Source organism: Triticum aestivum, chromosome 6B (assembly GCF_018294505.1).
Source record: "Triticum aestivum cultivar Chinese Spring chromosome 6B, IWGSC CS RefSeq v2.1, whole genome shotgun sequence".
NCBI lineage: Eukaryota > Viridiplantae > Streptophyta > Magnoliopsida > Poales > Poaceae > Triticum > Triticum aestivum.
The window spans coordinates 63,006,777-63,078,865 of NC_057810.1; the positions used below are offsets into that span (position 1 = coordinate 63,006,777).

The following is a 72,089-nucleotide window of genomic DNA, read 5'->3' on the forward strand; positions in this document are numbered from 1 at the left end:
CGGTACGTTACTTGCCCGAGACTCGATCGTCGGTATCCCAATACCTTGTTCAGTCTCGTTACCGGCAAGTCACTTTACTCGTACCGTAATGCATGATCCCGTGTCCAACACCTTGGTCACATTGAGCTCATAATGATGATGCATTACCGAGTGGGCCCAGAGATACCTCTCCGTCATACGGAGTGACAAATCCCAGTCTCGATCCGTGTCAACCCAACAGCTACTTTCGGAGATACCTGTAATGCACCTTTATAGTCACCCAGTTACGTTGTGACGTTTGATACACCCAAGGCACTCTTACGGTATCTGGGAGTTACACGATCTCATGGTCTAAGGAAGAGATACTTGACATTGGCAAAGCTCTAGCAAAACGAACTACACGATCTTTTATGCTATGCTTAGAATTGGGTCTTGTCCATCACATCATTCTCCTAATGGTGTGATCCCGTTATCAATGACATCCAATGTCCATAGTCAGGAAACCATGACTATCTGTTGATCACAACGAGCTGGTCAACTAGAGGCTCACCAGGGACATATTGTGGTCTAAGTATTCACACATGTATTACGATTTCCGGATAATACAGTTATAGCATGAATAAAAGACATTTATCATGAACATTGAAATATAATAATACTTTTATTATTGCCTCTAGGGCATATTTCCAACAGTCTCCCACTTGCACTAGAGTCACCAATCTAGTTACATTGTGATGAATCGAACACCCATAGAGTTCTGGTGTTGATCATGTTTTGCACGCGAGAGAGGTTTAGTCAGCGGATCTGCAACATTCAGATCCGTGTGCACTTTGCAAATCTCTATGTCTCCATCTTGAACATTTTCACGGATGGAGTTGAAACGACGCTTGATGTGCCTGGTCTTCTTGTGAAACCTGGGCTCCTTGGCGAGGGCAATAGCTCCAGTGTTGTCACAGAAGAGTTTGATCGTCCCCGACGCATTGGGTATGACTCCTAGGTCGGTGATGAACTCCTTCACCCAAATCGCTTCATGCGCTGCCTCCGAGGCTGCCATGTACTCCGCTTCACACGTAGATCCCGCCACGACGCTCTGCTTGCAGCTGCACCAGCTTACTGCTCCACCATTCAACATATACACGTATCCGGTTTGTGACCTAGAGTCATCCAGATCTGAGTCGAAGCTAGCGTCGACGTAACCCTTTACGACGAGCTCTTCGTCTCTTCCATAAACGAGAAACATGTCCTTCGTCCTTTTCAGGTACTTCAGGATATTCTTGACCGCTGTCCAGTCTTCCTTGCCGGGATTACTTTGGTATCTTGCTACCAAACTTACGGCAAGGTTTACATCGGGTCTGGTACACAGCATGGCATACATAATAGATCCTATGGCTGAAGCATAGGGGATGACACTCATCTCTTCTTTATCTTTTGTCGTGGTCGGTGACTGAGCCGAGCTCAATCTCACACCTTGTAACATAGGCAAGAACCCCTTCTTGGACTGATCCATTTTGAACCTCTTCAAAATCTTATCAAGGTATGTGCTTTGTGAAAGACCTATGAGGCGTCTCGATCTATCTCTATAGATCTTGATGCCTAATATATAAGCAGCTTCTCCAAGGTCCTTCATTGAAAAACACTTATTCAAGTAGGCCTTAATGCTGTCCAGAAATTCTATATTATTTCCCATCAAGAGTATGTCATCTACATATAATATGAGAAATGCTACAGAGCTCCCACTCACTTTCTTGTAAACGCAGGCTTCTCCATAAGTCTGCATAAACCCAAACGCTTTGATCATCTCATCAAAGCGAATATTCCAACTCCGAGATGCTTGCACCAGCCCATAAATGGATCGCTGGAGCTTGCATACTTTGTTAGCGTTCTTAGGATCGACAAAACCTTCCAGCTGCATCATATACAGTTCTTCCTTAAGATGCCCGTTAAGGAATGCCGTTTTGACGTCCATTTGCCATATCTCATAATCATAGTATGCGGCAATTGCTAACATGATTCGGACGGACTTCAGCTTCGCTACGGGAGAGAAAGTCTCGTCGGAGTCAATCCCTTGAACTTGTCGATAACCCTTAGCGACAAGTCGAGCCTTATAAATGGTAACATTACCATCCGCGTCCGTCTTCTTCTTAAAAATCCATTTGTTTTCTATCGCTCGCCGATCATCGGGCAAGTCTGTCAAAGTCCATACTTTGTTTTCATACATGGATTCTATCTCGGATTTCATGGCTTCAAGCCATTTGTTGGAATCCGGGCCCGCCATCGCTTCTTCATAGTTCGAAGGTTCATTGTTGTCTAACAACATGATTTCCAGGACAGGGTTGCCGTACCACTCTGGTGCGGAACGTGTCCTTGTGGACCTACGAAGTTCAGCAGTAACTTGATCCGAAGTACCTTGATCATCATCATTGTTTTCCTCTTCAGTTGGTGTGGGCATCACAGGAACGGTTTCCTGCGCTGCGCCACTTTCCCGCTCAAGAGGTAGTACTTCATCGAGTTCTACTTTCCTCCCACTTACTTCTTTCGAGGGAAACTCTTTTTCCAGAAAGCATCCGTTCTTGGCAACAAAGATCTTGCCTTCGGATCTTAAGTAGAAGGTATACCCGACAGTTTCCTTAGGGTATCCTATGAATACGCATTTTTCCAACTTGGGTTCGAGCTTTTCAGGTTGAAGTTTCTTGACATAAGCATCGCATCCCCAAACTTTTAGAAATGACAGCTTAGGTTTCTTTCCAAACCATAATTCATACGGTGTCGTCTCAACGGATTTAGACGGTGCCCTATTTAAAGTGAATGTAGCTGTCTCTAGAGCGTATCCCCAAAATGATAGCGGTAAATCGGTAAGAGACATCATAGACCGCACCATATCCAATAGGGTGCGATTACGACGTTCGGACACACCGTTTCGCTGAGGTGTTCCAGGCGGCGTGAGCTGTGAAACGATTCCACATTTCCTTAAGTGTGTACCAAATTCGTGACTTAAGTATTCTCCTCCACGATCTGATCGTAAGAATTTTATCTTTCGGTCACGTTGATTCTCTACCTCATTCTGAAATTTCTTGAACTTTTCAAAGGTCTCAGACTTGTGTTTCATTAAGTAGACATACCCATATCTACTCAAGTCATCTGTGAGAGTGAGAACATAACGATATCCTCCGCGAGCCTCAACGCTCATTGGACCGCACACATCGGTATGTATGATTTCCAACAAGTTGGTTGCTCGCTCCATTGTTCCGGAGAACGGAGTCTTGGTCATTTTGCCCAAAAGGCATGGTTCGCACGTGTCAAACGATTCATAATCAAGAGACTCTAAAAGTCCATCGGCATGGAGCTTCTTCATGCGCTTGACACCAATGTGACCAAGGCGGCAGTGCCACAAGTATGTGGGACTATCGTTATCAACTTTAAATCTTTTGGCATCTACACTATGAACATGTGTAATATTACGCTCGAGATTCATTAAGAATAAACCATTGACCATCGGAGCATGACCATAAAACATATCTCTCATATAAATCGAACAACCATTATTCTCAGACTTAAATGAGTAGCCATCTCGTATTAAACGAGATCCAGATACAATGTTCATGCTCAAACTTGGCACTAAATAACAATTATTAAGGTTCAAAACTAATCCCGTAGGTAAATGTAGAGGCAGCGTGCCGACGGCGATCACATCGACTCTGGAACCATTCCCGACGCGCATCGTCACCTCGTCCTTTGCCAGTTTCCGTTTATTCCGCAGCTCCTGCTGTGAGTTACAAATATGAGCAACGGCACCGGTATCAAATACCCAGGAGTTACTACGAGTACTGGTAAGGTACACATCAATCACATGTATATCAAATATACCTTTGGTGTTGCCGGCCTTCTTATCCGCTAAGTATTTGGGGCAGTTCCGCTTCCAGTGACCCTTCCCCTTGCAATAAAAGCACTCAGTCTCAGGCTTGGGTCCATTCTTTGACTTCTTCCCGGTAACTGGCTTACCAGGCGCGGCAAAATCTTTGCCGTCCTTCTTGAAGTTCTTCTTACCCTTGCCCTTCTTGAACTTAGTGGTCTTATTGACCATCAACACTTGATGTTCTTTCTTGATTTCAGCCTCTGCTGACTTCAGCATCGAGAACACTTCAGGAATGGTCTTTTCCATCCCCTGCATGTTGTAGTTCATCACAAAGCTCTTGTAGCTTGGTGGGAGCGACTGGAGGATTCTGTCAATGACCGCCTCATCTGGGAGGTTAATGTTCAACTGGGTCATACGGTTGTGCAACCCAGACATCTTCAGGATGTGCTCACTGACAGAACTGTTTTCCTCCATCTTACAACTGTAGAACTTGTCGGAGACATCATATCTCTCGACCCGGGCATGATCTTGAAAAACTAGTTTCAGCTCTTCGAACATCTCATATGCTCCGTGGTGCTCAAAACGCTTTTGGAGCCCCGGTTCTAAGCTGTAAAGCATGCCGCACTGAACGAGGGAGTAATCATCAGCACGAGACTGCCAAGCATTCATAATGTCTTGGTTCTCTGGGACGGGAGAGTCACCTAGCGGTCCTTCTAGGACATATTGTTTCCTGGCAGCTATGAGGATGATCCTCAGGTTCCGGACCCAGTCCGTATAGTTGCTGCCATCATCTTTCAGCTTGGTTTTCTCTAGGAACGCGTTGAAGTTCATGTTGACATTAGCGTTGGCCATTGATCTACAAGACATATTGCAAAGGTTTTAGACTAAGTTCATGATAATAAAGTGCTAATCAAATTATGAACTCCCACTTAGATTAGACATCCCTCTAGTCATCTAAGTGTTACACGATCCGAGTCGACTAGCCCGTGTCCGATCATCACGTGAGACGGACTAGTCATCGTCGGTGAACATTCTCATGTTGATCGTATCTTCCATACGATTCATGTTCGACCTTTCGGTCTCCGTGTTCCGAGGCCATGTCTGCACATGCTAGGCTCGTCAAGTTAACCCTAAGTGTTTTCGCTGCGTAAATTTGTCTTACACCCGTTGTATGTGAACGTAAGAATCCATCACACCCGATCATCACGTGGTGCTTAGAAGCGACGAACTGTAGCAACGGTGCACAGTTAGGGGAGAACACTTCTTGAAATTTTATAAGGGATCATCTTATTTACTACCGTCGTCTTAAGTAAACAAGATGCATAAACATAATAAACATCACATGCAATTATATAGTTGTGACATGATATGGCCAATATCATATAGCTCCATTGATCTTCATCTTCGGGGCTCCATGATCATCTTGTCACTGGCTTGACACCATGATCTCCATCATCATGATCTCCATCATCGTGTCTTCATGAAGTTGTCACGCCAACGACTACTTCTACTTCTATGACTAACGTTTAGCAATAAAGTAAAGTAGTTTACATGATGTTATTCAATGACACGCAAGTCATACAAAAAATAAAGACAACTCCTATGGCTCCTGCCGGTTGTCATACTCATCGACATGCAAGTCGTGATTCCTATTACAAAGAACATGATCTCATACATCACAATTCATCATTCATCACAACTTCTGGCCATATCACATCACATGATCAATCGCTGCAAAAACAAGTTAGACGTCCTCTAATTGTTGTTGCATCTTTTACGTGGCTGCAATTGGGTTCTAGCAAGAACGTTTTCTTACCTACGAATCACCACAACGTGATTTTGTCAACTTCTATTTACCCTTCATAAGGGCCCTGTTCATCAATTCCGCTCCAACTAAAGTGGGAGAGACAGACACCCGCCAGCCACCTTATGCAACTAGTGCATGGCAGTCGGTGGAACCGGTCTCACGTAAGCGTACGTGTAAGGTTGGTCCGGGCCGCTTCATCCCACAATACCGTTGAGCAAGAAAAGACTAGTAGAGGCAAGTAAGATGACAAAATCCACGCCCACAACAAAATTGTGTTCTACTCGTGCAAAGAGAACTACGCATAGACCTAGCTCATGATGCCACTGTTGGGGAACGTTGCAGAAAATTAAAATTTTTCCTACGGTTTCACCAAGATCCATCTATGAGTTCATCTAAGCAACGAGTCAAGGGAGAGAGTTAGCATCTACATACCACTTGTAGATCGCGTGCGGAAGCTTGCAAGGTGATGATGTAGTCGTACTCGACGTGATTCGAATCACCGATGACCAAGTGCTGAACGGACAGCACCTCCGCGTTCAACACACGTACGGGACGGGAGACGTCTCCTCCTTCTTGATCCAGCAAGGGGGAAGGAGAGGTTGAGGAAGACAGCTCCACCGGCAGCATGATGGCGTGGTGATGGTGGAGAGGCAGTACTCCGACAGGGCTTCGCCAAGCGCACAACGGAGGAGGAGAGGTGTTGGGGAGGGGAGGGCTGCGCCTTGGAGGGTGGTCGGGCTGCCCTCCCCTCACCCCTCTATTTATAGGGGGAAGGGAGAAGGGGCCGGCCCCCTAGAACCCATCTAGGGGGGGTGCGGCGGCCTAGGGGAGAGGGGAGAGGGTGGCTTGCCCCCCAAGCCAAGGGGGGCGCCCCCTCTAGGGTTCCCCCTCAACCCTAGGCGCATGGGCCCAAGGGAGGGGGGTGCGGCCAGCCCACCAGGGGCTGGCTCCCTGCCCCACGCAGCCCATGTGGCCCCCCGGGAGGGGTGGCCCCTCCCGGTGGACCCCCGGAACCCTTCCGGTGGCCCCGGTACAATACCGGTATGACCTCGAAACTTCCCGGTGTCAGTTTGACAACTTCCCATATATAAATCTTTACCTCCGGACCCTTCCGGAGCTCCTCGTGACGTCCAGGATCCCATCCGGGACTCCGAACAACATTCGGTAGTCACATACTAGTCTTCCTAATAACCCTAGCGTCACCGAACCTTAAGTGTGTAGACCCTACGGGTTCGGGAGACATGCAGACATGACCGAGACGCTCTCAGTCAATAACCAACAGCAGGATCTGGATACCCATGATGGCTCCCACATACTCCTCGATGTTGTCATCGGATGAACCACTATGTCGAGGATTCGATCAAACCCTGTATGCAATTCCCTTTGTCAAGCGGTACGTTACTTGCCCGAGACTCGATCGTCGGTATCCCAATACCTTGTTCAGTCTCGTTACCGGCAAGTCACTTTACTCGTACCGTAATGCATGATCCCGTGTCCAACACCTTGGTCACATTGAGCTCATAATGATGATGCATTACCGAGTGGGCCCAGAGATACCTCTCCGTCATACGGAGTGACAAATCCCAGTCTCGATCCGTGTCAACCCAACAGCTACTTTCGGAGATACCTGTAATGCACCTTTATAGTCACCCAGTTACGTTGTGACATTTGATACACCCAAGGCACTCTTACGGTATCTGGGAGTTACACGATCTCATGGTCTAAGGAAGAGATACTTGACATTGGCAAAGCTCTAGCAAAACGAACTACACGATCTTTTATGCTATGCTTTGGATTGGGTCTTGTCCATCACATCATTCTCCTAATGATGTGATCCCGTTATCAATGACATCCAATGTCCATAGTCAGGAAACCATGACTATCTGTTGATCACAACGAGCTGGTCAACTAGAGGCTCATCAGGGACATATTGTGGTCTAAGTATTCACACGTGTATTACGATTTCCAGATAATACAGTTATAGCATGAATAAAAGACATTTATCATGAACATTGAAATATAATAATACTTTTATTATTGCCTCTAGGGCATATTTCCAACAGCTTAACGGCTTAGAATCGGGACTTCAAAGACGTTTTGAACGTCATGGACCATATGAGATGTTCCTGGAGTTGAAGTTAATATTTCAAGCAAATACCCGAGTTGAGAGATATGAAGTCTCCAACAAGTTCTATGGCTAAAAGATGGAGGAGAATCGCTCAACTAGTGAGCATGTGCTCAGATTGTCTGGGTACTACAATCGCTTGAATCAAGTGGGAGTTAATCTTCCAGATAAGATAGTGATTGATAGAGTTCTCTAGTCACCATCACCAAGTTAGTAGAACTTTGTGATGAACTAAAGTATGCAAGGGATGACGAAAACGATTCCCGAGCTCTTCGTGATGTTGAAATCGACGAAGGTAGAAATCAAGAAAGAGCATCAAGTGTTGATGGTTGACAAGATCACTAGTTTCAAGAAAAGGGCAAAGGGAAAGAAAGGGAACTTCAAGTAGAATGACAAGCAAGTTGTCAGTCCCGCGAAGAAGCCCAAAGCTGGACCAAAGCCTGAAACTGAGCGATCATACTGCAAAGGAAATGGTCACTAGAAGTGGAAATGCCCTGAATATTTGGTGGATAAGAAGGATGGCAAAGTGAACAGGGGTATATTTGATATACATGTTATTGATGTGTACTTTACTAGTGTTTATAGTAGCCCCTGAGTATTTGATACTTGTTCGATTTCTAAATATTAGTAACTCGAAAGAAGGAGTTACAGAATAAACAGAGACTAGTTGAAGGTGAAGTGACGATGAGTGTTGGAAGTAGTTCGAAGATTGATATGATCATCATCGCACACTCCCTATACTTTCGGGATTAGTGTTAAACCTAAATAAATGTTATTTGGTGTTTGCGTTGAGCATGAATATGATTTGATCATGTTTATTGCAATACAGTTATTCATTTAAAGTCAGAGAATAATTATTGTTCTGTTTACATGAATAAAACCTTCAATGGTCATACACCCAATGAAAAAGTTTGTTGGATCTCGATCATAGTGATACACATATTCATAATGTTGAAGCCAAAAGATGCAAAGTTAATAATGATAGTGCAACTTATTTGTGGCACTGCCGTTTGGGTCATATCGGTGTAAAGCACATGAAGAAACTCCATAAAGATGGATTTTCGGAATCACTTGGTTATGAATTATTTGATGCTTGCGAACCGTGCCTATTGGGCAAGATGACTAAAACTCCGTTCTCCGGAACAATGGAACGAGCTACTGACTTATTGGAAATAATACATACCGATGTATGCGATCCAATGAGTGTTGATGCTCGTGGCAAGTATCGTTATTTTCTGACCTTCACAGATGATTTGAGCAGATATGGGTATATCTACTTGATGAAACATAAGTCTGAAATAGTTGAAAAGTTCAAAGAATTTCAGAGTGAAGTGGAAAAATCATCGTAACAAGAAAAATAAAGTTTCTACGGTCTGATCGTGGAGACGAATATTTGAGTTATGAGTTTGGTCTTCATTTGAAACAATGTGAAATAGTTTCGCAACTCACGCCATCTGGAACACCACAATGTAATGGTGTGTCCAAATGTCGTAATCGTACTTTACTAGATATGGTGCGATCTATGATGTCTCTTATTGGTTTACCACTATCGTTTTAGGGTTATGCATTAGAGACAGCTGCATTCACGTTTAATAGGGCACCATCTAAATCCGTTGAGACGACACCGTATGAACTATGGTTTAGCAGTAAACCTAAGTTGTCGTTTCTTAAAGCTTGGAGTTGCGATGCTTATATGAAAAAAAAGGTTTTCAACCTGATAAGCTCAAACCCAAATCGGAGAAGTGCGTCTTCATAGAATACCCAAAGGTAACTATTGGGTACACCTTCTATCACAGATCCGAAGGCAAGTTATTCGTTGCTAAGATGGATCCTTTCTAGAGAAGAAGTTTCTCTCGAAAGAAGTGAGTGGGAGGAAAGTAGAACTTGATGAGGTAATTGTACCTTCTCCCTTATTGGAAAGTAGTTCATCACAGAAATCAGTTCCAGTGATTACTACACCAATTAGTGAGGAAGTTAATGATGATGATCATGAAACTTCAGATCAAGTTGCTGCCAAACCTCGTAGGTCTTCCAGAGTAAGATCCGCACCAGAGTGGTACGGTAATCATGTTTTGGAAGTCATGTTACTAGACCATGATGAACCTACGAACTATGAGGAAGCGACAATGAGCCCAGATTCCACGAAATGGCTTGAGGCCATAAAATCTGAGATATGATCCATGTATGTGAACAAAGTATGGACTTTGATTGATTTGCTCTGATCAGTAAGCCATGTTAAATAAATGGATCATCAAGAGGAAGATGGACACTGATAGTAGTGTTACTATCTACTAAGCTCGACTTGTTGCAAAAGGTTTTCGACAAGTTCAAGGGGTTGACTACGATGAGACTTTCTCACCCGTAGCGATGCTTAAGTCTATCTGAATCATGTTAGCAATTGCTGCATTTTATGATTATGAAATTTGGCAAATGGATGTCAAAACTGCATTCTTGAATGGATTTCTGGAAGAAGAGTTGTATATGATGCAGCCAGAAGGTTTTGTTAATCCTAAAGGTGCTAACAAAATGTGCAAGCTCCAGCAATCCATCAATGGACTGGTGCAAGCATCTCGGAGTTGGAACATACGCTTTGATGAGTTGATTAAAGCATATGGTTTTATACAGACTTTTGGAAAGGCTTGTATTTACAAGAAAGTGAGTGGGAGCACTACAACCTTTCTAATAAGTATATGTGAATGACATATTGTTGATCGGAAATGATGTAGAATTTTCTGGAAAGCATAAAGAAGTGTTTGAAGGGAGTTTTTCAAAGAAAGACCTCGATGAAGCTGCTTACACATTGAGCATCAAGATCTATAGAGATAGATCAAGACGCTTGATAAGATTTTTCAATAAGTACATACCTTCACAAGATTTTGAAGTAGTTCAAAATGGAACAGTCAAAGAAAGAGTTCTTGCCTGTGTTGCAAAGGTATGAAATTGAGTAAGACTCAAAACCCGACTATGGCAGAAAACAGAAAGAGAATGAAAAGTCATTCCCTATGCCTCAGTCATAGGTTCTATAAAGTATGCTAGCTGTGAACCAGACCTATTGTATACCTTGCTTTGTGTTTGGCAAAGGAATACAATTTTGATCTAATAGTAGATCACTCGACAGCGGTCAAGAATATCCTTAGTGAGGACTAAGGAGATGTTTCTCGATTATGGAGGTGATAAAAGAGCCCGTCGTAAAAAGTTACAACGATGCAAGCTTTTACACCAATCTAGATGACTCTAAGTCTCAATCTGGATACATATTGAAAGTGGGAGCAATCAGCTAGAGTAGCTCCATGCAGAGCATTGTAGACATAGAATATTTGCAAAATACATATGGCTCTGAATGTGACAGACCCGTTGAAGACATAGAATATTTGCAAAATACATACGGCTCTGAATGTGACAGACCCGTTGACTAAACTTCTCTCACGAGCAAAACATGATCATACCTTAGTACTCTTTGGGTGTTAATCGCATAGCGATGTGAACTAGATTATTGACTCTAGTAAACCCTTTGGGTGTTGATCACATGATGATGTGAACTATGGGTATTAATCACATGTAGATGTGAATATTGATGTTAAATCACATAGCGATGTGAACTAGATTATTGACTCTAGTGCAAGTGGGAGACTGAAGGAAATATGCCCTAGAGGTAATAATAAAGTTATTATTTATTTCCTTATTTCATGATAAATGTTTATTATTCATGCTAGAATTGTATTAACCGGAAACATGATACATGTGTGAATACATAGACAAACATATAGTCACTAGTATGCCTCTACTTGACTAGCTCATTAATCAAAGATGGTTATGTTTCCTAACCATAGACATGTGTTGTCATTTGATTAATGGGATCACATCATTAGGAGAATGATGTGATTGACATGACCCATTCCGTTAGCCTAGCACTTGATCGTTTAGTATGTTGCTATTGCTTTCTTCATGACTTATACATGTTCCTGTAACTATGAGATTATGCAACTCCCATTTACCGGAGGAACACTTTGGGTGCTACCAAACGTCACAACGTAACTGGGTGATTATAAAGGAGTACTACAGGTGTCTCCAAAGGTACATGTTGAGTTGGCGTATTTCGAGATTAGGTTTTGTCACTCCGATTGTCGAAGAGGTATCTCTGGGCCCTCTCGGTAATGCACATCACTATAAGCCTTGCAAGCAATGTAGCTAATGAGTTAGTTACGGAATGATGCATTACGTAACGAGTAAATATACTTTCTGGTAACGAGATTGCACTAGGTATTGGATACCGACGATCAAATCTCGGGCAAGTAACATACCGATGACAAAGGGAACAACGTATGTTGTTATGCGGTTTGACCAATAAAGATCTTCGTAGAATATGTAGGAAACAATATGGGCATCCAGGTTCCGCTATTGGTTATTGACCAAGAATAGTTCTAGGTCATGTCTACATAGTTCTCGAACCCGTAGGGTCCGCACGCTTAAGGTTTCGATGATAGTTATATTATGAGTTTATGAGTTTTGATGTACCGAAGGATTTCGGAGTCCCGGATGAGATCGGGGACATGACGAGGAGTCTCAAAATGGTCGAGACGTAAAGATCGATATATTGGACGACTATATTCGGAGTTCGGAAAGGTTCCGAGTGATTCGGGTGTTTTTCGGAGTACCGGAGAGTTACGGGAATTCGCCGGGGAGTATATGGGCCTTATTGGGCCATACGGGAATAGAGGAGAGAGGCCGAAAGGAAGGAGGCGTGCAGCCCCCCTCTGGTCCGAATTGGACAAGGGGTGCGGCCCCCTTTTCCTTCCTCCTCTCCCCCTCTTTCTCCCTTCTCCTACTCCAACAAGGAAGGAGGGAGTCCTACTCCCGATGGGAGTAGGACTCCCCTTGGCGCGCCCCCTTCTAGGCCGGCCGCCCCCTCCCCCCTTGCTCCTTTATATACGGGGGCAGGGGGGCACCTCTAGGCACAAGAACACAAGTTGATCTACGAATCGTTCTTTAGCCATGTGCGGTGCCCCCCTCCACCATATCCACCTCGGTCATATCGTCGCGGAGTTTAGGCGAAGCCCTGCGCCGGTAGAACATCATCATCGTCACCACGCCGTCGTGCTGACGGAACTCATCCCCGATGCTTTGCTGGATCGGAGCCCGGAGATCGTCATCGAGCTGAACGTGTGCTGAACTCGGAGGTGCCGTACGTTCGGTACTTGGATCGGTCGGATCGTGAAACGTACGACTACATCAACCGCGTTGTCATAACGCTTCCGCTTACGATCTACGAGGGTACGTGGACAACACTCTCCCCTCTCATTGCTATGCCATCACCATGATCTTGCGTGTACGTAGGAAATTTTTTGAAATTACTACGTTCCCCAACATACATGGCCCCCTGGGAGACATACAATGGCGCACTGTTATATATACTAATGGCGCATCTGAGGTGCGCCATTAGTATACCAGATACTAATGGCGCACCTGTGGTGCGCCATTAGTAAAATATACTAATGGCGTGGCACTAATGGCGCACCACTAATGCGCCATTAATGGCCAAATTAGGTGCGCCATTAGTAGGCCTTTTCCTAGTAGTGTTAGGGTTTTCCCCTTTTATCTACTATACTATGATCTGCGTAGGTGCTTTCCGTCGTACTAGCATTACTCCACCCTTCAAGCTAAACAACACGCACTCAGAATTCGAAAGCTTAGTTGTTCAAATATGATTGTGATATGATACTGATATTAGTTAACCGACACATTTAATTGGTTAGCTAAAGGTCCCACTTGAGTTTCCAAATGCATATGGCGACATATAGAGAGACAACATAATTGCATTTCTTTGTCACTTGTTGACCGTACTTTCTTGTCCATACCAAATCTTAGTTGTTATTTCAAAGCAAACATCGGTTGCTAACTACCCTTTGCGCGGTTTGCAGCTTCAAATCTGCCATCCCACTGCCACAGTCAACACTGTACTCATTATGCTTGTGTTTTCCCCATTTTATGATGACCACAATCAGCCTACGTGGTTCGTGTCTTAATAGCACTGCTCCACCCATCGAGCTAAACAAGCTTAGTTGTACAAATTCATATCCTATATTATTGCTGATATTAGTAAAACTGAGAGATGTTTAATTGGTTAGCTAAATGTTCCTACTTTAGTTTCGAAATGCATGTGAGCCACATATGGAGAGACCGGAAAGAATAGTATTTCTCTGTGCGCTCTGGTTCATCATGGGTGGCCAACCGACATTGTATTGAAAGACTTGTAATATCTTCAATCTGCTTGCTCTTCTTCTCTTCTTTAAGATGATACTCTTCTCTTGCGGTCGACTGGTCAGGTCGAGTTGTTCTCCCTTAGTATATTTTGAATCTGTCAGGTCAGGTCGACTTATTCTTCTTTACTATATGTTGAAGTTGTCATCTGCGAAGTGTTATCACTTCTGGAGCTCTCATATTTTGAGTAGTAGGCCATATTATATTAATGCACACAACAAATTACAGCATGCATGGCATCTTTTAGAAGAATTGCAGAGATAGCACAAAGGGGTTTACAGGGAGGCGGTATTGGATTAGAATCACTTCTGCATTACAAAGAAAATCTTATTTGTTTTTATGTTTTCATGCATGTCAGATATTGAACATTATCAAAATGAATATGAGAATGGGCGCACGAGAGGAATATTGCGGAACGATCCACTGGCTAACAAACTTGGCATGGTGGAGGATGGCCTATCTTATTCACCCATCAAGGTGCTTGCTCTAACTTTGCAAAGTTGTATTGGTCGCACATATTTTGCATCTGACCTCTTGCATTACTTCCACTTTGTTAACCATCTGCTTAATTTAAGCATCATATATGAGTATATGCCATACCTATCCATTTTCTGTACCTTTTCCATGTGTCGTCACACTATGTTTTTCTAATCAAATGTTGTTCTTTCGTAATAGATGTCCAAAAGGAAGAGGGTGAGTGCAGATCCTCAAGGAGTACATACTAGGTATTTGGAAAAGGTAGTGATACCTGTTAAATCAGGTAGATCAGCAGCCACAGAAAACACAGGCCCAACTGTACCACACTTTACCCCTATTCCAGTGGACAAACCCCTATTAGAACTACTGGGAGCCCGGCGTCAGGTACTGTCTATGATATCAATTCAAAATTTGAACTCCTAAATTTCTGCTTGTGCCTTACCTTCTCTCTTGTATGAAAACTAATTTCAGATGAATCTCCTTACTCAAAGGATCATACGATCTCAAAACAATAATGGGCTCTGCATTGCTCTTGTTAGTAATTGCTATTTGATTATGTATCATCAGTCTGCACATGAGCTTCATTATCCTCTGTTTCTTCCAATATTATTTGATCTATATTTACTCTTTGCAAAATGTAGAATAATGGCAATGCTTATAAAGAATTTTCTTTGGGGAATTTATTGAATTATCCTTCCGTCAACATGGATAAGGGCTTTGTCCAGCCCGTGTTAACATGTAATGTAAGTTCATCCTTCTCAAGCCTTCAAACTTTGTTCTAGTATAGATTTGGATAGGCATCATTTCCTCCACTGCTGTTTGCTTTGTTGTTTACATCTGATTGGATGTTTGCAACAACTACCAGTTTCAAATTGTAGTTGTAAAAACATGTTCCTTATGCAGAACAGATCCATTTATTTGCTTATATAATTATGAAACCAGTTACGTGTCTCCTTGTTTCTCTTTCAGAGTCGTATCTCTTACACCAGGCAGAACTTTAGGGAAGATAGTGAGCCAAACCATCTCGAGGACAGCGAGATGACCCCAAGGTCCTGTCTTGATGAAGACAGTGAGTTGAAGCTACTCACCAGCAGGTGTAAGACAACCTCTATGCAGTTGATGCCTCAATCAGTTTGACTTCTTTAGTCTCAACTTAAAGCGGAAAGGCTTGCTTCAGCTCAGATCCGACTTGAAGTCAAAGATGCAATGAAGATGTCAGAGGACTGTCGTGCGCGCCATCATGCCTTAAATCTAGTGTTGATGCATCTATCGTTGACACAACTGAGGTCTACTCAGCTTTCAGATGTTTGGGGGGGCCGACCTGGCCAGGCCTAGTGCCTTTGAAGTGCTCTCAGTTTTGTATATTCTTTTGTCGGCGCGTTTATTTGCACTGGTGGCGAACTTTGATGCACAGTGGATGTAATATGTGTGATAGCCATGATAGCCTAGCGTAAGTTGCTTGCTTATTTATTTCCTTGTTGTATTGTTTATTTGTTTGCTTGTAGTCATAGCAGTTCTTTTTCCGCGATTTGCTAGTGGCTGCAATAAGCTATTTTTTAAAACTAGGCCACAATAACCATGGGCTAATATTTACTTCAGTGACACCGGGCCTCCTACGGGCCGTAGAAATAGTGGGCCCTCTACGGGTCGTAGAAATAGTGGGCCTTCTACGGGCCGTAGAAATAGTGGGCCTTCTACGCGCCGTAGAAACAATGGGCCTTCTACGGGCCATATGATCGATTGGCCAAACATGGGCCAATAACAGGCCGCAATATGGCCGTAAACGGGCTAGAGTTGGAATCGTCCGTTCATGGGCCGACCATAACGGTCCATCGTTAATAGGCCGTATTTGATGACGCTATGAAAACGGCCCAGCGTATTAACGGACCACAAATGGGCCGACTGTAACCACGGGCTAAATTTGGCCCACAAGCAGAAAATGACAGTAACGGGTCATAAGTAAAGGAATGCTGGAAATGAGTCCAAGAATAAATAGGCTCTAAGAAGGCCGAAATACAACATGGGCTGGAAACGGCCCAACGGAATAACGGGCCGTTAATGGGTATAAAGTGATACACTGTTCATTACGGGCCAGTTTCACCATGGGCCGTTAATGGGTGCAAAGTGATACACTGTTCATTACGGGCCAGTTTCACCACGGGCCGTTAATAGGCCAAGAGTTACATAGGGCCTCATATGGGCCGAAAGACATCATGGACCATACATGGGCCAGAAGTGAAAACGGGCTGGAATCATATTGGATGGCCCAGATGACGCGACTGGGCCTAATTCGGATAGGGCGTAACGGGCCTTGGGTTAGCGGGCTGTAAATGGGCTATATGCGACAGGCCATTAACAGGCTTTACATGGGCCGGCCCGCCATCTTTTGACCAAGTCAAATGGGCCAGCCTTTTCACAGGAATGGGCCTCTGTTGGGCCGTGCCATGTGTCGACGTATCATAGGCGCCTTCTGTCCAATGAGTGGATGACATCTGTCCCAACGATGAGCCAACACGTGTTTCCTCCAGCCAATGATGATTTTACACGTGGAAAATCTCCATTGGTTGGGGCTGTTAACGGGTTATCGGATCCAAAACCCGACCCGATAGCTTAACAGCGTTTCGTTACGGTGGATGCCACGTGTCGGTCACCTTGACGAAAGCACTTCTGTGACGCGCGATTTATCGTCATGGAAGTGGACACTTCCGTAATGATAATTTTGGTAACGTCATGGAACACTTCTATGATAGCACACGTAGGACTATCTTGATTCTGTCATAAATTTTTCATGGATGTACATGCATGACAGAAAACGCAACCTACTGTGACAAACACGTATCATCACGGAAGTGTATTTTTTTGTAGTGTCCATTGTCACTTGCTCAACTTGCTGAAGCTTGGGCTGCAATCCTACCAGGGTGATAGATGCGCCCCGATGCTAAAACTGTAGCGCATTTTGCTGCCCAATCGACGAGCATAGGTCCGCATTCTTCTAACCAATCCATACCCACCACCATGTCGTAGGAGCCGAGAGGAAGAACTCTGACATCAGTCTCGAACCGCTGCCCTTGTGTCGTCCACTCACAAGCAGGTATGTATCCAGAACAAGTCAAAGTGCCTCCGTCTACAATCTTTACTGACATGGGTTGCATAGACTAAACTTGTGCTTTCAGTTTCTGAGATGTTTCCTCACTGATGAAGCTATGCGAACTACCTGAGTCCACCAAGATCAGCACCTCGTGGCCATTGATCAAGCCCAGCAATCGAACAGTTCGCGGGGTTGTTGCCCCCGTGGTCGCCACCTTGGAGATGGACATGAGTTGTTCCTCATGAGAGTCTGATTCAGCCCCTTGCCTATCTTGCGCTTCGGCCTGCAGCATCTCCAGCAACTCTTCGACAACATAGAGTTGGACGGTGGCCGCGCACTGATGTCCCTACCCCCATCGTTCCCCGCACTTGAAACAGAGACCGCGCACGCGACGGTAATTGCGCAGTGCAGCGACGCGTTCCTCGCATCGCACTGGTTCGGCGCGCCGATCACCTGCCCGAGCCGTGTCCAAGGCCCGACGATCTTCTGCCACTGCTGGAGGCGCGGGCGGCATCGGGCGGGGATGTAATCCACCTGCAGCTGGCAGTGGACGAGCAGGGTGTCTCGCCTGGACTGGGTCCTTCCGGGGCATCAGTCCCATCAGCTCCTCCTGTAACAGAGAAAGAGAAAAGGCGGAGTCCAAGTCTTGCGGGCGATGTAAAGCAACACCAACTTTAATGTCGGTTTTGAGACCATCAAGAAATTGCATAGTGAAGAACAATGGATCGAAAGCAGGGTTATGAGCTAACAACTGGTGCATGAGTTCCTCAAATTGTTCCATGTACTCTGTAACTGATCCTATCTGACGAAGAGTATTAAACTGCCTAAGCTGCACTTGGTACTGTTCGCGGCCAAATTTGGCACACACGACTGAACAGAGTGTCTCCCAGGTGAAGGAGGTGTCGTGTGCTTCCTGCACCTGCAGCCAACGCGCGGCATTACCCTCGAAATGGAGAGTAGATACCCGCACTCACATCTCTTTCTGAACTCCATAAACACTGAAATATTTTTCACTTATGTTTTTCCAGAATTGGGGATTTTTGCCATCGAAGGGTGGAAAATCAAGCCGCGGAAGGGCCCAATTGTTGTGTCCCCCGAACAAAACGTGAGGTGACTGAGGTGGGAGATCAACAGGGTGTGCTAGATCCCAGCCCGATTCACCGGATTTCGAAGGAAAAGGGGGTCGGAGTGACTCACCCATGACCAGAGGCGGCGCCAGGGTAGTGACTACCCCGTGTGCCAAGCCCCCGGAGTCGACGTTCCTGTCGTGACCACTTGGCCCGTGGTGCCCAGGGTCGTCGGTCGGAGGAGACGACGCCGGCTGCACCGCCGCGTCCTCAGGAGATGTCGGAGACGCAGTCAGCATGGGGTGGAGGGTGATCCTGCCGACCTGGGTACGCAGCTCGTCGAGTTGCTGCTGCAGGTTCGTCACCGCCGGCCGCCAGAGCTCGAGCGATTGCTGAATCGCGTCGAGGCGGGCGTCGTTGGCGGCGCGCCCGTCGTGGACCGCCTTCACCAGGGCTGCGATCTGCTCTTCCATGGCTGCCGCCTGCTGTGTTGCTTTGGTGTGGTAGCGGGGCTTCTGGTAGAGTGGATCCAGGATGATTGACCTCTGATACCAAGTTGTAAGGGTCCCGATCTAGATCTGGGGAAGAGATAGGAGGGGAAGGAGGGTGAAGGAGGCCGGTGGAGAAGATCAGCTTCTCTTGGTTAATGTTGGTACAATAATCGATAACCACCCACTCTCATCCACGCCTAGTTATATCCACGGCACGCAGGCCACACTCACGCGACGCGTCCTGACGATGCGGGCCCACTGGTCGCCGCTCTTCCAAGCGCCTTGACTCCGTCAACTCCGTCTGGTCGTGGCTCAGTTGTCTCGCTGCCCAGTGGGGTCGCCGTGGCCGGTGGGGTAGCCGTGACAGTCGTGACACGCCGACGCCGCACAGTTATTCCGTGCCCAGGAGGAGAACTCGACCAAGAAGCTGTTCTGGTCGCAGTTTCTTGCCTCGGAGCACCCGACGCCCCTGAACGACCAGATGAAGCAGCTGATGGAGCTGCATAGGGTGGCCGGTTTGGCCATGAAGGATCTAATAGTCCGGCTTTGGCCAGCTGAATCAATTCCCAGCAGTTACTTTGGTTTGGTGAAGCGGCTCGGCGACGCGTCGCCCCGGATTGACGCTGTTAAACGCTCGGCCTGCATAGAAGGAAGGTGTCTGGATGGCCTTTGCCCGTGTCAAGATGCGTAGGCCCGCCCAAAGGCAAGGACCACCGCTCGTCGACGCCGCCACAGGCATTGTCGTCTCCTACCCGTCCTTCATCGCCTCCGCCCCGGGGACGTCGCCTTGGTCGTCACGCCCTCGCGCCTCGAGGTCCCCGTGCTCCACTTCGCGCTCATGTCCATCGGCATTGTCGTGTCCCCCGCCAACCCGGCCTCAACCCCCGAGGAGTACGCGCACCAGATCGCCCTCTCCAGGCCCGTCGTCGCGTTTGCCGCCCCCGAGGTCGCCGCCAAGCTGCCCGGCCACGTCAGGTGCGTCGTCTTTGGGTCCGCTGCGCAAGAGAGTCTGTCCTCTGCAGGCGTGAAGGCGGCTCCTCCGCCGGCCGTCACGCTGCTCCCACTCCCCCTGTTCAACGTCTTCGGGTTCATGATGGTCCTGTGCACCATATCCATGGGGGACACGGCGGTGCTCATGGAGCGCTTCGACAGTTCGACTTCGGTGTCGCGCTGCGTGTGATCCTGTGGTACCGTGTCACACTGCTGCCCGCGGCGCCGCCCGTCCTGGTGGCCATGATCAAGTCCAAGGAGGCATGCCACCGCGACCTCTCCTCGCTCCACATCTTCGCCGTCGGTGGCACGCCCCTTGGCCGGGACGTCGCTGAGCGCTTCGCCGCTGTCTTCACGAACGTTCAAATTGTTCAGGTTAAGCATGAGACTCCATGCAGGCTGCAGAATACTACTGAATCTTCCATGCATGCCGGGCGGGAGGAGGAGGGGTGATGGGTGGGCGCTGCGGCCGGTGACGGCCAGCTAGGAGGACGGCCATTTGGGCGCAGCCGGTCCTCATGTCTAGGACGGGCATTATGCATCTCTCTAGTCTAAATTTTCAGCCTGCTGTAGTTGTTGATTTTCAGCCTATGCTTCTACTGTATTTGCTTGTTGAAATTTCAGCATTTTTGGATTGGCTTCTCTATCCCTCACCCCTCCACGGGAACAAACATGGATCAGAAACTACATACTCGGTACAAATCAGTTCATGGCGTCAGAGTAAAGGAAATCAACAAAGTGCTCTAGGAAATGCCTATCTCATATGGCTGTTCACACAAAAACACTACAGCTACGAACTCCAAGAGTTAGTGTTCTAACAAGAACAGAGGATAAACATAATTATTTTTACGGAACAATGAGGAACAAACATGGATCAGAGAGTACACAGTCGGCACAAATCAGTTCATCACGTCAAACTTGAGAAGATCAACATATTTGAAAGACCAATCTCACCACTAAAGTAGTTAATCAAGCCAAACTTCAGACAATCAACAAAGTCCATGATCAATTTCACCACTAAATTAGTGCGGCACGCAAAACTTAGGAGATCAACAAGGTTTCACCACCAAATCAGTTCACCATATGCCAAACTTGAGGAAATCAACATAGTTTCATGACCAATTTCACCACCAAAGTAAGTTTCATCATACGCCAAAGTTGAGGAGTTCCCAACCAACTTCACCACCAGACCACGATCCAAGACGATCAACGAAGCAAAACGAAGAAAGAAAGACACCAAATCAACAAGGTGTCTCTCATACTCTCGCACCAGCCATCTTCCATGAGCACTACCACTAAGGACTACTTGACTCGCCTCTCTACTCGACCTTCACGTGGAAGACGCTCTTGCGCTCCTCCTCCTCCACCTTGAGCAGGGTCACCCAGAGGACGCCATTCTTAATCTCGGCCTTGATCTTGTTTATCCAGCAGGCATCTCCATGCGGCGGTTGTACCTCGGCACGTCCCAGGGCTGCTTCTCGCCCTCGCCCTTGATCATCAGGATGTTCCTTGGTGGCGAGGGAAGCGGAGCACTCGGAGCCCATGGTCACGTAGTGCGCCAGCCGCATCTCCTCCACCTCAGGCACCGTCACCTCCACGGTCTTGCAGTGCCATCCAGCAAAATGTTATTGTTTCAGAGAAATGGATCAAATCCCATTTTTCGTTGAGATCACAAGACCAGTGAACAGAATTCGAGCCTTACCTCCCACCCGTAGTGCGCGCACAGGATCTGCAGAGCCTTGTCGCAGCAGCCTCTGATGTCGTCGGAGGCTCGGAGCTGTCGTTGAACCACTGCATTCAAAATGCCAGTTGTTATTACTATGATGCATGTGTTCATCATCAGGCTTGAATCATTTTGTATTTGAAGATGGAGACGCTCGCTCACCTTTCCGTATCTTGCAAGCCTGATGTTAGGCATGGGTGGATGTCAGCAACGGCAGATTCAGCTGGGGCTGCAAATAAATCCGTCAAAAAGACGTCAGTTTCAGTGAACAATTACAATCCAGGTGGTTTATGCCTGCAAATTTAGCTGAATACCTCCCATGCATCCAGCAAAAGTAGCAAAATTACCTGGGAGTGAGCTGGTCTGACTGATCAACAATGGCTGCGTAGCTGAAGGATCAATCAGTCACATGCATGGTAAGATGAGGAGAATGCAGATACAGCAGGAACATCCATTTAATTTGGTTCATGTTTGAAAATTAATAACGAAAGCACTAGCTAGTTTATGCAAGAAGAAGCGTGGAGCCACTGACGCGACAAGTGCGTCCTCGACCGTCAGCCCCGGCGTTGTCGTCATCCTTCGCCACCCACCGTCCGAGCCGCGACGCTACAGCAATGGAGGAGAGGCCGGTCTCCATCAGAGACAGCAGACGGGCCATGCTGGTCGGCGCGCTGTGCGGGTCGAGCACGTCTGCAGAATCAACATCAAGGATAGCAAAAGCTGATCAGAACTAGTATTTGACTTCAGAACGAATGCAAAGAAACAGCGCACCACAGGTGGGGAAGCAAAGCATACCCTGCGAGAACAAGCTGGGGATGACGAGGTCGCGGCCGCTGTAGTCGTCGTTGTCGTAGCGGCCGACCTCTTTGACCTGGGTGTTGTACGGGCGGCGGGCGGCGGTGACGGAAGGGAGGCGGAGGGCGAGGCGGCGGCGGGGGACGGACTAGGTTGGGGCGGTCTGACCAGGTGGGGAGCGGGCAGCTGTTTTATGTGCATAGTTTGCAAAAGACCCCCTGCTTTCCTGCATATTCAAGCGGCTGGAGACGAGGTGGCAGTCAGCACCCGCGTGGCACGAGTTGACCGCTGCCAAATCAGCGAATACGTAGACCAAACAGTATAATGGACCGTACGTGAACCCTATGACAAGTTTAGGGATGGTATTTCGGGTATTTTCAACTACGGAGACTAAAGTGACCGCCTGTGCAAGTTTAAGGACCTACAGTGAATTTTTCTCTTGGAGTTATAGAAATCCCTATCTGCAATGTGTTTGAGGCTTTGAGCTACCTATGATGTCAAACTTGTGCAGTGTGTGCCCGTGTTGGTCTGGTGGAGTAGTACATTTGATGTTGAACTATTTGTTTTGTTGTGACTCGTGTATTACTCGTATCAAGTTATTTGTGTTACTGATGACTGGTGAAGCGTTAAAGATGTGTTTGGTGCTGATTGGTGAAATGTTGTTGCTGTTCATCTTTTTATTGTCAGTGTACCCTGTAATTGATGTTGATTTTGTTGGTGAGTGGTGAATTTGATTTAAGTCTGTTTGCTGATCGATACAACAGAGGCAGGTATGCCTGCGGGCAATTTACCTGTAGGCGCCCGGCATGGCAGAATTTTCTGCCCGGAAAGGCAAAAACTTTACCTCACGGGCACGAGCTCTACCGTGCACCATGGTGCCCCACTGCCATCCATAAAAAAACTGCTCCATAATACCGCGTGGCAATTTCAGATTTCTGAAAGCATTGAGCATTTATACAGATACAGTAGTCGATTAAGCATCTTCAAGATCCAAGACCAGAACAAGAATTCTGAAAGGCATAACAAAGAGGAATTTCGGAACACTACAAATATCAGGTGGACAAGGTACTACAAGATCAGGTCCAATGCGAAAATCCACCAACTCCAAGGCACTTAAAAATCTCCTAAACAGTCCCTACTAAGCTTGCAACAACCAATACGAAAGTAAGCAGAACTTGAGCTTCTTCAGCCCGAATCCACCAAAACACTGAAGCCAACAAAATAAGATTTTGTTTGAGAATCCACCAGACACTGAAGCCAACACAATCAGATTTGGGGGCAGAAATTTACAAAGCGAGACAATTGGGATTGAAGAAGGCACTGGTAATATCTGACCGCACGCACGAACAAACATCAACAGAGCCACAGATTACATGCGAATTCAGGGGTAAAATGCTGCGATTTCCATTCCATCATAGTGCATCCAAGCACACAACACTGAACAACAGCAGCGAGATGCGGCCGTTACACTGAAGACGATGAACACTGAACAACCACAGCTAAGCGACTAATTTGACGGCACGAGGTGAGTTCGAGCGCGGCCTAGCCGCCGAAGCCGTAGAGGGTGCGTCCCTGTCGCTTGAGCGCGTAGACGACGTCCATGGCGGTGACGGTCTTGCGGCGGGCGTGCTCGGTGTAGGTGACGGCGTCGCGGATGACGTTCTCGAGGAAGATCTTGAGCACGCCGCGGGTCTCCTCATAGATGAGCCCCGAGATGCGCTTCACGCCGCCCCTCCGAGCGAGACGCCGGATCGCCGGCTTGGTGATGCCCTGGATGTTGTCCCGCAGCACCTTCCGGTGGCGCTTGGCTCCGCCCTTGCCCAGCCCCTTCCCTCCCTTGCCGCGGCCGGACATGGCTGACGGCTTCCTTCCTTGGAGCGGATGTGTGATTTGGATCGAAATGGAGGAGGAGCGGTGGTGCCGGCGGCTGCTGGTGGTAAAGGGTCGACAGGAATCGAAAGGGGATTTAACAAGGGGGGAGGGTGCAGTCTGCCGTTGGATCTGTACGGGATTGGACGGCTAAGATGGTGATCCGGGAGAGAGAGGGCGCGGATCGGTGACGTGGTTCTAAAATTTCATCTTTGGTGAGGCGGGCTGCAGGTCAAAACGTTTGGACTTTGCCGGTTCCAAACCACCCTATGTATGGATTCCACTAAACTGATACATCAGACAAAACATCGATTATAAACCTAATCATAAGTTTGGAAATTTCTCTATTTGAAAGACACATGAAGTAATTTCCACATACTCAAAACTCGAAACTACTAGAAATCTTCATCTGAAAATAAAAATACCCAAACTCTTGAATTCACGCTCCAATTGGAATGGGTTCGGCTTCTCTGCAGTCGATTACTGCACGGGTGTTGTAGACATCCATACCAGCCGTTAATTTCAGTCCGACCGCTCTTATTTTCCCACTTGATCCTCTAAATAATAAAGCTTTATGTATTCGGATAAGTGCTTCCATTCACACCGCACACTAACTGGACTGGAGAGCAAATAGATTGAGGGGCGAGCAGACGGCCTCGCTGCCGGCGAGGTTCGACTCTCCGGCCCAACCCACTACCTCCCCGAGCGACGGTTGGAACTCCATGCCCGCGTGCTGAGCCGAGGTTGTGTCCCCAACTTCCCAGGATCCGCCGCACGACGCCGTCCCTGGCCTCACCAGCCGATGTTGTCCCCTCAGCTCTCTGGTCGATGTCGTGGACGGGGGTTCAGCTCCTTTGCAGCTACTTGGGTGCCCTTAACCCTCCCAGGTTGCGCCGCCCGATGCCCTCCACCTCGACGGAAGTTGCCCGCTTCCTCCGGCCACTCGTGTCGGGGATCTACTGGACCTCGTGTCGGGGATCTACCGGACCCGTGCCGCTGTCGTCCAACAAGGAGCGGGCTATTCCCCCCAGCTTCTCCGGTGCATGGAGCTCGCAAGAGGCACACGTCAGTACGTGGTTGGATCCTACCTTGTAGTGTGTAGCATGAAATTATGTTCGATCCCCTGTACAAGATCTTGTTCATGCAAATTTCTGAATTATATGTATGTAGCTTGTGTTTCTCAATGTTGTTGAGTTGTGATCTAAATACCGATTCTTATCTCACTGCAACTGCATCTGATTTCATTCTGCTGTTGAGTTGTGGTCATGGTACAAGAATCATAGTAAATTTCCAGGATTCGTATTAGGAATCATAGGGATTTTGGCATGGTTCTGATTAGCAAGTTTCCAAAATACTGTAAATCAGTTTTTGATGATCTTAAATCTTTCTAAGAGTTCATTTCATTTGGAAACTAAGATACTGTGATGTACTCCCTCCGTCTCAAAATTCTTGTCTTAAATTTGTCTAAATACGGATGTATCAAATCATATTTTAGTATCAGATACATCCGTATCTAGACAAATGTAAAACAAGAATTTTGGGACGGAGGGGGTACATAAGCTCAAGCACACCAACTGGACTGGAGAGCAAATAGATTGAGGGGCGAGCAGACGGCCACGCCGCCGGCGAGGGTTCGGCTCTCCGGCCCAACCCACTCCCTCCCTGAGCGACGGTCCGGTGGCTGGAACTCCATGCCCGTGCGTTACACTGAGGCTGTGTCCCCAACTTCCCAGGATCCGTCGCACGGTGTCGTCCCTGGCCTCACCAACCGATGTTGTCCCCTCAGCTCTTACGGTCGATGCCGTGGATGGGGGTTAAGCTCCTTTGCAGCTACTTGGGCGCCCTTAACCCTCCCCAGGTTGCGCCGCCCGACGCCCTCCGCGACGGAAGCTGCCCGCTTCCTCCGGCCGCTCATGTCGGGGATCTACCGGACCTCGTGCCGGGGACCTACCGAACACGTGCCGCTGTTGTCCAAGAAGGAGTGAGCTATTCCCCCACCTTCTCAGGTGCATGGAGCTCGTGAGAGGCACAGATCAGTACATGGTTGGTTCCTACCTTGTAGTGTGTAGCATGAAATTATGTTCAATCCCCTCTACAGGTTCTTGTCCGTGCAAATTTCTGAATTATATGTATGCAGCTTGTGTTTCTCAATGTTGTTGAGTTGTGATATAAATACCGATTCTTATCTCACTACAACTGCATCTGATTTTCATTCTGTCGTTGAGTTGTGGTCATGGTACAAGAATCATAGTAAATTTCCAGGACTCATATTAGGTATCATAGGGATTTTGGCATGGTTCTGATTAGCAAATTTCCAAAATACTGTAAATCAGTTTTTGATGGTCTTAAATCTATCTAAGTTGGAACTCATTTGATTTGGAAACTAGGATAATGTGATGTACATAAGCTCAAGCCCTTGCTGCTTCACACATCAGCAAAACCGAGTGCTACTCTACTTTTATTCTTCCTCACTTTAAAACAGATAAACAGATACAAAGGTAGCTCTTTTCTCTTTGCCTTAAGGAATTTCAAATATCATTTTGTATAGTCTATCATCTCATTTGACTCAAGGAATTAGAAATATCATAACATATGTAGAGATGCTCTCTTTGTCTTTTCCTCAAGTGCTAAACGCATCACAAAAAAGGAAATACTAGTTGTAGTTCATGGATGTAGTTGAGGTTGATATAGCAAGACAACATATCACAATGCATGATTGTCATCTCATTTCTCTATCAAATTATTGGCATATACTTGGAAATCATGAATTATTTTCTAAGTCCCAAATATCATCAGTTTCACTCTACACATTAAAGAGAGAGATAACTAATTACTAGTTGTTTGGAGGGTTCGGCTCCTCTGCAATTTAGCTATTGCTGAATTTATCAAAACTGATGGTACATGTTTGGATCTTCAATGGAGTTGGTCATATTCTCCACTAGACCTTGTAATATGTGATAGTATAGTCTAGGAATTGTCTTGTTGCCTTGAGAACATGAACAGAACCAGACCACATGTTAGATACCCTGAGATTGGTCGACTTCTTTCTTTGTTGCTAGGACAAGGATGGCAAAAGTGAGATCAAAAGGGAGATCATCTACACCACTTACAGATCAGCGTGAGGAGAACGATCAGTAGAGAGATAGGGCAAAAGGGAGATCCATATGCCACCTACAAATCAGCATGAGTAGGACGATCAATGAAAAAACATGGGAAAAGGAGATCTCTATGGATCATACATATTAACATACCCTATCTCTATTCTGGTTACAAGGAGGACGAAGAAGGGCAGGACGAAGGCATGGAGATCGCTATTTGGTGCCAATGTGCGTTTTCGTTTGGCTCCAAGCAGCCATAGGAGATTTTGCACTGATCAGATTAGGTGTTTGTTTTCATTTATGTAGAGAATTAAGTGAAAAAATAGAGCCGTCAGATTGGAATTAATTGCTGATATGGATGTCTACAACACTCATGCAGTAATACTTGGACTACGGAGGAGCCGAACCCAGTTGGAATAGGATATAAGTTCCCTTAAGAAATAGCATGAAAGGAGCCTGCGGGGTGGGATGAAACCAAAAAATGTAGTCTTCGCAAATGGTTTGAGGCATTCTCCCAAAGTTGGCAAGGAGAGGATATGTTATCCCGCTCCCAAAAACTATGATCCATGTTTCCATTTATGTCCAAAGGAAGTGAAGAAAAAGTTTTACCGATGTTGAACGGACCACACGACTAGGAAACCCTAATCAAAATGACAACCTATCAATCCAGGGGTGGGCCTAGGCTCGGGGCTATGAGGTCTCAAGGCCCGGTCCAACCCAAGTGTGCATGGAAGAATTGTACTATGGGCGGTTATATTGATCAATGTCGAAGGCACTGCCACTGTATCAAAAGAGACCGACTTCACAAGTTGTTGTTTTCAATGTTAGGCACAATAATAAATACCGATGCCCCTAAAAAACAACAAAGATTAGCCACTCCCAACCTCGCGACACAAACATCGGGGGTGGGAAAGCGACGATTTTCACTATTGACAAACTTTGGGATCTTGAGAAGTGGTAGTTGGGGTTTTTTGAGAGGGAAGTGGATTGTAGATTTACTTATATTGGTAAACACAACAAAATCAACTAGCTTGCATCCTACGCATTCTGGTAACAACACAGAGATCTCTATTCTTCTAAGAGTAATGGGATTCAAACACATGAGTGATCATGTTGGGGAACGTTGCAGAAAATAAAAAATTTCTACGCTTCACCAAGATCAATCTATGGAGTCATCTAGCAACGAGAGAGAGGAGTGCATCTACATACCCTTGTAGATCATGAGCGGAAGCATTCAAGAGAACGGGGTTGAGGGAGTCGTACTCGTCGTGATCCAAATCACCGGAGATCCTAGCGCCGAACGGACGGCACCTCCGCGTTCAACACACGTACAGTTGGGAAGACGTCTCCTCCTTCTTGATCCAGCAAGGGGGAGGGAGAGGTTGATGGAGATCCAGCATCACAACGGTGTGGTGGTGGAAGTAGCGGTGATCTCGGCAGGGCTTCGCCAATCTTAGCGAGAGGAAGAGGTGGTGCGGAGGGAGAGGGAGGCGCCAGGAGCAGGGGTGCGCAGACCTCCCTCCCCCCCCCCCCTCTTTATATAGGGGACCTGGGGGTTGCCGGCCCCCTAGAGATTAGATCTTAAGGGGGGGGCGGCCAAGGAGATGGCTTGCCCCCCAAGCCAAGTGGGGCGCCCCCCACCCCTAGGGTTTCCAACCCTAGGCGCAGGAGAGGCCCAAGGGGGCCGCACCAGCCCACCAGGGGCTGGTTCCCTTCCCCACTTCAGCCCATGGGGCCCTCCGGGATAGGTGGCCCCACCCGGTGGACCCCCGGAACCCTTTCGGTGGTCCCGGTACAATATCGGTGACCCCCCGAAACTTTCCCGATGGCCGAAACTGGACTTCCTATATACAATTCTTTACCTCTGGACCATTCACAGAACTCCTCGTGATGTCCAGGAACTCATCCGAGACTCCGAACAACTTTCGGGTTACCGCATACATATATCTCTACAACCCTAGCGTCACTGAACCTTAAGTGTGTAGACCCTACGGGTTCGGGAGACATGCAGACATGACCGAGACGACTCTCCGGTTAATAACCAACAGCGGGATCTGGATACCCATGTTGGCTCCCACATGCTCCTCGATGATCTCATCGGATGAACCACGATGTCGAGGATTCAAGTAATCCCGTATACAATTCCCTTTGTCAATCGGTATGTTACTTGCCCGAGATTCGATCGTTGGTATCCCAATACCTCGTTCAATCTCGTTACCGGCAAGTCACTTTACTCGTACCGTAATGCAAGATCCCGTGACCAAACACTTGGTCACATTGAGCTCATTATGATGATGCATTACCGAGTGGGCCCAGAGATACCTCTCCGTCATACGGAGTGACAAATCCCAGTCTCGATCCGTGTCAACCCAACAGATACTTTCGGGGATACCCGTAGTATACCTTTATAGTCACCCAGTTACGTTGTGACGTTTGGTACAACCAAAGCACTCCTACGGTATCCGGGAGTTACACGATCTCATGGTCTAAGGAAATGATACTTGACATTGGAAAAGCTCCAGCAAATGAACTACACGATCTTGTGCTATGCTTAGGATTGGGTCTTGTCCATCACATCATTCTCCTAATGATGTGATCCCGTTATCAACGACATCCAATGTCCATAGTCAGGAAACCATGACTATCAGTTGATCAACGAGCTAGTCAACTAGAGGCTTACTAGGGACATGTTGTGGTCTATGTATTCACACATGTATTACGATTTCCGGATAACACAATTATAGCATGAATAATAGACAATTATCATGAACAAGGAAATATAATAATAATCCTTTTATTATTGCCTCTAGGGCATATTTCCAACAGTCTCCCACTTGCACTAGAGTCAATAATCTAGTTACATTGTGATGAATCGAACACCCATAGAGTTCTGGTGTTGATCATGTTTTGCTCGCGGAAGAGGTTTAGTCAACGGATCTGCGACATTCAGATCCGTATGCACTTTGCAAATATCTATGTCTCCATCTTGAACATTTTCACGAATGGAGTTGAAGCGACGCTTGATGTGCCTGGTCTTCTTGTGAAACCTGGGCTCCTTGGCAAGGGCAATAGCTCCAGTGTTGTCACAGAAGAGAGTGATCGGCCCCGACGCATTGGGTATGACTCCTAGGTCGGTGATGAACTCCTTCATCCAGATTGCTTCATGCGCTGCCTCCGAGGCTGCCATGTACTCCGCTTCACATGTAGATCCCGCCACGACGCTCTGCTTGCAACTGCACCAGCTTACTGCCCCACCATTCAAAATATACACGTATCCGGTTTGTGACTTAGAGTCATCCAGATCTGTGTCGAAGCTAGCGTCGACGTAACCCTTTACGACGAGCTCTTCGTCACCTCCATAAACGAGAAACATGTCCTTAGTCCTTTTCAGGTACTTCAGGATATTCTTGACCGCTGTCCAGTGTTCCATGCCGGGATTACTTTGGTACCTTCCTACCAAACTTACGGCAAGGTTTACATCAGGTCTGGTACACAGCATGGCATACATGATAGACCCTATGGCTGAGGCATAGGGGACGACACTCATCTTTTCTCTATCTTCTGCCGTGGTCGGACATTGAGCCGAGCTCAATTTCACACCTTGCAACACAGGCAAGAACCCCTTCTTGGACTGATCCATATTGAACTTCTTCAATATCTTATCAAGGTATGTGCTTTGTGAAAGACCTATGAGGCGTCTCGATCTATCTCTATAGATCTTGATGCCTAATATGTAAGCAGCTTCTCCAAGGTCCTTCATTGAAAAACACTTATTCAAGTAGGCCTTAATGCTGTCCAAAAGTTCTATATCATTTCCCATCAAAAGTATGTCATCCACATATAATATGAGAAATGCTACAGAGCTCCCACTCACTTTCTTGTAAACGCAGGCTTCTCCATAAGTCTGCATAAACCCAAACGCTTTGATCATCTCATCAAAGCGAATGTTCCAACTCCGAGATGCTTGCACCAGCCCATAAATGGATCGCTGGAGCTTGCATACCTTGTTAGCATTCTCAGGATCGACAAAACCTTCCGGCTGCATCATATACAGTTCTTCCTTAAGATAGCCGTTAAGGAATGCCGTTTTGACGTCCATTTGCCATATCTCATAATCATAGTATGCGGCAATTGCTAACATGATTCGGACGGACTTCAGCTTCGCTACGGGAGAGAAAGTCTCATCGTAGTCAACCCCTTGAATTTGCCGATAACCCTTAGCGACAAGTCGAGCTTTATAGATGGTAACATTACCATCCGCGTCCGTCTTCTTCTTAAAGATCCATTTATTTTCTATCGCTCGCCGATCATCGGGCAAGTCTGTCAAAGTCCATACTTTGTTTTCATACATGGATCCTATCTCGGATTGCATGGCTTCAAGCCATTTGTTGGAATCTGGGCCCGCCATCGCTTCTTCATAGTTCGAAGGTTCACCGTTGTCTAACAACATGATTTCCAGGACAGGGTTGCCATACCACTCTGGTGTGGAACGTGTCCTTGTGGACCTACGAAGTTCAGTAGCAACTTGATCCGAAGTACCTTGATCATCATCATTAATTTCCTCTCCAGTCGGTGTAGGCACCACAGGAACATCTTCCTGAGCTGCACTACTTTCCGGTTCAAGAGGTAGTACTTCATCGAGTTCTACTTTCCTCCCACTTACTTCTTTCGAGAGAAACTCTTTCTCCAGAAAGGACCCGTTCTTGGCAACAAAGATCTTGCCTTCGGATCTAAGGTAGAAGGTATACCCAATGGTTTCCTTAGGGTATCCTATGAAGACGCATTTTTCCGACTTGGGTTCGAGCTTTTCAGGTTGAAGTTTCTTGACATAAGCATCGCATCCCCAAACTTTTAGAAACGACAGCTTAGGTTTCTTCCCAAACCATAATTCATACGGTGTCGTCTCAACGGATTTAGACGGTGCCCTATTTAAAGTGAATGTAGCTGTCTCTAGAGCGTATCCCCAAAATGATAGCGGTAAATCGGTGAGTGACATCATAGATCGCACCATATCCAATAGAGTGCGATTACGACGTTCGGACACACCGTTACGCTGAGGTGTTCCAGGCGGCGTGAGTTGTGAAACGATTCCACATTTCCTTAAGTGCGTACCAAATTCGTGACTTAAATATTCTCCTCCACGATCTGATCGTAAGAACTTTATTTTTCGGTCACGTTGATTCTCTACCTCATTCTGAAATTCCTTGAACTTTTCAAAGGTCTCAGACTTGTGTTTCATCAAGTAGACATACCCATATCTACTTAAGTCATCAGTGAGAGTGAGAACATAACGATAGCCTCCGCGAGCCTCAACGCTCATTGGACCGCACACATCAGTATGTATGATTTCCAATAAGTTGGTTGCTCGCTCCATTGTTCCGGAGAACGGAGTCTTGGTCATTTTGCCCATGAGGCATGGTTCGCATGTGTCAAATGATTCATAATCGAGAGACTCTAAAAGTCCATCAGCATGGAGCTTCTTCATGCGCTTGACACCAATGTGACCAAGGCGGCAGTGCCACAAGTATGTGGGACTATCGTTATCAACCTTACATCTTTTGGTATTCACACTATGAATATGTGTAACATCACGTTCGAGATTCATCAAGAATAAACCATTGACCAGCGGGGCATGACCATAAAACATATCTCTCATATAAATAGAACAACCATTATTCTCGGATTTAAATGAGTAGCCATCTCGTATTAAACGAGATCCAGATACAATGTTCATGCTCAAAGCTGGCACTAAATAACAATTATTGAGGTTTAAAACTAATCCCGTAGGTAAATGTAGAGGTAGCGTGCCGACGGCGATCACATCGACCTTGGAACCATTCCCGACGCGCATCGTCACCTCGTCCTTCGCCAGTCTCCGCTTATTCCGCAGCTCCTGCTTTGAGTTACAAATATGAGCAACCGCACCGGTATCAAATACCCAGGAGCTACTACGAGTACTGGTAAGGTACACATCAATTACATGTATATCACATATACCTTTAGTGTTGCCGGCCTTCTTGTCCGCTAAGTATTTGGGGCAGTTCCGCTTCCAGTGTCCCTTTCCCTTGCAATAAAAGCACTCAGTCTCAGGTTTGGGTCCATTCTTTGGCTTCTTCCCGGCAACTGGTTTACCGGGCGCGGCAACTCCCTTGCCGTCCTTCTTGAAGTTCTTCTTACCCTTGCCTTTCTTGAAACTAGTGGTTTTATTGACCATCAACACTTGATGTTCCTTTTTGATTTCCACCTCCGCTGATTTCAGCATTGAAAATACTTCAGGAATAGTTTTCACCATCCCCTGCATATTGTAGTTCATCACAAAGCTCTTGTAGCTAGGTGGGAGCGACTGAAGGATTCTGTCAATGACCGCCTCGTCCGGGAGGTTAATGTCCAGCTGGGACAAGCGGTTGTGCAACCCAGACATTTTGAGTATGTGCTCACTGACAGAACTATTTTCCTCCATCTTACAACTATAGAACTTGTCGGAGACTTCATATCTCTCGACCCGGGCATGAGCTTGGAAAACCATTTTCAGCTCCTCGAACATCTCATATGCTCCGTGTTGCTCAAAACGCTTTTGGAGCCCCGGTTCTAAGCTGTAAAGCATGCCGCACTGAACGAGGGAGTAATCATCAGCACGTGACTGCCAAGCGTTCATAACGTCTTGGTTCTCTGGGATGGGTGCTTCACCTAGCGGTCCTTCTAGGACATATGCTTTCTTGGCAGCTATGAGGATGATCCTCAGGTTCCGGACCCAGTCCGAATAGTTGCTGCCATCATCTTTCAGCTTGGTTTTCTCTAGGAACGCGTTGAAGTTGAGGTTGACATGAGCGTTGGCCATTTGATCTACAAGACATTTTTGCAAAGGTTTTTAGACTAAGTTCATGATAATTAAGTTCATCTAATCAAATTATTTAATGAACTCCCACTCAGATTAGACATCCCTCTAGTCATCTAAGTGATACATGATCCGAGTCAACTAGGCCGTGTCCGATCATCACGTGAGACGGACTAGTCATCATCGGTGAACATCTCCATGTTGATCGTATCTTCCATACGACTCATGTTCGACCTTTCGGTCTCTTGTGTTCCGAGGCCATGTCTGTACATGCTAGGCTCGTCAAGTTAACCTAAGTGTTTTGCATGTGTAAATCTGTCTTACACCCGTTGTATGTGGACGTTGGAATCTATCACACCCGATCATCACGTGGTGCTTCGAAACAACGAACTTTCGCAACGGCGCACAGTTAGGGGGAACACTTTCTTGAAATTATTATGAGGGATCATCTTATTTACTACCGTCGTTCTAAGCAAATAAGATGCAAAAACATGATAAACATCACATGCAATCAAATAGTGACATGATATGGCCAATATCATATAGCTCCTTTGATCTCCATCTTCGGGGCGCCATGATCATCTTCGTCACCGGCATGACACCATGATCTCCATCATCATGATCTCCATCATCGTGTCTCCATGAAGTTGCTCGCCAACTATTACTTCTACTACTATGGCTAACGGTTTAGCAATAAAGTAAAGTAATTACATGGCGTTTAATCATTGACACGCAGGTCATACAATAATTAAGACAACTCCTATGGCTCCTGCCGGTTGTCATACTCATCGACATGCAAGTCGTGATTCCTATTACAAGAACATGATCTCATACATCACATATATATCATTCATCACAACTTTTGGCCATATCACATCACAAGGCATATGCTGCAAAAACAAGTTAGACGTCCTCTAATTGTTGTTGCATGTTTTTACGTGGCTGCAATAGGGTTCTAGCAAGAACGTTTCTTACCTACGTGAAAGCCACAACGTGATATGCCAATTTCTATTTACCCTTCATAAGGACCCTTTTCATCGAATCCGATCCGACTAAAGTGGGAGAGACAGACACCCGCTAGCCACCTTATGCAACTAGTGCATGTCAGTCGGTGGAACCTGTCTCACGTAAGCGTACGTGTAAGGTCGGTCCGGGCCGCTTCATCCCACGATGCCGCCGAAACAAGATAAGACTAGTAGTGGCAAGAAAATTGACAACATCTACGCCCACAACAAATTTGTGTTCTACTCGTGCAAAGAAACTACGCATAGACCTAGCTCATGATGCCACTGTTGGGGAACGTTGCAGAAAATAAAAAATTTCTATGCTTCACCAAGATCAATCTATGGAGTCATCTAGCAACGAGAGAGAGGAGTGCATCTACATACCCTTGTAGATCGCGAGCGGAAGCGTTCAAGAGAACGGGGTTGAGGGAGTCGTACTCGTCGTGATCCAAATCACCGGAGATCCTAGCGCCGAACGGACGCACCTCCGCGTTCAACACACGTACGGTTGGGAAGACGTCTCCTCCTTCTTGATCCAGCAAGGGGGAGGGAGAGGTTGATGGAGATCCAGCAGCACAACGGCGTGGTGGTGGAAGTAGCGGTGATCTCGGCAGGGCTTCGCCAAGCTCAGCGAGAGGGAGAGGTGGTGCGGAGGGAGAGGGAGGCGCCAGGAGCAGGGGTGCGCAGCCCTCCCTCCCCCCTCTTTATATAGGGGCCCTGGGGGGCGCCGCCCCCCTAGAGATTGGATCTCAAGGGGGGGCGGCCAAGGGGGTGGCTTGCCCCCCAAGCCAAGTGGGGCGCCCCCACCCCTAGGGTTTCCAACCCTAGGCGCAGGGGAGGCCCAAGGGGGGCGCACCAGCCCACCAGGGGCTGGTTCCCTTCCCCACTTCAGCCCATGGGGCCCTCCGGGATAGGTGGCCCCACCCGGTGGACCCCCGGGACCCTTCCGGTGGTCCCGGTACAATACCGGTGACCCCCGAAACTTTCCCGATGGCCGAAACTGGACTTCCTATATACAATTCTTTACCTCCGGACCATTCCGGAACTCCTCGTGACGTCCGGGATCTCATCCGGGACTCCGAACAACTTTCGGGTTACCGCATACTAATATCTCTACAACCCTAGCGTCACCGAACCTTAAGTGTGTAGACCCTACGGGTTCGGGAGACATGCAGACATGACCGAGACGACTCTCCGGTCAATAACCAATAGCGGGATCTGGATACCCATGTTGGCTCCCACATGCTCCTCGATGATCTCATCGGATGAACCACGATGTCGAGGATTCAAGTAATCCCGTATACAATTCCCTTTGTCAATCGGTACGTTACTTGCCCGAGATTCGATCGTCGGTATCCCAATACCTCGTTCAATCTCGTTACCGACAAGTCACTTTACTCGTACCGTAATGCATGATCCCGTGACCAAACACTTGGTCACATTGAGCTCATTATGATGATGCATTACCGAGTGGGCCCAGAGATACCTCTCCGTCATACGGAGTGACAAATCCTAGTCTCGATCCGTGTCAACCCAACAGATACTTTCGGGGATACCCGTTGTATACCTTTATAGTCACCCAGTTACGTTGTGACATTTGGTACACCCAAAGCACTCCTATGGTATCTGGGAGTTACACAATCTCATGGTCTAAGGAAATGATACTTGACATTGGAAAAGCTCCAGCAAACGAACTACACGATCTTGTGCTATGCTTAGGATTGAGTCTTGTCCATCACATCATTCTCCTAATGATATGATCCCGTTATCAACGACATCCAATATCCATAGTCAGGAAACCATGACTATCAGTTGATCAACGAGCTAGTCAACTAGAGGCTTACTAGGGACATGTTGTAGTCTATGTATTCACACATGTATTACGATTTCCGGATAACACAATTATAGCATGAATAATAGACAATATCATGAACAAGGAAATATAATAATAATCCTTTTATTATTGCCTCTAGGGCATATTTCCAATAGATCACAATACAAATTCAACTCATAATAGTGTCTACTATAGAAATGCTATCTTTTTTGGCATAGATTCATCATGGGTCAACACATTAGAAGGATCTTAAGTAGAAATCTCAGTCTGACACACCACAACACATGACAATGAGCAAACGATGACACTGAAATCACTTTAGCATGCCTCACTGTGCTTGCTTGCAAACATAAAAAAGGACAAAACCATGACAATGTTGTATGTTTATGCACGTGTTGCAATATGTTATGTGGGTAGGAAAATATATTTTTCTCGTTTGTCTAATAGAGTATGATGGTGTGCATGTAGCATCAGAGTTGGACAATGTAGAAGTTGGAGACCTTAGGCAAATCCATGGTAATGTTTTTAGGTAAAGACCATGATAATGTTGCTTTGGCTTTTCTCACTAGGAAGAAGTGAGACGCTTTTATCTCCAAACAACTCATAAAAGAAGTTCAAAACTTACGCAACTCACCTGAGCCCTCCCAGCGCCTCAAAGAAAGCAAAATGGCACTGAACCCAGCCTAGTCAAATAGCCTGCTATTTATGGAGTAGCAAATACCATAAGCCAAGTGTAGTTCAACATGCAAGAGCTTCTTCCCAACTCCCAACCAGAGTTGGTCAGACTATGATCCGGCATTTGTTAGTCAGCACTAAGCTTTTGAACATCAAGCTCCCAACCAGATAGATGTTTAATAAAAGCGCACAAGAAATAGGACATCACAGGGCATATACAAGCAGAACCCCGACATCGACAACTCCTAGCTTGATACAACATGGATGACACTCAAACGCATGCAAACACACTAAAATGGAATGCCTTCAACCTTCATGCCAGTCGGCAAATGTCTAGAGAAATTAGATGATAGATGGGAGTTGGCTAAGTAAGTGATTATTTCCTCCTACAAGTCCACTTCACAGTTGGTCGGTACATGCCACATAGAGGGTAATCACTACCTCAAGCATAGAAAATGGAAGAACCTACAACCAACAAGCCATTTTGGCCTCCCAGCCACTAGAATGTAACCCGAAATACCTGCAGAGCAAGCAATGTCATCAGTCAAGCAGATTTGAACTACTCATTCATGAAAAGCAATTGGAGTTACTCTCATAAGTTTTGTATGAAACAAAACAGTAAATGCGGGCATCACTGTTCTCGAAGTTGTGCCAAGAGCACCATATTTAAATCATCTCAGCACTACTACACAGCATTTTAGCTAGATTTCAGTCAGCTGAATTTTAGTTTTGTGGTCAATCGATTTTCTGACCCTTGGGTTGTGCTTTAAGATTTGTGTAGCTTTTATTTTTCTGTCACATTTTGCTGGTGGTATTGGGCTGTTTGGATTCGATTGACACCTATTTCGGGTTAGTCGATTTCCTTGTTGGGCTGGACTTTGGTGTGCGTATGCTCTTTTTTCATGTGCTTACTTCTGTTTTCTGCACGTGTATGCTTTTATTTTTTATTTTCAGTTCAATATTTTTTTCTTATGTGTATTTTCGGATGTTTAGTGTGTGAAAATGTATACATGCAAGTACTACATGTACAAATTACATCAGAGTACTGAAACTTCACTCTTATATATTTATTCTACATATTATAAAAGTGCATTTTTTATGCTGATTGTGTGGATTTTTTCTCATTTTCTTTATTCTTTAAGGTACTACCAATGCTAATTGTTTTGCTAATTTAATACATTCTATTATTATGTGTATGTATGCACAAAAGTACAATATAATATGTGTGTAAATTATACTAGACTGCTAAAGTTGCATTATTATATGTGTATTTGCTGCATATTATAAAAAGTGCAATTTCAGTGCAAAGTTGTGTGCATGTTTTTTTCTTTATTTTCTTTCTTCTTAAGAGTAATACCAATGTCGCTAATTTGTTCTCTCTTAGAAAACTATTTTTTTTATTATGTGTAGTTTTTAATTCATTTCCAGTTTTTTAAGGATGATACCAATGCCACTTATTTGTTCCTTGTTTATTTATTTATTTGTAAAATTCAGTATAATATGATTATTCCTACATAACTAAAAAAGTGCAATTTATATGTAAACTGTGTGCAAATTGTATCATTATTTCTTTGAATTCCTTTTTTCTTAAAGGGTGGTTGTAAGTAAGTATACACACAAGTATGATACACCATGTGTGTAAATTATAATATAAGCAAAAATTGCACTGTATATGCCTATTTTTGGCATATTACAAAAGTGCAATTTCAGGGCATACTTGTGTGCAATTTATTTTTTAATTTTATTTCTTCTTAAAGGGTTTAATTTTCCCAAAAATTCATTAGTTTGTTTTGGTTTTTGTTTTTGTATTTTCTTTCTTCTTAGAGGCTTTATTCTTACATAGAAAACTTCATTATTTTGTTTTAGTTTGTGTTTTTGTATTTTGTTTTCTTAAAGGGTTTCATTATTCCATAGAAAACTTCATATTTTATATTTGTTTTAGTTTTTTATTTTCTTTCTTCTTAAAGGGTTTCATTCTTCCCTAGAAAACTTCATTATTTTGTTTTTGTTTTTGTTTTTTTTATTTCTTTCTTCTTAAAGGGTTTCAATCTTCCCTAGAATATTTCATTATTTTGTTTTTATTTTTATAATCTTTCTTCTTAAAGGGTTTTATTCTTCCCTACCAAAATTCATTATTTGTTTTTCATTTTCATTTTATTTTATTCCATTTTCTTTCTTTAACGGCAATACCTTTATTTTTGCATATTAGAACATAGCGCAATTTCTGTGTAAATTGGGTGCAAATTTTGCCATTACCTACTTTTTACTGGAGAATTGCTTGCTTTTCATGCTGCAGCTGCTGCTCGGGTGCTTCTGCAATTTGTATTGTGGGTATCCTTGCATGCAACATGCATCTGTGGGCGTGATTTTGCGGTAGGCTTTTACCAGAGGCAGGCAAGCAGAAGCGTATGTGGAGCAGTTGCCTCTTTTGTGCATAACAAAGCCGTGCGTGCCGTTCGACTGACACCTATTTTGGGTCAGTCAACTGACCTGTAGCCACTCCCACTACACAGTGCCACAACAGAAACTAAGGAAAACAACAGGTAATGTAGTGTGGTGACACATAATTTCAACTTCAAAATTTAGCAGTGCTTGGGTACGTCTGGTCTTAGTATAGACTAGCTTAGGTGCTATTCATAGTAGATTCTAAAAACAGTGCTATTCACAGTTTTTTGCAAAAAAATATGCTATTCATAGCAGAATCTAAAAAAGGTGCTATTCACAGCTTTTTCAAATAAAGGTGTTATTCACAGCTAATCTGCGATACGAAAATGTTAGAAAGTGTTGATCGGATGGCTGCAAATATTGATGGCCTGAGAGGGCATGAAAGGTGATCGGTTTAAATGTTTCTAAATTAAAAGACAATGGACACATGAGGAGCACATGGAGTAGGAAAGCAGAAACATCTGGTTTCTAGCTCTCAGGAATACTTCTTGAAATTTACGAGGTAGCCAGTAACTAATAAATCAGATTTTGTAAAATTCATGCACTGCAAGCCTCAAGCAAAGGTTGGTGCATGACCTTACTAATTGCTACTAATATCGGTCCAAGACTATTGTCTCTTTTTTGTACTCTGCCCATCAAGCAATACTTTATGATACTTTAATGATAATGTGCTAGTAAATATAGAAAAATGTTATTAGCGACAAAACTAATATACAAGATGAATCAAGACATGTCATTTTGATCATGTGATCGATAAAAAAGTACTAAACATCCATGGTGCCAAAACTTGAAAAAAAATATAGATCTCGCCTCGGAGCACATCGCCGATGTGCATAACTCCTCAACGAGAAGCTTAAAGACCAAGAGGCCAAACATCAGTAGCAGCTTCACCACGCGGAGAAGAAGCGGACAGGGAGAGACCGTCGCATCCAGAAGCTGGAAGGGAGCCATCATACAATTCTTGCATATGTGAATAGGCATGCAACATGGAAAATTACTTCAATATAACAAAAATAATTTGCAGATCATGGCATTAATTGTTTTATTGTATGGATATTCGGGTAATAAACTGATTAGGACAATTTGCTAGCTCCAAGTTAGTGACATGAACAACAAAAGTCAGAAATGTCTTCGGTGCCATGCCTTCCTTTCCATGCATGCATCCAATGGTATGAAATTACCAAAGATTCTTCTAAATTCAATTTTCTAATTTTTATCTCTCAAATGTTAACCTGATCGATGCTTTGTTTTCACCGTGGCTTCCTCGAGGTCGTCAACATGTTACGACAAATGTTTTCTACATCGGTACTTGTCAGCTTACAATCACTTACTTCTGGTACTTGACATATTACTAAAAGATCCATATACATTGTGTAAAACTTGTTTTCATGGTACCTATGTGGGTTAATATCACTCCTATTTTGTCAACACACCTGGGAACTCACTCTCTCACTTCTCACTACTTGGCTCCTCGTCCCCAGCGTATTCCCACATCATGCCGTGCAACGGGTTATATATTACTCCCTCCGTTCTCTAATATAAGATCTTTTAGCCATTTCAAAATATTGAGTACATACATACTAAAATGTGTCTAGATACATATGAATCAAGAAAAAGTTAAAAGTTCTTATATTAGGGAACGGAGGAAGTAGTTTGCCGTTTGCCCTACCACCATCGTCATCATGACCCTCGTTCTCGGCTAGGTGGTGCAAGGGGGATTCCTCCATCGCGTCCATGTGCTTGCTCGTCATCAGCGGCGACCTAGCCACTGCAATGCCCCCACCGTCTCTGATGATTCACACTAGCTTGCTTTCCACCGAGGCAGAGGATGAACCGTGGGCGAGGCAACATGTAGAGCGATGTCTCCCGGTGGTAGCGGGAAGGGGAGTCTAGACGGTGGCAGTTGTGGTCAACGTGTGTATGGTCAGGTAGTGTGTCGAGGAGCGCTTGGCACTAGCTTTGGACCATGTCTACCCCATACCCCACCTCCATGCGACTAATCTCCTCCGCCACCCCGTCTCTCGAGCGGCTTTGACGGCACCAGATCTCTAGCGGTTCCCTTTTGACCAAGCCCCCACGACGACGTATGGGAAGCGGCTGAGTTCGGGCGACGATGTGCTCCTGCTGCCGGTGTCATCTTGGTAGCAGCCATGGGCGCGACGGCCGACTGGCAGGCTGGTGAGATCAAGCTTGTCGATCGTATAACGGAGCCTCGCGGCACGTCTGTGCTCTGCATCATGACGTGTGGCACTGAGTCGATGCTTCGAAGTCGTCCGGCCCCGCCACTTGTGCCCCCTGTGGTAGCCTAACGTACTGTGACTGAAAATTCGTGAATCGGAGTCGCTGTTACTGTGGTCATCGCCCACTTCTTCCTCCACATTTTATCTGATCAAATCGGCGGCAATGAATTGGTTGTATTTCCTTTCCCAAACAAAACTGACTATATCCCTTTTCCTCTTTAAACGCACTATAGTTTTGTTTGGTAGTCTGGTGCCATTTTTCTCGGCGTATAAGATATATAGACATATATGGAAATGATCTGTCCTGTTCTATTTTCTTCATCTTACTAGCTTAGGTTTGTTGCCAAGGAAATTCGTTCTTATGTTTATCCTAGCTTTGACACCATTATGTTCTTACATAAAAATGATGTTTAAGCATCTCAATGTGACTCAAAACGGCATGAAAATTGTTCGGCTCAAAACAATCGTGAAATGGATATTCATTTTCCTCGATATTCGAAAAGTAAACAAAAAACAAATTCACACTATCCCAAAGGGATGGTGCTCGGCTCAAAACAGAAAAGAAAAGAAACGGAGGTTCTCCGCTAAAAAAGAAAAGAGAAAAGAAACGGAGGTGCTCAACCGTTCTCTCGCCCATTTTTGCCAGGCCAGCGATCCAAGCGGAACCACATCCGTCCGTCCACGCGAGACAGCGCGGGGCGCATCCTACGGTCCTACGGTCCTACCACACGACCCCACCGATCCGGGCCACCACCACCTCCTCCAATCAGCGCCCACCTCTCTCCCTTTAGAAACCCATCCGCCATGCTCCTCCTTCCCACGTCTCGTTCCAAACCCCCCACCTTCCACTACACACGAAACGCAAAACCACCACCAAAAGCGCCAACCACCGTCCCGCGCCAGCGATGGCCCCCAAGCCGGCGGAGAAGAAGCCCGCGGCGGAGAAGACGGCCGAGAAGGAGCCCGCGGCGGAGAAGGAGCCCGCGACGGAGAAGGCGGCCGAGAAGCCCCCGGCAACTGCCGGGAAGAAGCCCGAGGCCGAGAAGCGTCTGCCGGCGGGAGAAACGGCCTTCAAGGCGGGCAAGAGGAGGAAGGAGACCTACAAGGTCCACATCTACAAGGTTCTCAAGCAGACGCACGGCAACGAGCTCGGCATCACCTCCAAGGCCATGGCCGCCATGAACTCTTTCGTCAACGACATGTTCGAGAGGCTCGCCGCCGAGGCCGGCAAGCTCGCCCGCTACAACAAGAAGACCACCATCGGCCCCCGGGAGATCGGGACCTCCGTCCGCCTCCTCCTCCCCGGCGATCTCTCCAGGATTGCCTTCGAATGTGGCGACGCTGCCGTCGACAGGTTGAAAAACTACAACGTATCTTATGTATCTCCGGAGGAAGAGTAATTGTTGACTTTGGTTACCTGCATGTCATTTAAGTACTAGTGCTGGATAGAAGTTGCTGAACGGTTGCTTGGCTCTACCATGGCACCAAGGCCGTCACCAAATCCACATCATCTTAGATCGTGTTCGTAGTAGAAATGTGTAGATGGTTCTGTTACTTTAGTGGTTGTTGAATCTGGCTATCTGCAAGTCGTTGAAGTATATAGTTACTGGTGGATGCAAGTTGCTGAATGCATGATTGCTTGTCTCTCTTGTTGTAAGAACTGAATTTGTGATGCTCTTGTAAACTGGAGACTTGTGTCTCGAAATGGAAAGCCATGATTCATTTCTGCTGTGATGATGCAGTTGCTACTAAACTCTGCCATACGATTTTGTTTTTCAGTAATGTGAGATGAGATTCTAGGTTGATGATCAGTAGGTTACCGACTGACTCCGTTGATGATGCATTAGGCGCAGAACCAACCGATTCCGTTGTTCAATCGTCTCGTTTAATTGCCTGTTGTCACCGAGCACCCTGACAATGCTGCTGTGATGATCATTAACATGGTGGCCAATGCTTTGTTGGCTCATTGGATGTAACTGAATTTTGTGCTGCTTTTGGCAAAATGAGATTTCAAAAGCAACGATACATTTCTGCTACTGATTTTTCATGTGATTCGACAGTTACTAGCTAGGTGGCCGTCCTAATCTGATAAGTGAGTGTACTTTGTTGTAATGTAAATGTAAAATTTCAGATTCATGATCTGCTGACAGTAGGTAGGTACAGAACCGAGTATATTGTTCATTAACTTTTTTTGGGAGAATATTGTTCATTAACTTGACATGGAAGACTAAGAGCAACCTAATTAGTTTCCTTGCTATATGGTGTTCTTATTCTGGTAGCAGTTAGCGTTGCTTATATTCACAGTAGTATACATAGCAGTTTGGTGTACTTCTAAAATGCCTATACGTGTGTGACAATTAGACTTGTCCATTTCTTGCCTGAAGTCGTTTTTCTACTGTGATGTTATTTGTTACTAATCTCTGCCGCACGGTTGTGATCTACCGAATAAGTTGCCGGTGCTTTCTTGGTTTGTTGGTGGTGACCGGTGATTGAATTTGTGCTATTATTGACAACTGAGATTTTGAAAAGCAGTGATACATTCCTGCTGCTATGTTTACTGATTTTCTGGTACGATTTGATAGTTACTAGATTTTTTGGGGGTCAAACTGATGGTTAATAGATGGTTCTCCAAATCTCTGCAAAATGATCGCTGTTGTAGCAACGTTAATGTAAATTTTGCAGATCCATGATCTCCTACAGTAGGTTGGTGCAAAACGTTTTTCTCGAATACGCGCGATTGCGTATCATTCCATTGATAGTTTGGGAAAGAATACAAGGTTGACGTCCTGGGCATCCTACACATTAGATGGCGGTGCCCAAGCGCAGGGGTGAGCAGAGAGAAGTAGGAGGATGCTCAGCCTCAAAGTTTACAATTTATGTTACATGAATGATCCGATCGCCCAGGAAGTGAGGATAGTTAGGGAGTTGATACCCTTGCGTAGGCTTGCCGACACATTTGTCTTTGTCGCGGTCCACCATTCGAAGAAGCCGATATTGCCATCAGGCTGTATTGTGGGCATGCGACACCAGGCCAAGATGTCATGCCAAATAATGCGCGAGAAAACGCACCCAACGAGGAGGTGGTGAAGAGTCTCGTCGTCCTGGCCGCATAGTTTCACTACAAGAAATATGTCAACTAGTGACATTTTGTCAGTGACCCTAAAAGAATTGGTCATAGATCTATGACCATTTGAGACCAATTGGTCAAAAGCTGTTCGGGGGCTCCAAACCCTAAACCATTGCGATCATTTTGGTCAGAAAGGTCGTAATTTCCTTACACCAAATGGTCACAAAGCAAACAGGGCTGGCCGCTGCCTTATTTCTAGTTGTTAACGACCAAAATAGATGGTCATAGCCTTGTAGATTGTGGTCGGTTGTGATGACTAGGCGCCACCTCATCATTTTTGCCTATGTGTCATGTCCATGTGGCAGTTTTTGCCCTAGGTTGTGAAGCAACCTATATTTCTGTCATTCCAAAAATTCCCAAAAAAATCTCATAAATTGTTTGGATAATATCTTCATCAAATATGTCAAAAACCTTCCTTGCCTAGTTCAAAAATAACTCAACAATATTCATTTTCCTATTTTGTTCAGAGCAGCAGTTTGTGAAGGAAGTACCACTTTGGCATGTCCAAATAGTATCCATTTTCTACAGTGCTTTCCTATGCCCAAATAACCATCCTCCACCAAATGCCAACTCAATCCATTCATTATTTTGAGCCGAGCTTCAACATTTGTAGTTATGTCCAGTGTGGTAGTTTGCAAAGCAAGTACCACCTAGGCTCCTCCTTTTGAGCTGAAAATTTGTGAAGACGGTCTTCTTAGTAACTGATCATCCTCAGCCAAAACTCACGCCCATTAGCCATGTACATTTCCCGTACCACTAATCAAACACTTGGCTGCTAATTCATGTTAGAGCATCGATCGGTCTCCTCGTGAGAATGTTATGTTGTGATTTTCTTCCTAGCACCTACCTGGGGAGTGCCCAACCCACTAGACATGCCTAGGCCGCCTAGAACACATGGCAACGTCACGGCCACGCGGTGACCATGCGGCGGACATGCGAGCTTACGCGCTCTAGAGTTGGGGCCCTCGGCCACCGTCCAAACCTCGATGTCTCGCCATCAAACCATGTATTTCTGATTAAATAGATACTTATTTACGTAGAAATGATTTTTGGAAAAAATAAAGAGCAAACTACGAGGAAGATGCAGTTCAAATTTGACCCGCTTCCAACTGAATCGACGGGAATTTGTCTTTTTCACCAGAGGTGGATCAAAATTTTTGACACCCAACCATTTTGTCAATTGTGCATTAAATATGGTCTAGTATTTTATAAAATTGATTAGGTCCAATTTTGCAACAAATATATGGTAGGTCCTTCACAAAAAAAACTCATTTCAGGCACTCGAAAAATGGAAAATGGTTTTTTCCTGCAAAGAAAATGAAAACTTCCTTAGGCAACATTGTTTGCCATTCCAATATGCACCCTTGTGCACGATATGAGATCATTTGAACAAACTATGCCATGAATGTGGCCATAAGATTGATCATTTAACTCGAAAGCCATGAATCTTCACACTTGATAGCTCATTTTTGAGAACACTTTTTTAAAATAATTACCGTATTACAAGTTTATTAATTTTCCTGGAAACTTGGTCACATATAATGACACAATACGAAGGTTTCCCAATTTTTTGATTTTTTTTTGAATTTTTTATGCCCGTTTCAAAATGCGGTCAAAACGGCGGGCTTGACCGTTCCTAGCTAGTGGTTGAATCTTGGAATTTGTTTTGGTGTTTCTCTGATTAGATAGACACTTATGTACCTAGAAATGATTTTTGGAAAAAATAAATAGCAAACTATGAGGCAACTTCAGTTCAAATTTGACCCGCTTCCAACTTAATCGGCGGGAATTTGTCTTTTTCACCAGAGGTGGATCAAAACTTTTTACACCCAACCATTTGGTAAATTGTGCATTAAATATGGCCTAGTATTTTATAAAATTGATTAGGTCCAATTTTGCAACAAATATATGGTAGGTCCTTCACAAAAAAAAACTCATTTCAGGCACTCGAAAAATGGAAAATGGTTTTTTCGTCCATAGAAAATGAAAACTTCCTTACGCAACATTGTTTGCCATTCCAATATGCACCCTTGTGCACGATATGAGATCATTTGAACAAACTATGCCATGAATGTGGCCATAAGATTGATCATTTGGCTTGAAAGCCATGAATCTTCACACTTGATAGCTCATTTTTGAGAACACTTTTTTAAAATAATTACTGTATTACAAGTTTATTAATTTTCCTGGAAACTTGGTCACATATAATGACACAATGCGAAGGTTTCCCAATTTTTTGATTTTTTTTGAATTTTTTATGCCCGTTTCAAAATGCGGTCAAAACGACGGGCTTGACCGTTCCTAGCTAGTGGTTGAATCTTGGAATTTGTTTTGGTGTTTCTCTGATTAGATAGACACTTATGTACCTAGAAATGATTTTTGGAAAAAATAAATAGCAAACTATGAGGCAACTTCAGTTCAAATTTGACCCGCTTCCAACTTAATCGGCGGGAATTTGTCTTTTTCACCAGAGGTGGATCAAAACTTTTTACACCCAACCATTTGGTAAATTGTGCATTAAATATGGCCTAGTATTTTATAAAATTGATTAGGTCCAATTTTGCAACAAATATATGGTAGGTCCTTCACAAAAAAAAACTCATTTCAGGCACTCGAAAAATGGAAAATGGTTTTTTCGTCCATAGAAAATGAAAACTTCCTTACGCAACATTGTTTGCCATTCCAATATGCACCCTTGTGCACGATATGAGATCATTTGAACAAACTATGCCATGAATGTGGCCATAAGATTGATCATTTGGCTTGAAAGCCATGAATCTTCACACTTGATAGCTCATTTTTGAGAACACTTTTTTAAAATAATTACCGTATTACAAGTTTATTAATTTTCCTGGAAACTTGGTCACATATAATGACACAATGCGAAGGTTTCCCAATTTTTTGATTTTTTTTGAATTTTTTATGCCCGTTTCAAAATGCGGTCAAAACGACGGGCTTGACCGTTCCTAGCTAGTGGTTGAATCTTGGAATTTTTTTTGGTGTTTCTATGATTAAATAGATACTTATGTACCTAGAAATGATTTTTGGAAAAAATAAATAGCAAACTATGAGGCAGCTTCAGTTCAAATTTGACCCGCTTCCACCTGAATCGGCGGGAATTTGTCTTTTTCACCAGAGGTGGATCAAAACTTTTTACACCCAAACATTTGGTCAATTGTGCATTAAATATGGCCTAGTATTTTATAAAATTGATTAGGTCCAATTTCGCAACAAATATATGGTAGGTCCTTCACAAAAAACACTCATTTCAGGCACTCGAAAAATGGAAAATGGTTTTTTCGTCCAAAGAAAATGAAAACTCCCTTAGGCAACATTGTTTGCCATTCCAATATGCACCCTTGTGCACGATATGAGATCATTTGAACAAACTATGCCATGAATGTGGCCATAAGATTGATCATTTGGCTTGAAAGCCATGAATCTTCACACTTGATAGCTCATTTTTGAGAACACTTTTTTAAAATAATTACCGTATTACAAGTTTATTAATTTTCCTGGAAACTTGGTCACATATAATGACACAATGCGAAGGTTTCCCAATTTTTCGATTTTTTTGAATTTTTTATGCCCGTTTCAAAATGCGGTCAAAACGGCGGGCTTGACCGTTCCTAGCTAGTGGTTGAATCTTGGAATATTTTTGGTGTTTCTATGATTAAATAGATACTTATTTACCTAGAAATGATTTTTGGAAAAAAATAAATAGCAAACTATGAGGCAGCTTCAGTTCAACTTTGACCCGCTTCCAACTAAATCGGCGGGAATTTGTCTTTTTCACCAGAGGTGGATCAAAACTTTTTACACCCAACCATTTGGTAAATTGTCCATTAAATATGGCCTAGTATTTTATAAAATTGATTAGGTCCAATTTTGCAACAAATATATGGTAGGTCCTTCACAAAAAAACTCATTTCAGGCACTCGAAAAATGGAAAATGGTTTTTTCGTCCAAAGAAAATGAAACCTTCCTTACGCAACATTGTTTGCCATTCCAATATGCACCCTTGTGCACGATATGAGATCAATTGAACAAACTATGCCATGAATCTGGCCATAAGATTGATCATTTGGCTTGAAAGCCATGAATCTTCACACTTGATAGCTCATTTTTTAGAACACTTTTTTAAAATAATTACCATATTACAAGTTTATTACTTTTCCTGGAAACTTGGTCACATATAATGACACAATGCGAAGGTTTCCCAATTTTTCGATTTTTTTTGAAATTTTATGCCCGTTTCAAAATGCGGTCAAAACGGCGGGCTTGACCGTTCTTAGCTAGTGGTTGAATCTTGGAATTTTTTTGTGTTTCTATGATTAAATAGATACTTATGTACCTAGAAATGATTTTTGGAAAAAATAAATAGCAAACTATGAGGCAGCTTCAGTTCAAATTTGACCCGCTTCCACCTGAATCGGCGGGAATTTGTATTTTTCACCAGAGGTGGATCAAAACTTTTTACACCCAACCATTTGGTCGATTGTGCATTAAATATGGCCTAGTATTTTATAAAATTGATTAGGTCCAATTTTGCAACAAATATATGGTAGGTCCTTCACAAAAAAAACTCATTTTAGGCACTCGAAAAATGGAAAATGGTTTTTTTGTCCAAAGAAAATGAAAACTTCCTTAGGCAACATTGTTTGCCATTCCAATATGCACCCTTGTGCACGATATGAGATCATTTGAACAAACTATGCCATGAATGTGGCCATAAGATTGATCATTTGGCTTGAAAGCCATGAATCTTCACACTTGATAGCTCATTTTTGAGAACACTTTTTTAAAATAATTACCGTATTACAAGTTTATTAATTTTCCTGGAAACTTGGTCACATATAATGACACAATGCGAAGGTTTCCCAATTTTTCGATTTTTTTTGAATTTTTTATGCCCGTTTCAAAATGCGGTCAAAACGGCGGGCTTGACCGTTCCTAGCTAGTGGTTGAATCTTGGAATTTTTTTGGTGTTTCTATGATTAAATAGATACTTATTTACCTATAAATGATTTTTGGAAAAAATAAATAGCAAACTATGAGGCAGCTTCAGTTCAAATTTGACCCGCTTCCAACTGAATCGGCGGGAATTTGTCTTTTTCACCAGAGGTGGATCAAAACTTTTTACACCCAACCATTTGGTCAATTGTGCATTAAATATGGCCTAGTATTTTATAAAATTGATTAGGTCCAATTTTGCAACAAATATATGGTAGGTCCTTCACAAAAAAAACTCATTTCAGGCACTCGAAAAATGGAAAATGGTTTTTTTGTCCAAAGAAAATGAAAACTTCCTTAGGTAACATTGTTTGCCATTCCAATATGCACCCTTGTGCATGATATGAGATCATTTGAACAAACTATGCCATGAATGTGGCCATAAGATTGATCATTTGGCTTGAAAGCCATGAATCTTCACACTTGATAGCTCATTTCTGAGAACACTTTTTTAAAATAATTACCGTATTACAAGTTTATTATTTTTCCTGGAAACTTGGTCACATATAATGACACAATGCGAAGGTTTCCCAATTTTTTGATTTTTTTTGAATTTTTTATGCCCGTTTCAAAATGCGGTCAAAACGGCGGGCTTGACCGTTCCTAGCTAGTGGTTGAATCTTGGAATTTTTTGGTGTTTCTATGATTAAATAGATACTTATTTACCTATAAATGATTTTTGGAAAAAATAAATAGCAAACTATGAGGCAGCTGCAGTTCAAATTTGACCCGCTTCCAACTGAATCGGCGGGAATTTGTCTTTTTCACCAGAGGTGGATCAAAACTTTTTACACCCAACCATTTGGTCAATTGTGCATTAAATATGGCCTAGTATTTTATAAAATTGATTAGGTCCAATTTTGCAACAAATATATGGTAGGTCCTTCACAAAAAAAACTCATTTCACGCACTCGAAAAATGGAAAATGGTTTTTTCGACCAAAGAAAATGAAAACTTCCTTAGGCAACATTGTTTGCCATTCCAATATGCACCCTTGTGCACAATATGAGATCATTTGAACAAACTATGCCATGAATGTGGCCATAAGATTGATCATTTGGCTTGAAAGCCATGAATCTTCACACTTGATAGCTCATTTCTGAGAACACTTTTTTAAAATAATTGCCATATTACAAGTTTATTATTTTTCCTGGAAACTTGGTCACATATAATGACACAATGCGAAGGTTTTCCAATTTTTTGATTTTTTTTGAATTTTCTATGCCCGTTTCAAAATGCGGTCAAAACGGCGGGCTTGACCGTTCATAGCTAGTGGTTGAATCTTGGAATTTTTTGGTGTTTCTCTGATTAAATAGATACTTATGTACCTAGAAATGATTTTTGGAAAAAATAAATAGCAAACTATGAGGCAGCTGCAGTTCAAATTTGACCCGCTTCCACTGAATCGGCGGGAATTTGTCTTTTTCACCAGAGGTGGATCAAAACTTTTTACACCCAACCATTTTGTCAATTGTGCATTAAATATGGCCTAGTATTTTATAAAATTGATTAGGTCCAATTTTGCAACAAATATATGGTAGGTCCTTCACAAAAAAACTCATTTCAGGCACTCGAAAAATGGAAAATGGTTTTTTCGTCCAAAGAAAATGAAAACTCCCTTAGGCAACATTGTTTGCCATTCCAATATGCACCCTTGTGCACAATATGAGATCATTTGAACAAACTATGCCATGAATGTGGCCATAAGATTGATCATTTGGCTTGAAAGCCATGAATCTTCACACTTGATAGCTCATTTTCTAGAACACTTTTTTAAAATAATTACCGTATTACAAGTTTATTATTTTCCTGGAAACTTGGTCACATATAATGACACAATGCGAAGGTTTTCCAATTTTTTGATTTTTTTTGAATTTTTTATGCCCGTTTCAAAATGCGGTCAAAACGGCGGGCTTGACCGTTCCTAGCTAGTGGTTGAATCTTGGAATTTTTTGGTGTTTCTCTGATTAAATAGATACTTATGTACCTAGAAATGATTTTTGGAAAAAATAAATAGCAAACTATGAGGCAGCTTCAGTTCAAATTTGACCCGCTTCCACCTGAATCGGCGGGAATTTGTCTTTTTCACTAGAGGTGGATCAAAACTTTTTACACCCAACCATTTGGTCAATTGTGCATTAAATATGGCCTAGTATTTTATAAAATTGATTAGGTCCAATTTTGCAACAAATATAAGGTAGGTCCTTCACAAAAAAAACTCATTTCAGGCACTCGAAAAATGGAAAATGGTTTTTTCGTCCAAAGAAAATGAAAACTCCCTTAGGCAACATTGTTTGCCATTCCAATATGCACCCTTGTGCACGATATGAGATCATTTGAACAAACTATGCCATGAATGTGGCCATAAGATTGATCATTTGGCTTGAAAGCCATGAATCTTCACACTTGATAGCTCATTTTGGAGAACACTTTTTTAAAATAATTACCGTATTACAAGTTTATTAATTTTCCTGGAAACTTGGTCACATATAATGACACAATGCGAAGGTTTCCCAATTTTTCGATTTTTTTGAATTTTTTATGCCCGTTTCAAAATGCGGTCAAAACGGCGGGCTTGACCGTTCCTAGCTAGTGGTTGAATCTTGGATTTTTTTGGTGTTTTTATGATTAAATAGATACTTATTTACCTATAAATGATTTTTGGAAAAAAATAAATAGCAAACTATGAGGCAGCTTCAGTTCAAATTTGACCCGCTTCCAACTGAATCGGCGGGAATTTGTCTTTTTCACCAGAGGTGGATCAAAACTTTTTACACCCAACCATTTGGTAAATTGTGCATTAAATATGGCCTAGTATTTTATAAAATTGATTAGGTCCAATTTTGCAACAAATATATGGTAGGTTCTTCACAAAAAGCTCATTTCAGGCACTCGAAAAATGGAAAATGGTTTTTTTGTCCAAAGAAAATGAAAACTTCCTTACGCAACATTGGTTGCCATTCCAATATGCACCCTTGTGCACGATATGAGATCATTTGAACAAACTATGCCATGAATGTGGCCATAAGATTGATCATTTGGCTTGAAAGCCATGAATCTTCACACTTGATAGCTCATTTTTAGAACACTTTTTTAAAATAATTACCATATTACAAGTTTATTACTTTTCCTGGAAACTTGGTCACATATAATGACACAATGCGAAGGTTTCCCAATTTTTTGATTTTTTTTGAAATTTTATGCCCGTTTCAAAATGCGGTCAAAACGGCGGGCTTGACCGTTCTTAGCTAGTGGTTGAATCTTGGAATTTTTTTGTGTTTCTATGATTAAATAGCTACTTGTGTACCTAGAAATGATTTTTGGAACAAATAAATAGCAAACTATGAGGCAGCTTCACTTCAAATTTGACCCGCTTCCACCTGAATCGGCGGGAATTTGTATTTTTCACGAGAGGTGGATCAAAACTTTTTACACCCAACCATTTGGTCAATTGTGCATTAAATATGGCCTAGTATTTTATAAAATTGATTAGGTCCAATTTTGCAACAAATATATGGTAGGTCCTTCACAAAAAAAACTCATTTTAGGCACTCGAAAAATGGAAAATGGTTTTTTCGTCCAAAGAAAATGAAAACTTCCTTACGCAACATTGTTTGCCATTCCAATATGCACCCTTGTGCACGATATGAGATCATTTGAACAAACTATGCCATGAATGTGGCCATAAGATTGATCATTTGGCTTGAAAGCCATGAATCTTCACACTTGATAGCTCATTTCTGAGAACACTTTTTTAAAATAATTACCGTATTACAAGTTTATTATTTTTCCTGGAAACTTGGTCACATATAATGACACAATGCGAAGGTTTCCAATTTTTTGATTTTTTTTGAATTTTTTATGCCCGTTTCAAAATGCGGTCAAAACGGCGGGCTTGACCGTTCCTAGCTAGTGGTTGAATCTTGGAATTTTTTGGTGTTTCTCTGATTAAATAGATACTTATGTACCTAGAAATGATTTTTGGAAAAAATAAATAGCAAACTATGAGGCAGCTTCAGTTCAAATTTGACCCGCTTCCACCTAAATCGGCGGGAATTTGTCTTTTTCACCAGAGGTGGATCAAAACTTTTTACACCCAACCATTTGGTCAATTGTGCATTAAATATGGCCTAGTATTTTATAAAATTGATTAGGTCCAATTTTGCAACAAATATATGGTAGGTCCTTCACAAAAAAACTCATTTCAGGCACTCGAAAAATGGAAAATGGTTTTTTCGTCCAAAGAAAATGAAAACTCCCTTTGGCAACATTGTTTGCCATTCCAATATGCACCCTTGTGCATGATATGAGATCATTTGAACAAACTATGCCATGAATGTGGCCATAAGATTGATCATTTGGCTTGAAAGCCATGAATCTTCACACTTGATAGCTCATTTTTGAGAACACTTTTTTAAAATAATTACCATATTACAATTTTATTAATTTTCCTGGAAACTTGGTCACATATAATGACACAATGCGAAGGTTTCCCAATTTTTTGATTTTTTTTGAATTTTTTATGCCCGTTTCAAAATGCGGTCAAAACGGCGGGCTTGACCGTTCCTAGCTAGTGGTTGAATCTTGGAATTTTTTTGGTGTTTCTATGATTAAATAGATACTTATTTACCTATAAATGATTTTTGGAAAAAAATAAATAGCAAACTATGAGGCAGCTTCAGTTCAAATTTGACCCGCTTCCACCTGAATCGGCGGGAATTTGTCTTTTTCACCAGAGGTGGATCAAAACTTTTTACACCCAACCATTTGGTAAATTGTGCATTAAATATGCCCTACTATTTTATAAAATTGATTAGGTCCAATTTTGCAACAAATATATGGTAGGTCCTTCACAAAAAAAACTCATTTCAGGCACTCGAAAAATGGAAAATGGTTTTTTCGTCCAAAGAAAATGAAAACTTCCTTACGCAACATTGTTTGCCATTCCAATATGCACCCTTGTGCACGATATGAGATCATTTGAATAAACTATGCCATGAATGTGGCCATAAGATTGATCATTTGGCTTGAAAGCCATGAATCTTCACACTTGATAGCTCATTTTTAGAACACTTTTTTAAAATAATTACCATATTACAAGTTTATTATTTTCCTGGAAACTTGGTCACATATAATGACACAATGCGAAGGTTTCCCAATTTTTCGATTTTTTTTGAAATTTTTATGCCCGTTTCAAAATGCGGTCAAAACTGCGGGCTTGACCGTTCTTAGCTAGTGGTTGAATCTTGGAATTTTTTTGTGTTTCTATGATTAAATATATACTTATGTACCTAGAAATGATTTTTGGAAAAAATAAATAGCAAACTATGAGGCAGCTGCAGTTCAAATTTGACCCGCTTCCACCTGAATCGGCGGGAATTTGTATTTTTCACCAGAGGTGGATCAAAAACTTTTTACACCCAACCATTTTGGTCAATTGTGCATTAAATATGGCCTAGTATTTTATAAAATTGATTAGGTCCAATTTTGCAACAAATATATGGTAGGTCCTTCACAAAAAAACTCATTTTAGGCACTCGAAAAATGGAAAATGGTTTTTTCGTCCAAAGAAAATGAAAACTTCCTTAGGCAACATTGTTTGCCATTCCAATATGCACCCTTGTGCACAATATGAGATCATTTGAACAAACTATGCCATGAATGTGGCCATAAGATTGATCATTTGGCTTGAAAGCCATGAATCTTCACACTTGATAGCTCATTTCTGAGAACACTTTTTTAAAATAATTACCGTATTACAAGTTTATTATTTTCCTGGAAACTTGGTCACATATAATGACACAATGCGAAGGTTTCCCAATTTTTCGATTTTTTTTGAATTTTTTATGCCCGTTTCAAAATGCGGTCAAAACTGCGGGCTTGACCGTTCCTAGCTAGTGGTTGAATCTTGGAATTTTTTTGGTGTTTCTATGATTAAATAGATACTTATTTACCTATAAATGATTTTTGGAAAAAAATAAATAGCAAACTATGAGGCAGCTTCAGTTCAAATTTGACCCGCTTCCAACTGAATCGGCGGGAATTTGTCTTTTTCACTAGAGGTGGATCAAAACTTTTTACACCCAACCATTTGGTCAATTGTGCATTAAATATGGCCTAGTATTTTATAAAATTGATTAGGTCCAATTTTGCAACAAATATATGGTAGGTCCTTCACAAAAACAAACTCATATTAGGCACTCGAAAAATGGAAAATGGTTTTTTCGTCCAAAGAAAATTAAAACTTCCTTAGGCAACATTGTTTGCCATTCCAATATGCACCCTTGTGCACGCTATGAGATCATTTGAACAAACTATGCCATGAATGTGGCCATAAGATTGATCATTTGGCTTGAAAGCCATGAATCTTCACACTTGATAGCTCATTTTTGAGAACACTTTTTTAAAATAATTACCGTATTACAAGTTTATTAATTTTCCTGGAAACTTGGTCACATATAATGACACAATGCGAAGGTTTCCCAATTTTTCGATTTTTTTTGAATTTTTTATGCCCGTTTCAAAATGCGGTCAAAACGGCGGGCTTGACCGTTCCTAGCTAGTGGTTGAATCTTGGAATTTTTTTGGTGTTTCTATGATTAAATAGATACTTATTTACCTAGAAATGATTTTTGGAAAAAATAAATAGCAAACTATGAGGCAGCTGCAGTTCAAATTTGACCCGCTTCCAACTGAATCGGCGGGAATTTGTCTTTTTCACCAGAGGTGGATCAAAACTTTTTACACCCAACCATTTTGGTCAATTGTGCATTAAATATGGCCTAGTATTTTATAAAATTGATTAGGTCCAATTTTGCAACAAATATATGGTAGGTCCTTCACAAAAAAAACTCATTTCAGGCACTCGAAAAATGGAAAATGGTTTTTTCGTCCAAAGAAAATGAAAACTCCCTTAGGCAACATTGTTTGCCATTCCAATATGCACCCTTGTGCACAATATGAGATCATTTGAACAAACTATGCCATGAATGTGGCCATAAGATTGATCATTTGGCTTGAAAGCCATGAATCTTCACACTTGATAGCTCATTTCTGAGAACACTTTTTTAAAATAATTACCCTATTACAAGTTTATTATTTTTCCTGGAAACTTGGTCACATATAATGACACAATGCGAAGGTTTTCCAATTTTTTGATTTTTTTTGAATTTTTATGCCCGTTTCAAAATGCGGTCAAAACGGCGGGCTTGACCGTTCCTAGCTAGTGGTTGAATCTTGGAATTTTTTTGGTGTTTCTCTGATTAAATAGATACTTATGTACCTAGAAATGATTTTTGGAAAAAATAAATAGCAAACTATGAGGCAGCTTCAGTTCAAATTTGACCGGCTTCCAACTGAATCAGCGGGAATTTGTCTTTTTCACCAGAGGTGGATCAAAACTTTTTACACCCAACCATTTGGTCAATTGTGCATTAAATATGGCCTAGTATTTTATAAAATTGATTAGGTCCAATTTTGCAACAAATATATGGTAGGTCCTTCACAAAAAAACTCATTTCAGGCACTCGAAAAATGGAAAATGGTTTTTTCGTCCAAAGAAAATGAAAACTTCCTTAGGCAACATTGTTTGCCATTCCAATATGCACCCTTGTGCACAATATGAGATCATTTGAACAAACTATGCCATGAATGTGGCCATAAGATTGATCATTTGGCTTGAAAGCCATGAATCTTCACACTTGATAGCTCATTTCTGAGAACACTTTTTTAAAATAATTACCGTATTACAAGTTTATTATTTTCCTGGAAACTTGGTCACATATAATGACACAATGCGAAGGTTTTCCAATTTTTTGATTTTTTTTGAATTTTTTATGCCCGTTTCAAAATGCGGTCAAAACGGCGGGCTTGACCGTTCCTAGCTAGTGGTTGAATCTTGGAATTTTTTTGGTGTTTCTATGATTAAATAGATACTTATTTACCTATAAATGATTTTTGGAAAAAATAAATAGCAAACTATGAGGCAGCTTCAGTTCAAATTTGACCCGCTTCCAACTGAATCGGCGGGAATTTGTCTTTTTCACCAGAGGTGGATCAAAACTTTTTACACCCAACCATTTGGTCAATTGTGCATTAAATATGGCCTAGTATTTTATAAAATTGATTAGGTCCAATTTTGCAACAAATATATGGTAGGTCCTTCACAAAAAAAACTCATTTCAGGCACTCGAAAAATGGAAAATGGTTTTTTCGTCCAAAGAAAATGAAAACTCCCTTAGGCAACATTGTTTGCCATTCCAATATGCACCCTTGTGCACGATATGAGATCATTTGAACAAACTATGCCATGAATGTGGCCATAAGATTGATCATTTGGCTTGAAAGCCATGAATCTTCACACTTGATAGCTCATTTCTGAGAACACTTTTTTAAAATAATTACCGTATTACAAGTTTATTATTTTTCCTGGAAACTTGGTCACATATAATGACACAATGCGAAGGTTTTCCAATTTTTTGATTTTTTTTGAATTTTTTATGCCCGTTTCAAAATGCGGTCAAAACGGCGGGCTTGACCGTTCCTAGCTAGTGGTTGAATCTTGGAATTTTTTTTGGTGTTTCTCTGATTAAATAGATACTTATGTACCTAGAAATGATTTTTGGAAAAAATAAATAGCAAACTATGAGGCAGCTTCAGTTCAAATTTGACCCGCTTCCACTGAATCGGCGGGAATTTGTCTTTTTCACCAGAGGTGGATCAAAACTTTTTACACCCAACCATTTGGTCAATTGTGCATTAAATATGGCCTAGTATTTTATAAAATTGATTAGGTCCAATTTTGCAACAAATATATGGTAGGTCCTTCACAAAAAAAACTCATTTTAGGCACTCGAAAAATGGAAAATGGTTTTTTCGTCCAAAGAAAATGAAAACTTCCTTAGGCAACATTGTTTGCCATTCCAATATGCACCCTTGTGCACGATATGAGATCATTTGAACAAACTATGCCATGAATGTGGCCATAAGATTGATCATTTGGCTTGAAAGCCATGAATCTTCACACTTGATAGCTCATTTCTGAGAACACTTTTTTAAAATAATTACCGTATTACAAGTTTATTATTTTTCCTGGAAACTTGGTCACATATAATGACACAATGCGAAGGTTTCCCAATTTTTCGATTTTTTTTGAATTTTTTATGCCCGTTTCAAAATGCGGTCAAAACGGCGGGCTTGACCGTTCCTAGCTAGTGGTTGAATCTTGGAATTTTTTTGGTGTTTCTATGATTAAATAGATACTTATGTACCTAGAAATGATTTTTGGAAAAAATAAATAGCAAACTATGAGGCAGCTTCAGTTCAAATTTGACCCGCTTCCAACTGAATCGGCGGGAATTTGTCTTTTTCACCAGAGGTGGATCAAAACTTTTTACACCCAACCATTTGGTCAATTGTGCATTAAATATGGCCTAGTATTTTATAAAATTGATTAGGTCCAATTTTGCAACAAATATATGGTAGGTCCTTCACAAAAAAAACTCATTTCAGGCACTCGAAAAATGGAAAATGGTTTTTTCGTCCAAAGAAAATGAAAACTTCCTTAGGCAACATTGTTTGCCATTCCAATATGCACCCTTGTGCACAATATGAGATCATTTGAACAAACTATGCCATGAATGTGGCCATAAGATTGATCATTTGGCTTGAAAGCCATGAATCTTCACACTTGATAGCTCATTTCTGAGAACACTTTTTTAAAATAATTACCGTATTACAAGTTTATTATTTTTCCTGGAAACTTGGTCACATATAATGACACAATGCGAAGGTTTCCAATTTTTTGATTTTTTTGAATTTTTTATGCCCGTTTCAAAATGCGGTCAAAACGGCGGGCTTGACCGTTCCTAGCTAGTGGTTGAATCTTGGAATTTTTTTGGTGTTTCTATGATTAAATAGATACTTATGTACCTAGAAATGATTTTTGGAAAAAATAAATAGCAAACTATGAGGCAGCTTCAGTTCAAATTTGACCCGCTTCCACCTGAATCGGCGGGAATTTGTCTTTTTCACCAGAGGTGGATCAAAACTTTTTACACCCAACCATTTGGTAAATTGTGCATTAAATATGGCCTAGTATTTTATAAAATTGATTAGGTCCAATTTTGCAACAAATATATGGTAGGTCCTTCATAAAATAACTCATTTCAGGCACTCGAAAAATGGAAAATGGTTTTTTCGTCCAAAGAAAATGAAAACTTCCTTAGGCAACATTGTTTGCCATTCCAATATGCACCCTTGTGCACGATATGAGATCATTTGAACAAACTATGCCATGATTGTGGCCATAAGATTGATCATTTGGCTTGAAAGCCATGAATCTTCACACTTGATAGCTCATTTCTGAGAACACTTTTTTAAAATAATTACCGTATTACAAGTTTATTATTTTTCCTGGAAACTTGGTCACATATAATGACACAATGCGAAGGTTTCCCAATTTTTCGATTTTTTTGAATTGTTTATGCCCGTTTCAAAATGCGGTCAAAACGACGGGCTTGACCGTTCCTAGCTAGTGGTTGAATCTTGGAATTTTTTTGGTGTTTATATGATTAAATAGATACTTATGTACCTAGAAATGATTTTTGGAAAAAATAAATAGCAAACTATGAGGCATCTTCAGTTCAAATTTGACCCGCTTCCAACTAAATCGGCGGGAATTTGTCTTTTTCACCAGAGGTGGATCAAAACTTTTTACACCCAACCATTTGGTCAATTGTGCATTAAATACGGCCTAGTATTTTATAAAATTGATTAGGTCCAATTTTGCAACAAATATATGGTAGGTCCTTCACAAACAAAACTCATTTCATGCACTCGAAAAATGGAAAACGGTTTTTTCGTCCAAAGAAAATGAAAACTTCCTTAGGCAACATTGTTTGCCATTCCAATATGCACCCTTGTGCATGATCTGAGATCATTTAAACAAACTATGCCAAGAATGTGGCCATAAGATTGATCATTTGGCTTGAAAACCTGAATCTTCACACTTGATAGCTCATTTCTGAGAACACTTTTTTAAAATAATTACCGTATTACAAGTTTATTATTTTTCCTGGAAACTTGGTCACATATAATGACACAATGCGAAGGTTTCCCAATTTTTCGACTTTTTTTTGAATTTTTTATGCCTGTTTCAAAATGCGGTCAAAACGGCGGGCTTGACTGTTCCTAGCTAGTGGTTGAATCTTGGAATTTTTTTGGTGTTTCTATGATTAAATAGATACTTATGTACCTAGAAATGATTTTTGGAAAAAATAAATAGCAAACTATGAGGCAGCTTCAGTTCAAATTTGACCCGCTTCCAAGTGAATCAGCGGGAATTTGTCTTTTTCACCAGAGGTGGATCAAAACTTTTTACACCCAACCATTTGGTCAATTGTGCATTAAATATGGCCTAGTATTTTATAAAATTGATTAGGTCCAATTTTGCAACAAATATATGGTAGGTCCTTCACAAAAAAAACTCATTTTAGGCACTCGAAAAATAGAAAATGGTTTTTTTGTCCAAAGAAAATGAAAACTTCCTTAGGCAACATTGTTTGCCATTCCAATATGCACCCTTGTGCATGATATGAGATCATTTGAACAAACTATGCCATGAATGTGGCCATAAGATTGATCATTTGGCTTGAAAGCCATGAATCTTCACACTTCATAGCTCATTTCTGAGAACACTTTTTTAAAATAATTACCGTATTACAAGTTTATTATTTTTTCTGGAAACTTGGTCACATATAATTACACAATGTGAAGGTTTCCCAATTTTTCGATTTTTTTGAATTTTTTATGCCCGTTACAGAATGCGGTCAAAACGGCGGGCTTGACCGTTCCTAGCTAGTGGTTGAATCTTGGATTTTTTTGGTGTTTCTATGATTAAATAGATACTTATGTACCTAGAAATAATTTTTGGAAAAAATAAATAGCAAACTATGAGGCAGCTTCAGTTCAAATTTGACCCGCTTCCAGCTGAATCGGCGGGAATTTGTCTTTTTCACTAGAGGTGGATCAAAACTTTTGACACCCAAACATTTTGTCAGTTGTGCATTAAATATGTCGTAGTATTTTATAAAAATGATTTGGTACAGTTTTGCAACAAATTTATGGTAGATCCTTCACAAAAAAACCTCATTTCGGGCACTCGAAAAATGGAAAATGAATTTTCCGTGCAAAGAAAATGGAAACTCCCTTTGGCAACATTGTTTGGAATTCCAAGATGCACCCTTGTGCACAATATGAGATCATTTCTTTGAATTTTTCATGTGAAAAAGTAGAAATTGACCCCCCCCCCCACAAAAAAAACTCATTTCTCGTAACAATTTTTAAAAGATATTTTTCTTATTCCAATTCCAAGTTTGTTAGTTTTCCTAAAAACTATGTCACATTTGGTGACGCAATGAGAATGTTTCTTTTTGAATTTGTCATATCATAAAATTGTTTCTATGATTCAACACCTTTTTTTGGAAAAATATGGTTCAACACCTTATTTTTAGTCGATTGTGACCAATTTAGAAGGTCATAACATATACTGGGTTCTGATTGGTCCTTGGACATGTCACGCGGTTCGTGCTCAAACACCGTCGGATGCTCTCGGATCCGACGGCGGCCCTTTCTCCCTCACCCCCTCCCCCCTTTTGTCTCAAAAAAAAGAAAAAAAGAAAACTCTCTCACCCTCTCACCCCACGAACCCTAGCGCTCCTTCTCCCTCAAGCGCTCCCTCTCCCCTCGTCTCCCACATCGCCGCCGCCACCCCGCCGATCCCACCCCTCCCTGATTCAGATCCGACCGCGCCGCCCGTGCCCGCACTCCTCCTCGCCTCCCAGAGGACGCCCGCCGCTCTTCCTTCGCCCGTCCCGGAGGCCTCAGTCGGCGCCCTCCGCCGCAGGGCCGCCGCGCTCATCCCTCCCACCGCAGGGGACAACATCCGGCAGCGTCTGCGCCCGCAGCTGTCGGCCAACTACTTCGGCAACGGCATCCTGCGGGACCTCGTGACGGTGCGGGTGGGGGACGTGCTATCACAGCCGCTGGCGGAGCGAATCAAGCGCGCGGTGGCTGTTGGAGAACGTAGTAATTTCAAAAAAATTCCTACGCACACGCAAGATCATGGTGATGACATAGCAACGAGAGGGGAGAGTGTTCTCCACGTACCCTCGTAGACCGTAAGCGGAAGCGTTATGACAACGCGGTTGATGTAGTCGTATGTCTTCACGATCCGACCGATCCAAGTACCGAACGTACGGCACCTCCGAGTTCAGCACACGTTCAGCTCGATGACGATCCCCAGACTCTGATCCAGCAGGGTGTCGGGGATGAGTTCTGTCAGCATGACGGCGTGGTGACGATGATGATGTTCTACCGGCGCAGGGCTTCGCCTAAACTCCGCGACGATATGACCGAGGTGGAATATGGTGGAGGGGGGCACCGCACACGGCTAAGGAACGATCCGTAGATCAACTTGTGTGTTATGGGGTGCCCCCCTGCCCCCGTATATAAAGGAGGGAGGGGGAGGTGCGGCCGGCCCCCTTGGGGTGCGCCTGGAGGAGTACTACTCCCACCGGGAGTAGGACTCCCCCCTCTTGCCTTGGTGGAGAAGGAAAGGGGGAGGGGAAAGAGGAAAGGGGGGCGCCACCCCCCCTTCCTTGTCCTATTCGGACTAGGGGGGGAGGGGGCGTGCGGCCTGCCCTGGTCGGCCCTCCTCTTCTCCCTCATGGCCCACTAAGACCCATTAACCCCCGGGAGGGTTCCGGTAACCCCCCGGTGTTCCGGTAAAATCCCGATTTGACCCGGAACCTTTCCGATGTCCAAACATAGGCTTCCAATATATAAATCTTTATGTCTCAACCATTTCTAGACTCCTCGTCATGTCCGTGATCACATCCGGGACTCCGAACAAACTTTGGTACATCAAAACTTATAAACTCATAATAAAACTTGTCATTGTAATGTTAAGCGTGCGGACCCTACGGGTTCGAGAACTATGTAGACATGACTTAGAACTACTCTCGGTCAATAACCAATAGCGGAACCTGGATGCCCATATTGGTTCCTACATATTCTACGAAGATCTTTATCAGTCAAACCGCATAACAACATACGTTGTTCCTTTTGTCATCGGTATGTTACTTGCCCGAGATTTGATCGTCGGTATCCAATACCTAGTTCAATCTCGTTACCGGCAAGTCTCTTTACTCGTTACGTAATGCATCATCCCATAACCAACTCATTTGGTCACATTGCTTGCAAGGCTTATAATGATGTGCATTACCGAGAGGGCCCAAAGATACCTCTCCGACAATCGGAGTGACAAAACCTAATCTCGAAATACGCCAACTCAACATGTACCTTCGGAGACACCTGTAGTACTCCTTTATAATCACCCAGTTACGTTGTGACGTTTGGTAGTACCCAAAGTGTTCCTCCGGTAAACGGGAGTTGCATAATTCTCATAGTTACAGGAACATGTATAAGTCATGAAGAAAGCAATAGCAATATACTAAACGATCAAGTGCTAGGCTAACGGAATGGGTCATGTCAATCACATCATTCTCCTAATGATGTGATCCCATTAATCAAATGACAACACATGTCTATGGTTAGGAAACATAACCATCTTTGATTAATGAGCTAGTCAAGTAGAGGCATACTAGTGACTATATGTTTGTCTATGTATTCACACATGTATCATGTTTCCGGTTAATACAATTCTAGCATGAATAATAAACATTTATCATGATATGAGGAAATAAATAATAACTTTATTATTGCCTCTAGGGCATATTTCCTTCAGTCTCCCACTTGCACTAGAGTCAATAATCTAGATTACATAGTAATGATTCTAACACCCATGGAGTCTTGGTGCTGATCATGTTTTGCTCGTGAGAGTGGCTTAGTCAACGGGTCTGCAACATTCAGATCCGTATGTATCTTGCAAATCTCTATGTCTCCCACTTGGACTTGGTCCCGAATGGAATTGAAGCGTTTCTTGATGTGCTTGGTCCTCTTGTGAAATCTGGATTCCTTTGCCAAGGCAATTGCACCAGTATTGTCACAGAAGATTTTCATTGGTCCCGATGCACTAGGTATGACACCTAGATCGGAAATGAACTCCTTCATCCAGACTCCTTCATTTGCTGCTTCCGAAGCAGCTATGTACTCCGCTTCACATGTAGATCCCGCCACGACGCTTTGTTTAGAACTGCACCAACTTACAGCTCCACCGTTTAATAAAAACACGTATCCGGTTTGCGATTTAGAATCGTCCGGATCAGTGTCAAAGCTTGCATCGACGTAACCATTTACGACTAGCTCTTTGTCACCTCCATATACGAGAAACATATCCTTAGTCCTTTTCAGGTATTTCAGGATGTTCTTGACCGCTGTCCAGTGATCCACTCCTGGATTACTTTGGTACCTTCCTGCCAAGCTTATTGCTAAGCATACGTCAGGTCTGGTACACAGCATTGCATACATGATAGAACCTATGGCTGAAGCATAGGGAACATCTTTCATTTTCTCTCTATCTTCTGCTGTGGTCGGGCATTGAGTTTGACTCAATTTCACACCTTGTAGTACGGGCAAGAACCCTTTCTTTGCCTGATCCATTTTGAACCTTTTCAAAATTTTATCAAGGTATGTGCTTTGTGAAAGTCCTATTAAGCGTCTTGATCTATCTCTATAGATCTTGATGCCCAATATGTAAGCAGCTTCACCGAGGTCTTTCATTGAAAAACTTTTATTCAAGTATCCCTTTATACTATCCAGAAATTCTATATCATTTCCAATTAATAATATGTCATCTACATATAATATCAGAAATGCTATAGAGCTCCCACTCACTTTCTTGTAAATACAGGCTTCTCCAAAAGTCTGTATAAAACCATATGCTTTGATCACACTATCAAAGCGTTTATTCCAGCTCCGAGATGCTTGCACCAGTCCATAAATGGAACGCTGGAGCTTGCACACTTTGTTAGCACCTTTTGGATCAACAAAACCTTCTGGCTGCATCATATACAACTCTTCTTCCAGAAATCCATTCAAGAATGCAGTTTTGACATCCATTTGCCAAATTTCATAATCATGAAATGCAGCAATAGCTAACATGATTCGGACAGACTTAAGCATCGCTACGGGTGAGAAAGTCTCATCGTAGTCAACTCCTTGAACTTGTCGAAAACCTTTCGCAACAAGTCGAGCTTTATAGACAGTTACATTACCATCAGCGTCAGTCTTCTTCTTAAAGATCCATTTGTTCTCAATGGCCTGCCGATCATCGGGCAAGTCAACCAAAGTCCATACTTTGTTCTCATACATGGATCCCATCTCAGATTTCATGGCCTCCAGCCATTTTGCGGAATCTGGGCTCATCATCGCTTCCTCATAGTTCGTAGGTTCGTCATGGTCAAGTAACATGACTTCCAGAATAGGATTACCATACCACTCTGGTGCGGATCTTATTCTGGTAGACCTTCGAAGTTCAGTAGAAATTTGATCTGAAGTTTCATGATCAATATCATTAGCTTCCTCACTAATTGGTGTAGGTGTCACAGGAACCGATTCATGTGATGAACTACTTTCCAACAAGGGAGCAGGTACAGTTACCTCATCAAGTTCTACTTTCCTCCCACTCACTTCTTTCGAGAGAAACTCCTTCTCTAGAAAGGATCCATTCTTAGCAACGAATGTCTTGCCTTCGGATCTGTGATAGAAGGTATACCCAACTGTTTCTTTTGGGTATCCTATGAAGACACATTTCTCCGATTTAGGTTCGAGCTTATCTGGTTGAAGTTTTTTCACATAAGCGTCGCAGCCCCAAACTTTAAGAAACGACAACTTTGGTTTCTTGCCAAACCACAATTCATAAGGCGTCGTCTCTACGGATTTTGATGGTGCCCTATTTAACGTGAATGCGGCCGTCTCTAAAGCATAACCCCAAAACGATAGCGGTAAGTCAGTAAGAGACATCATAGATCGCACCATATCTAGTAAAGTACGATTACGACGTTCGGACACACCATTTCGTTGTGGTGTTCCGGGTGGCGTGAGTTGCGAAACTATTCCGCATTGTTTTAAATGTAGACCAAACTCGTAACTCAAATATTCTCCTCCACGATCAGATCGTAGAAATTTTATTTTCTTGTTACGATGATTTTCCACTTTACTTTGAAATTCTTTGAACTTTTCAAATGTTTCAGACTTGTGTTTCATCAAGTAGATATATCCATATCTGCTCAAATCATCTGTGAAGGTGAGAAAATAACGATACCCGCCGCGAGCCTCAATATTCATTGGACCACAAACATCAGTGTGTATGATTTCCAACAAATCTGTTGCTCTCTCCATAGTACCGGAGAACGGTGTTTTAGTCATCTTGCCCGAGGCACGGTTCGCAAGTACCAAGTGATTCATAATCAAGTGATTCCAAAATTCCATCAGTATGGAGTTTCTTCATGTGCTTTACACCGATATGACCTAAACGGCAGTGCCACAAATAGGTTGCACTGTCATTATTAACTCTGCATCTTTTGGTTTCAACACTATGAATATGTGTATCACTACTATCGAGATTCAATAAAAATAGACCACTCTTCAAGGGTGCATGACCATAAAAGATATTACTCATATAAATAGAACAACCATTATTTTCTGATTTAAATGAATAACCGTCTCGCATCAAACAAGATCCAGATATAATGTTCATGCTCAACACTGGCACCAAATAACAATTATTCAGGTCTAAAACTAATCCCGAAGGTAGATGTAGAGGTAGTGTGCCTACCGCGATCACATTGACTTTGGAACTGTTTCCCACGCGCATCGTCACCTCATCCTTGGCTAGTGCTCGCTTATTCCGTAGTCCCTGTTTCGAGTTGCAAATGTTAGCAACAGAACCAGTATCAAATACCCAGGTGCTACTGCGAGCTCTAGTAAGGTACACATCAATAACATGTATATCACAGATACCTTTGTTCACCTTGCCATCCTTCTTATCCGCCAAATACTTGGGGCAGTTCCGCTTCTAGTGTCTAGTCTGCTTGCAGTAGAAGCACTCAGTTTCAGGCTTAGGTCCGGACTTGTGTTTCTTCTCTTGAGCAGCAACTTGCTTACTGTTCTTCTTGAAGTTCCCCTTCTTCTTCCCTTTGCCCTTTTTCTTGAAACCGGTGGTCTTATTAACCATCAACACTTGATGCTCCTTCTTGATTTCTACCTCCGCGGCTTTTAGCATTGCGAAGAGCTCGGGAATAGTCTTGTTCATCCCTTGCATATTATAGTTCATCATGAAGCTCTTGTAGGTCGGTGGCAGTGATTGAAGAATTCTGTCAATGACACTATCATCAGGAAGATTAACTCCCAGTTGAATCAAGTGATTATTATACCCAGACATTTTGAGTATATGTTCACTAACAGAACTATTCTCCTCCATCTTGCAGCTATAGAACTTATTGGAGACTTCATATCTCTCAATCCGAGCATTTGCTTGAAATATTAACTTCAACTCCTGGAACATCTCATATGCTCCATGACGTTCAAAACGTCGTTGAAGACCCGGTTCTAAGCCGTAAAGCATGGCACACTGAACTATCGAGTAGTCATCAGCTTTGCTCTGCCAGACGTTGTTAACGTCGTCAATTGCATCAGCAGCAGGCCTGGCACCCAACGGTGCTTCCAGGACGTAACTTTTCTGTGCAGCAATGAGGATAATCCTCAGGTTACGGACCCAGTCCATGTAATTGCTACCATCATCTTTCAACTTTGCTTTCTCAAGGAACGCATTAAAATTCAACGGAACAACAACACGAGCCATCTATCTACAACAAACATAGATAAGCAAAAAACTATCAGGTACTAAGTTCATGATAAATTTAAGTTCAATTAATCATATTACTTAAGAACTCCCACTTAGACAGACATCTCTCTAGTCATCTAAGTGATCACGTGATCCAAATCAACTAAACCATAACCGATCATCACGTGAGATGGAGTAGTTTTCAATGGTGAACATCACTATGTTGATCATATCTACTATATGATTCACGCTCGACCTTTCGATCTTCGTGTTCTGAGGCCATATCTGCATATGCTAGGCTCATCAAGTTTAACCTGAGTATTCTGCGTGTGCAAAAACTGGCTTGCACCCGTTGTAGATGGATGTAGAGCTCATCACACCCGATCATCACGTGGTGTCTGGGCACGACGAACTTTGGCAACGGTGCATACTCAGGGAGAACACTTCTTGATAATTTTAGTGAGAGATCATCTTAAAATGCTACCATCAATCAAAGCAGGATAAGATGCATAAAGGATTAACATCACATGCAATCAATATAAGTGATATGATATGGCCATCATCATCTTGTGCTTGTGATCTCCATCTCCGAAGCACCGTCGTGATCACCATCGTCACCGGTGCGACACCTTGATCTTCATCGTAGCATCTTTGTCGTTTACGCCATCTATTGCTTCTACGACTATTGCTACCGCTTAGTGATAAAGTAAAGCAATTACAGGGCGTTTGCATTTCATACAATAAAGCGACAACCATATGGCTCCTGCTAGTTGCCGATAACTTCGGTTACAAAACATGATCATCTCATACAATAAAATATAGCATCACGTCTTGACCATATCACATCACAACATGCCCTGCAAAAACAAGTTAGACGTCCTCTACTTTGTTGTTGCAAATTTTACGTGGCTGCTACGGGCTTAGCAAGAACCGTTCTTACCTACACATCAAAACCACAAAGATAGTTCGTCAAGTTAGTGCTGTTTTAACCTTCGCAAGGACCGGGCGTAGCCACACTCGATTCAGCTAAAGTGAGAGAGACAGACACCCGCCAACCACCTTTAAGCACAAGTGCTCGCAACGGTGAAACCAGCACTACAACAAAATTGACATACTATGACGAAAATCCTTGTGATGATGGTGGACAACGTCACCGAAATGCCTAATGCGGGACGTTATCGTTGGTGGCGTCACTAATTACTGCAAATTGGTGACGTTAGACGTACTATATTGCCTCGGCCTTTCAGCACACCTGGTTGCCAATTTCTGTGACAGTTTTGGTATTTTGCATGTCGAACTTGCTAAAGTCACCGAATACTACAAATGTGTGACCATCAATTTTTTTTGTCATGTAGCATATAGCGGTGGGACCGACCATAGCTAGTTCACGGGTTATTGAAAGGTAGGAGCCATGTGTTGGTTTTGGCAGTGGGAGCCGCCATCATTTTTTTCAAAGTCTATTGAGCGTTGTAATTATTTTGGTCTATCTAATATATGTAGTAGTGGCCATGAAAATACTTCTGACTATTATATTCTTAAAAAGGGAAAACCTTGTTTTGTTCTATTTTCAAATGGTTATTTTGTTATTTCTAATATAAATAGATAATGGCTTGACAAAAATAATAATTGGGCATTAAAATATAAATTTTAACACAATTTTTTTGTTCAGCAGTGTCTATGCTGAAAACTTCAATTGGGCGCTCGTGAGCTAATTTTGTTAAAATGGAAATAAGAGAGCTGATGGCATCTTACTTTTTTATTCTTATCTATAAACAGACTGGGCAGAGAACTTGAATGGGGCATTGGTGAGGTCATGTTGTTTTGTTCTGTCTATAAAAACTTAAATGAATTACATAATATTAAGTCGAAATTAAATTATGAAAATAAACCATCTCCTCACACACAAAAAATCCCTCCACCCACGTATACTCTTTTCCGTCCGCTTCTCTATTTTTTCCCCGCATCCATCTAGTGTCCCCACCCGTCGAAGATCCCATCGAAGGCACCGGTAAAAGCCACCGCCCACCCCGGCATTTTCTCGCCAGATTCAATCGACTCTCCTATATCCCACGACTACGACGATTAGGGCCGGCAGATTGGGAGTGGACGCCCGTCGGCCGAGCTCGGATCCACCACACAACTATCCCCGCGAGCACTCCGCTCCACCCCCCCTGATTGCAACGACCGGCGACGGCGGATTGGAGGAGGCCGCCCGACCGACCGAGCTCAGATCCACTATATCAACAAGGGACAGCGGAGTGGAGGAGGCCACCCCACCTGTCTCTCTTTCCCCACCGATTGCAGCAACCGGCGACGGCTGACGGTAATTTTCTCATCTCGGCCTCCTCATCCCGCAAGCTCTACACCTAAGGGGTCTCCATGGAAGGGATTTGGGGGAGAAAAGCACACACGGTCGTGTACATCTCTGAATACAACGACCATGTGGCAAATCCAATAGCTCTGTAAGATTTAGTCGGTCCCATTCAGTTGT

General features: G+C 43.0%; 4 protein-coding genes across 4 annotated transcripts; 2 read left to right on the top strand and 2 right to left on the bottom strand.

Moving 5' to 3' along the window:
- The first annotated feature begins 19,668 nt into the window (after window positions 1–19,668).
- On the top strand, window positions 19,669–20,588 carry LOC123138816 (4-coumarate--CoA ligase-like 6). The gene is made up of 3 exons (XM_044558684.1): window positions 19,669–19,770; window positions 19,837–20,120; window positions 20,168–20,588. Exons 1-3 carry the CDS (start codon window positions 19,669–19,671, stop codon window positions 20,586–20,588), a joined length of 807 nt encoding a protein of 268 aa, XP_044414619.1.
- Window positions 20,589–21,454: 866 nt separating this feature from the next.
- On the bottom strand, window positions 21,455–23,527 carry LOC123138817 (26.2 kDa heat shock protein, mitochondrial-like). Its single transcript, XM_044558685.1, has 5 exons — window positions 23,498–23,527; window positions 22,654–22,801; window positions 22,411–22,548; window positions 21,838–21,926; window positions 21,455–21,736 (listed from the first exon to the last, which is right to left on the bottom strand). The coding sequence occupies exons 1-5, from the start codon at window positions 23,525–23,527 to the stop codon at window positions 21,455–21,457; spliced, it is 687 nt and encodes a 228-aa protein (XP_044414620.1).
- A 506-nt stretch (window positions 23,528–24,033) lies between these two features.
- Window positions 24,034–24,599, bottom strand: LOC123133487 (histone H4). The gene has a single exon (XM_044552966.1). The coding sequence runs from the start codon at window positions 24,505–24,507 to the stop codon at window positions 24,196–24,198; it is 312 nt and encodes a 103-aa protein (XP_044408901.1). The 5' UTR covers window positions 24,508–24,599; the 3' UTR covers window positions 24,034–24,195.
- An 18,889-nt stretch (window positions 24,600–43,488) lies between these two features.
- On the top strand, window positions 43,489–44,348 carry LOC123133488 (histone H2B.1-like). The gene has a single exon (XM_044552967.1). The coding sequence runs from the start codon at window positions 43,559–43,561 to the stop codon at window positions 44,051–44,053; it is 495 nt and encodes a 164-aa protein (XP_044408902.1). The 5' UTR covers window positions 43,489–43,558; the 3' UTR covers window positions 44,054–44,348.
- The last annotated feature ends 27,741 nt before the right edge of the window (window positions 44,349–72,089 follow it).

Coding starts and splice junctions, on each gene's coding strand:
- LOC123138817 (XM_044558685.1), bottom strand. CDS start 23,527: ATGGTGCACGGTAGAGCTCGTGCCCGTGAG. Junction 22,802..23,497: donor GTAGAGCTCGTGCCCGTGAG/GTAAAGTTTTTG, acceptor GCCCCAACCTAG/TCCGTCCCCCGCCGCCGCCT. Junction 21,737..21,837: donor GCGCGCACTACGGGTGGGAG/GTAAGGCTCGAA, acceptor TGGCACTGCAAG/ACCGTGGAGGTGACGGTGCC.
- LOC123133487 (XM_044552966.1), bottom strand. CDS start 24,507: ATGTCCGGCCGCGGCAAGGGAGGGAAGGGGCTGGGCAAGGGCGGAGCC.
- LOC123133488 (XM_044552967.1), top strand. CDS start 43,559: ATGGCCCCCAAGCCGGCGGAGAAGAAGCCCGCGGCGGAGAAGACGGCC.
- LOC123138816 (XM_044558684.1), top strand. CDS start 19,669: ATGAAGGATCTAATAGTCCGGCTTTGGCCAGCTGAATCAATTCCCAGC. Junction 19,771..19,836: donor CGTCGCCCCGGATTGACGCT/GTTAAACGCTCG, acceptor CAAGATGCGTAG/GCCCGCCCAAAGGCAAGGAC. Junction 20,121..20,167: donor AAGCTGCCCGGCCACGTCAG/GTGCGTCGTCTT, acceptor TGTCCTCTGCAG/GCGTGAAGGCGGCTCCTCCG.